Genomic DNA, 71212 nt, shown 5'->3' with positions numbered 1-71212 from the left:
ATCAAGAAACCTTTGGCTTCACCTCTGATTCGGACTTTAATATCTGTGCCTGTGGGGGGGAACAAACAAACAAAACAAAAACCACAGAGCACACAAATCAAGGATATACGTGTGAGCGTTGGACTGACTGACTTGTTGCTCGCCCCGTCAGGTAAAACCTCAGAGGTACCGAGAGGAGACTTTGTACGCACATGGCACCGAAAGCGCGCGCCTCAGCCTGCTGACAGCTGCGCAACATGGAGCCGCACACTGGATAATGAGGCCTATTTATTTTAACAGAATTCGTATCCAAACTTTTCTTTTCAAGTTAGGGATTTATTTATAAAGTAATTTAGTTTTTTTTTTGTTGTTGTTTTTTTTTAGTTTTGGGGAAATCCGTTTTGGAGACGAAATCAGAGGGAAAAAGTCATGCTGGGGTTGAACAAGATCCTCAGCCTCCGGGCAGCTCGGATTCAGCGCTGCGGTTCGCCGGGAGCCAGACTCACATCCCGGGCTTCTTCGTGCCAGAACCCCGGTGCCAGTTCCAGGATTTATTGTGCGTGTCTGTTGCTGCTGCTGCTCGTGACGCCCCGAGTGGACTCGTCTTGGTGGTGAGTTTGCATCCATCACAGTCCTACCTGCCCGCCAACCTGATTTATTACAGTTTTTTTTTTTTTTTTTTAGAATAAAGTATCAAACTAAAAGTTTTGTCAAAGTCCTTCAACTTTGATATCAATCACATTATTCTCATTATAAGAAAGGGATCTAGTAGCTGTAGACTAAAAGCTATTATGAAAAGACTGTTGGGGATTTTGCTTTTCTTTGGAAACTTTTTGAGTTCATACAGGTCGCAAACTCTTTAACGACTATATTAATAACCATATTCCTTAAACAAAAACAAACCGCATTCGAATTAATTCAGATCCGAGACTTTCCAACAGACAGACAAGGCCATTATGAGGATTTCTTTCATTGAATTTATTGTCACGGACTGACTGTATTGCTGACAGTGCTGCTGATTAAAAAAAAACAAAAAAACTGGCGTCGTTTTAAGAATTGTTTTTTGGGGCTTAATTGAATATTTTAATTGCTATGATCAAACGCATGGGTGTTCATTACAAATACTTTCACATGCAGTTATTCTCCCACGATTGAGTGCACAGCTTGGTGATTTTATGAGGTAATGACCGCAAAAAAAAAAAAAAAAAAAAGTGTTTTTCTGTCATCATTTAATTTCAGCTAATTTTGGCTGGCCTGCTGTGTAGAAATCATTAGGAGTGGAAATCACATAAATTATGAGATTCGAGCTGCATGAAGATTTTTCGGTGTCTAAAATGCCTATTCTTGGTGTCAGTTTGTTGGCCTGCCACGCTGAGCAATAATAATAGAGCGATAAATGTAATTTATGTGCGCGCTGTTGGCGCTGCGCGTGTTCGTCTCAGCTGGAGCCTGCAGAGCAGTCATTAATTCACCAGGTACCACTCTCACACTCACAAATGACTTCACTAAAATACACCCCCCCACACACACCCCCCACCCCTACTCCAACCAAAAGCCAGCCATCTAGAGCATAGGTGAAGGGTTAAAAAATATCTCATTGCCTGTGCAATAACATAAGTGAAAATGTCCATGTGTGTGAGTGTGTTTATAGGAGAAGTGTCTGTGTGTGGGCGGGTGTGGGGGTGATGGAATGCCTAATAGTTTGTGTAGATTAAAAGCAGTTATGGAGAGCAGTGGTGTGTGCATGTGTGGGTGTGTGTGCGCATGTGCATGCTCTGGCTTTGAGGAAAACGTAATGTATGGAGGATACACTACCGATGTTATCGCTGTCTTACTTTATTCTGGGAGGAGAGCACCAACGAGTGATAATATTGACATGAGCAGGTTGGAGGAATAATTGCAGGATGTTATATCCACTTGAAAATTATGTCATTTTTTAAAAAAAAACATGCTGTAAAAGGAAAAAAAAAAACAGCGTACAAGCAGAAACTAATTCATTTTAGTATATTACCTCCACTAAGTCGTTGCAAGCAACATTTTGTACTTATTATCTGCATCTTTAGCAAATTTATCATCAAATTTGAAGAGCAAGCTGAAATGAACTGAGTAAATTATTAGTATTTTTCTTTTGATGCTTCTTTATGATCGAGGATGGATTTAAATTATAACTGAGAGGAACAAAAAGTCAACGTGGCTGCATCATACTAAGTCAGTCCAGTGTCCCTGTTCGTCTCCCACTTGTCTCCCTGTGATCCATGGGAGAGCCGCAGGACTTTATTGCACGTTGTTTTAGACCTGTGGATAATGATTTACTATCCTATAAAGTCCACAAGTCCTCCAGAGAGACAGAGAGAAAATTAAGTGTGAATTGCTGCTCTGGCACTTTCCTTTGATGAGCACTTCGTTCTTTTTCCTCTTCTCTAATCCCTCTCTGGGGAGTATAGAGTCTCCGTCCTCTCACCCGGCCTCATAAAACACGACCACACAGCTACACGTTCCCGGGATTCACGTCGCTGACCCACCAAAGCCCTGCAGCAACCAGGCTGCGAGACCTCTCTCGCACGTGAAGCACTCTGCAATACGAGCTTACTTTGTGCCATCTCCTTGCATTTAGCGTGATAAGATACTGTAGCAGTCTATTTTATTGGGGATTTAGAGGAGGAGAAAAAAAGGATGGGGAGAAGCGGAGAGCAGAACTGTGAGTAAGATGAGAGCAGTCAGGCAAAAGACAGAGAGGAGTAAAGTGAGTAAATGGGTTCTGAGTTTGACAGGGTTATTGGAGGCCCCAGACATTGGGCCCTGATTTGTGACAACGTGATTTCGACAATCTCATTGGGAACCATTTAAACACACGCAGGTCCTGTGGGGAGAGGTTAAGTGCTTATTTATTTAGAGAGTGGAGTAAATGGTTTCCACCCCCCCCCCCCCCCCCCCCCCCCCTCCACTGGCAAACCTTAAACTGTTAAGTGTAGTGAACTCTGACTCACAGAGGAGTGTTACTGCAGCTCTCCTTCATGCCACTCACCACCTATGAGAGTGTGTGTATACATTGGACTTACGGTGTGTGCAGAATAATCTGCTCACAACATTGGATCTGTCATTGCTTCCTACAGAACTACTGTATAAATGGATCCTTCTGCCGGACCCAGCTGAACGTTTCTTGCGTTGTTGTTTTTTTGGCGCCCTCAGGTACATCGGCGCATTAGGGGCCCGTGTAATCTGCGATAACATCCCCGGGTTGGTGAACAAGCAGCGGCAACTCTGCCAGCGTCACCCCGACATCATGCAGGCCATCGGCGAGGGAACCAAAGAGTGGATCAGAGAGTGCCAGCACCAGTTCAGACACCATCGCTGGAACTGCAGCACGCTGGATCGAGACCACACCGTCTTCGGACGTGTCCTGCTGCGGAGTAAGTGTATATGTATGTACGAGTATGTTAGAGTCCCATTTCTCATTCTCACTTTTCTTCTTCACGTCTACCCTCTTATCTCTGACTTCTCTTTGACGTCCTCACTCTGTTTTTCTCCCGTCTTTCTTTCTCTACGCATGTTGCGCTTCATGTTTATAGTCGCTAATGGTCTGTTGCAATGCCTTATGCCTCGTCAATAAACACACGGGCTTCGAGACGTGGGTTTGTCGTCATTTTGTTTTTCCACTCCTGCCAGACCTCTCGGTTTTGTAACACAAGCCATGCACATACATACACAGGCGCACATGCATGTTCACACACATATTTTGGCTTATGTAGACAGGAACATGCCTACTTTGTCCTTTGTATAAATTAAAGAAGTCGGTGCACTTGCAGCTATGAAATACAACAGACATGGACAGTAGTTCATTAGACAGTAGACAGTTGCAGTAGTGTACTGAAGTATCTTGATAATTGCCTTGAAAGATTAAATGATAGCAGCGACAGAGAGGTGGAAATCAGACCATATTCATTAATAGACTCAGATGCACGACAAAAAAACAACAACTCTTTACTCAGAAGTACACACAGATTTCTGACTGGTTAGTCAGATCTGTCTTCTCGAGGTGAACATGAGTCAAGAATTCCTCGGCCATGACACTGAAAGCCAAATTGCCCCTCATGGTGTGCAGCGATTGGTGTGTGAATCAGTGAATGTGTCTGGTGGCGCAGTGAGACGGCTAAAGTCTCAATGTGCTCTATGCATGAAAGTCTTTTTACCATCTACTGCACCTGCACCTGTGATTATGATAGCTGTGAGCGAGGTATTCTACTAAATGCTTCATTTGCTGCTGTTTATTGTCGTGTTTGGGTCCAGGTTAGACAAACACCTCAATTGTCTCCTCAAAGTCCGTTTTGGACGTCATTAGCTCTCCATGCCTTGTTCCTCCAGCCATCCCAAGCATGTGCGGGGGCCGACGATGCACGGGGGGGAAAAAAAGTCGCAGATATAGAGATAGAGCGCCTGTGTGTGAAGGGCCGCAGAGAGGAATAAACAGTAATGTAGATGTAAATATTTAGAGAGATATTCTCACTGTCAGGCAAACAGCACAGGTTTGAGGGATGACAAGCCGCGCTCACCTCAGTCCTCTCCCACACACGCCCCCATCACCTCAACTCACGGTGAAAGTGGAACACTGCTGAGAACCCAAAACAGTCGGGCTGGATGTGTTTTAGCTCACTCCACATTTCATAATAACAAATAATCTCTTCGCAGGAACATGGAAGGAAGCTTTGGAAGAAACAGGGGCCGAGCAATAAAAAATGCATTTAACATCTTCTTATCAGGGAATCTAGAAGCTTGTGGAGGTCTGTACGGTGCTGCAGAGACCGACATGCTTTCACACGTTGGGTCGGATACGCATGATTTGCACAATTCATACACGTTGTGCAGCAGGATTAAAATATGTCAATCAGAATTTACATGGGAATGTTACATGACATTGACAATCATCAGTAAAAAGTGCGTTGGCAGCCACTCATTTTGGGCCTGTGCTAAAAGAAAGCAGGGTGCTACAGTGGAATCACTCGATCAAGAAAGGACACATGCTCTGAGATTAATTTAGATTCATCATATATATTTGGTTTATGGCGACAGATCAAATCAGTCTGAATGCCGCTGACAGTTGTCTCAGAAAGAGCATCCACCATAAAGCAACTGCCAAGCTGAACATGTGGATCAGGATCTGCTGTGAAAGCAAACAGCTGAACAGCTATCACTCTAATACTGAAGTAGCATCAAGCTTATAAGAGGATGTTGGCTGGTTCGATTCCCACTGCTGACAGGGAGGGATAGGGTTAGTGAGGAAGGCATCCGCTACAACACAAATCAAACGAACCCAGAAGGGAGCAGCTGAAACACATTTAGATATTGATGTTTGGTAAATAGTGGTTGTTGATGTGGCTTTCTGGTGGCACGAGACGACACATGGTTACCAAAAACATACAGATCCAATGATCTCGAGCTTGTCTAATTCCTGGACCACAAACATTACAAGGCTTGAATGCCTGTAAAAGTGTGTTGACTCAGAAGGGCCAACTGGCAGGTTTATATTGAACCAGACCAACTTCCTTTTGTTGTCAGTTTTCTAAAGTTGGAAAAGCTTGAGTGTTTCCAAATTTGAGGACGGAGTCACGAAGTGAAAATCCTTTATGTTTGCTGGTTCGACGAAGTGAAGAGATTAGGAGTGACCGGTTTGTAATGTTTCTTCCCACCGTGTGTTTTTTTTTTTTTTTTTGAAGGGGGTGGGGTGGGGGGTGGGGGGGTGTCATTCCCAAAGGCGCTGCAAAAAGCAACTGTGACCAAACGCTGTATCTAATTCTCCCAGCGTCTTCGTCCACACAATAGATGAGTCATATTCTAAGGAAATAAAGAGAGCCGAAAAGAACAGATGAGCAATGGCCGATAATGCTGTCATGACATCACCCTGGTGCTGATAAATGGGGTATCACTGTGTCTGTATTTAAACAATTTATGTGAGCAGAGGAGAGCCCCGCAGCCAGGATTATTTCCACGATAATATCTAAACAGAGCGGGTCTACGATCCACATCAGGCCTGATATCCTCCGTCAGCTGCACCTTCATGTCCCGATGGCTCACACCCAGGCCTCGTCATGGCATTATGTGAATCTGTGTATGCATGACAACCATGTGGGCTACACACCCTCCAGTCTTTGGCTCTTAGAAAGTCTGCAAGCAACTGCAGCCTTTGTACCGAGGAGTGTAGTGTGTCACTTTAACCTCTGCCTCCATCTCACACCTGTTTCTTTCCCCATCCTGTGCCTCTGCTCCCGTCTCTCCCTCTCAGGCAGCCGTGAGGCGGCTTTCGTCTACGCCATCTCCTCGGCGGGAGTGGTGTACGCACTCACTCGCGCCTGCAGCCAGGGGGAGCTGAAGATGTGCAACTGCGACCCTCACAAGCGTGGACGAGCGAGTGACGAGAAAGGGGAATTTGACTGGGGCGGCTGCAGTGACAACATCAACTATGGGATCAAGTTTGCCAAAGCTTTCATAGACGCCAAAGAGAGAACGGTCCGAGACGCTCGGGCACTCATGAACTTACACAACAATCGATGTGGCAGAACAGTAAGTGCCTGATTACTATATAGGTATGAACATCTTCAATTACGTTGCTATTTGATGACAGAACAAATTTCTAAATGGAATTACGAGCTAATAAATGGAGGTTCCAGTTTAATTTGATAAATCAACCACCGGATTTGATCTATTTAATTTATTTCGCCATTATTTTATCAGGTCAAACTTGGAAAAAGTTCTTATTTGTAAGGACTTGGCGGCTGAGAGGAGGCACGAAGAAAAACATAGAAACAAATGTATACATACAAATATTGTGACACAATTGTATAAGAAAAAGTAGTATTTACTATGCTAACATACTAAGAAACAAATCGATAACGGCTTTACTTCTTATTTCGGTTTTCTGCTGCAAATGACTGAAATCGTCTGCAACAGAAATACCGTGGAACAACATCTGCGACACAAATACCATACAACCAATAATGACTAATAATGTCATCTTTTTTTATTGGTTTTATTGTATTTGTGGGATAAATGTAAAGTTTTGAGTTCGGTTGAAACGATTTGCAGCAGAAAACTGAAATGGGAAGCAACCGAAGAAGGTACAGGCTTTAGGTGTGACCAGACTGATGAAGGTGGACTGCGATTTGTGTTTTGAATATTGAGAATTGACTGTTGATATGGAATTTTCCCCAACAAGAGTTTTATATATGAAATAAAACCAGAGACTTTGTCTGCGCGCGTGAAGAGTGGACGAGTTTATCAGGGAATACAGGCAGTAATGGCGAGTGCTGAATGGCTCTCCAGTCACAGAGCGTATAGAAGCATGTTAAATAACATCCAGCTTGTGAAGGAGAGGTTTTGAGGCAGATCTGTAGATTACATTACCATAATCTAAGACTGTCTGAGAAGTTGTTTGGCGGACTGTGTAAAGGAGAATTTACGGCTCATATTCAAAAGAATGCTTTTCATCTGAAGTCTCCCTGCACTTTGACTGAATCTCCGATCCATCCATCCATCCATCCATCCATCCATCCATCCATCACTACCACAGTTTCATTGAAGGAGGAATTATACTCTCACAAACCTTTTGGAGAAAAAAAACTATCATAAGAATTTAAAGGACAGGCTAAATTAACAAAACCTCTCTGGGTTTAGGCGGTGAAGCGTTTCATGAAGCTGGAGTGTAAATGTCATGGCGTGAGCGGCTCCTGCGCGCTGCGGACATGTTGGATGGCCATGTCAGACTTCAGGAAGACCGGCGACTACTTGAGGAGGAAATACAACGGGGCCATCGAGGTGACCATGAATCAGGACGGGACAGGTTTCGCTGTGGCCAACAAAGCCTTCAGGAAGGCCACCAAGAATGACCTGGTCTACTTTGAAAACTCTCCGGATTACTGCCTGCAAGACAAATCAGCAGGTAAGAGAGTGGAGGAAGAGAGGACGAGGGGACACTGAAAGACGGGGGGGGGGGGGGTTCTCATGGATGTTGATGGATGGCCCCGACTGTGTTGTGTTTTAGGAGTGTTGTGTGTATGTTCATGCATGACTGTGTGTGTGTGTGTGTGTGTGTGTGTGTGTGTGTGTGTGTGTGTGTGTGTGTGTGTGTGTGTGTGTGTGTGTGTGTGTGTGTGTGTGTGTGTGTGTGTGTGTGTGTGTGTGTGTGTGTGTGTAATGGTGGTCAGATAACACAGCAGGCCTCCCGTGTGATGTCTGTGGAAGCTAATATCCTTGTTCCCTGGGGACATTGGTCCCTCTGTGACCACCTGACCTCTGTCAGTCTCTGTCAACACACACACATAAAAACACAACCCTGATGGTCAGTGGACGTTTTCATCAACATTGATACAGCGCGGCTAATCAAATATGGATGATCCTAATCGATTGGGAAAGCTGTTAGACATTTTCTTTTGGGGATATTTGACTAGAACACCTCCCATCACTGTCCAGGTCTTCCTCCTTTTGTCACCCCCCCCCCTCCCTTCTCACCTTCACAGTGGAATCCACAGCCTGGGGACACAAGCAGCTAATTTAGAAAAAAAAAAAAATCACCTCTTTCTGTCTGTCACAGTCTCTCTCCCTCTCTGTCTGTCTGAACTAAGCGTAGCTGGAGGGCAGAGTGGGCCTCAGAGTGTGAGAGCCTGTCTGTCTGTCACGCTCCACTGTCCATTTAACCCTCACACACACATATACACACAAACACACACACACAGAGTGGCTTCAAAGGGAGCAGCGGCTTGGGAAAGGCAGTGTAACTATAGGCCACTCTACCAACACTGCATAGTTGTGTGTGTGGGTCTGTTGTTCTACGGGCAGCTTGTTGTGATAGGTAGCAGTTCAGACGGGGAGCTTCTCACACTAAACATGAGCTCTAATCTCTGTGGGGAATGACATTCACATAAGACACCGAAAACATGCCACGGCATTAGGTAATGAGCACTGATTAGCATTATACAGCCAAACAACACCCAACCGAACCACGAGCTCCAATGCAAACTGAAGATTATATGGTATTATTTATCATAATTGTCTGTCATTCTGCCTCTATGTGGCACTTCTTAGACTGAAGCTTAGAGGCAAACAGGTCAGTCAGTAGGAACAAACCTGCAGCAACACAACGGGGACGCCGTCATCGTTCTGTGGAATACAACTTGAATGCCAGGCGAAATTGTCTGTTTGGCAAATTTACAAATGCTTCTTATCGCTTGCATTTAAAAAGTCATCAGTGTAAACTGGTGACACAGTGTAGTGGCCGTCAATAAGTACTGCAACCGATATACCACATAAACACAAATTGCTGCAGTGTTTAGAATACGGATGGGTGTCCCAGTTATATATATATTAACCTTTCTATGCAACAATACTACATACTATAGTTCTCTGTTGGTTCAGTTTAAATGAATATACAGTAGGTTGAATAGTTTGATCACTTGGCTCTAATAAACTTTGCAAATTAATCAGTCACTACGTGTTGAAGATGTTTTTGCACTTTAGGCTCAAAAATTGATTGTTAAAGCTATTTCAGTTTCTAACAGTTTATTGTTCTTTGCGCAGGTTCCCTCGGCACGGCCGGACGCGTCTGCAACCGGACGTCACGTGGGACGGACGGCTGTGAGGTCATGTGCTGCGGCCGCGGGTACGACACCACCCGAGTGAAGCAGATCACCAAGTGCGAGTGCAAGTTCAAATGGTGCTGCGCTGTGGAGTGTAACGACTGCGAGGAGGCTGTGGACATACATACGTGCAAGGCCCCGAAACGAGCAGAATGGCTGGACCAGACCTGAGGACGCCCTCCCACACCACTTTTTTTTTTTTTTTTTTTGCTCCCTGCAATGCGACCCCATCCCTTTCCCCTTTGCAGGACATCCTGTGGAACATGGCATTCTGGGAAAGTTTGTCCAAAAAAAAAAGTGCACTGCGTCTCCGGCCTCCACTCCCTCCACACGGCTCAACTTATTGCATGGCTTTTGTACCCGTCTGTGAAAGCACTACGATCTACAGTCCCCACCAATATGAACGAATGCCCGCCGGCCCCCCGTGTGTGAACGGCCCTGTAGCCGCACCGCAGGGATCAGATGAACAGGGATAACAGTGATGCTCATGGGGGGTCCCAGCGGACGAGGATTTTCCTTAACGTCAGTCCAGATGACTGTTTTTCTAGGGTTAAAAAAATGGTTTTCTCCTTCCATGATGCTTTAAAGACATGTTTTTACATTACCTGAGCCTTTCAAACATATCCAGTATTATTGCAACAACATCATATACTCACCTAATTTTGTTTAATTTGTTTTTTGTGGGGGAATTACATTTTTATCTACCAAAAAGAGTACTTTGGGTGGACATTGGGAGTAGCTTGGTAAGTGCAATTTCAGAAGTGGACATCTAAGCCTGTGTTTGGTTCTGTGTGGCTAAACCAGAGTCCGGGCAAAGGACTACCAGAGGACGAGGAGATAGACACCAGATGGAAAAAAAAAAAAAAAATAGACGGATACGTCATTGGAACGTTGACTGCAACTGTAAAAGGAGAAAAAAAAATGTTGAAAGTGATTTATTTAAATTGTGAGGTGTTGTTTCATTTCTCATCTGTGTATGAGACTGCACTACATTGGCTGCCACTATTAGAGAGAGGAGTACTCCCTCTGCTGTGATTATACGGTGTGCTGTTGCTTCCAGCGTATGACATGACAAACTACTGCTGGCGAATGGAGAAAGAAAGACCTATATTCACAACATGAGACGGATCCGAGTTCTCCTGCTCTCCAGCTTGCTTGTATAACATTGTGTATATTGCCTTATCTAAACAGATGTCATATGAAATATACGGTGCTTTAGTATGACACTCGAATCTTTGTTTTTTGTTCCGACAAACAAACATTTGGTGGAAAAATCAGTCTCCTGTGCATTGCTGTCATGGCCAGCCATGCTTCTGCCATTGTGTTCACACACACACACACACACACACACACACACACGAGCTGACAGACACTGGAGCACTAATAATACGAAATATATCAGCAACAAAGGCTGATGTTGTGTGGATCAGGGCGGGGTGTGTTATATCAGTCAAGGGGAGGGAAGTGTTTGATTAAAGGTCCAGCCTAAACCCCAACCCCTGCTGGGCCGATCCCAGCCCTCACTATGTGGAATTCCAGGTGGGTCCCAGGCTAATGACTAGATGGCTGTAATTACCCGGGGCTGTTGATAGCTTGGTGATTGGACATGGTCGTGCCACAGAGGACCCAGTGTGGGCTCCTGCTGGGACCACATTTAATCAAAGGCTTCTTGGCCGGCTTATCAAAGAGAATACTTTCCAGCAATCTTCTGTGCCTCAGCCCCCTCCGTTCCCCAGACTCTCAGCCCAATTCAGTCTGCGTTATATTAGAGTCCAGAGGCTCCTGATAACCTGAATTCTACTAGATATCACATACGCCAGTGTAATATCAAGAGAAAACACACCGCAGCAAACCTGTACTGATGTTTTTACCATTTCAGTAAAGTTTAAAGACAGCATGCTGTGTCGGAGACTAGATCATATCTACATCAGGACACAGGAGTCGAAAACAAACAGAAGATGAAATCAAGTCACTCTACTGCATTTTATCACCTGTATTAGTCCATTCATGATTCACCTCTCAGCCTACAAACTTCATTGACAGTTAAAGAAAAAAAAATCCATCAACATAATAGAAGTGGTCTTTTAATAGCCCTGGGAGGCCAATATCGTTAGATAAGATAAGCTTTATTGTACCTCAGGGTAATACTATCAAGCCGTTCCAGTCACTGAGACTATTCTAGTGCCAGTGTCCTGTGGCAGCGTGTATCTGTGTCCTGGATGCCAGGCTGAGAGCATTCCTCTTGAACAGTATCACCAGCAAATCATTAGTCTGGCTGGCAGCATTAGAGGCAAAGAAGAGGAGAAAAATCTACTGACCCACAAAGTGTTTCGACAATAGTTTATAATTTTGATCCTCCCGTTGTATGTTTAACCATCAGCAGCCTCCGAAAGCTCATTAAAATTAAATGGAAAGTAAATTTGTACCCAGTTTCGGTAATATTATGTTATAATGGCCATCGTGTGTGTGTGCTATCTTGTTTTGACCTCCATACAAAGATTTTTAGAACATTGTACCTGCTTCTCTCTATTCAAATATGCAAGCTGTGTTGTCATGTTACCAGGCTGGTTGCCAGGTTGACATTTTTCACACCAAAAGAAACAATAATTAAAGCTTCAAAATGGGATCCGAATTGCCCAAAAAGAAAAATTCTATCCATTCATCTTCTTTACTGCCACATCCTGTTTAGGGTTGCATGTCACTGGAGCCAATCCCAGCTATGAGCGAGAGTAAAGTACACCCGAACATCGAATTCTTTTTAGTAACTTAAAGGGTAGGTAGTATAATTTGAACATTTCCAGAATTTTCTGTATTTCTTATTGAAAAGTAAACGTTGCCACAAATACATCCACTATAAATTTTCTCAAAAGTTGACTTTAAAAAGAAAAAAGAAAAAAAAGAAACAACACTTGTTCTATATTCTCTCCTTTACACCCTCCACCTGTGTCTCAGCACTAACCGTCACAAAGATTTATCGACCTTGTGTCCAGGCTGTAATGCATGTCAGCCTCCTCGCCAAATAACAACAAGCCTGAAAGCAGAGAATGGACTTCACTCCGATTACATACACATCCATCCACGCAGGGACACACATACTGGAAGGACATGGACAGGACTACGTCCACCATCTCGTCTTTTGGAGAGAGAGAGAGAGCAACTGCAACGTATATCCTCAAATCAAGACCTGACTGTGATTTACAAACAACAAGGGGGAGGAGAAAGGAGACAAGGAGTTGAATGGGCAGATGTAGAGGAGATAGAAACGTATAGTGTTACTTGCGGGCATGTTTATCAGCTGATCGTAATCAGAGCAGAACCACATTCCCCACAATTCATCATCGTTACCTTGCGCATCCCTCTGACTGTCTCCCTTCCACCGCTCTCCTACGGGGCAGACGCCTTTTGGTGAAACTCTAAGCTGGGGTTCCACCTCGGGGTGGTCCGGGTGTCAGCCATGCGATCTGTTATGCACACATATTCACATGTACATACCTGCAGGCCAGGACAACAACCCCCACCCCCCACCCCTCTCAATCCTCTCCGTGCCCCCTGAACTCACCCATCACCTGTCTGGTAAAACCTCAGCATGTTAGTGAACCTTTCTCTTCCATCACTCACTGCTCATGACCAGAAAGAGCATGTGTGTGTGTGTGTGTGTGTGTGTGTGTGTGTGTGTGTGTGTGTGTGTGTGTGTGTGTGTGTGTGTGTGTGTGTGTGGGATGAGTTTATCCCCTCGGGCCAGATGGACCTTACACATTTTTTTTTTTTTTTTTTAAACTGGTTGAAACAAGAATTTGGGGTCAGGGGTGACAGAAGTTTAGGCGTATCATCAGGGTACCTTCAGCATTATGAATGACCACTGCTGAAACCGCCCGAACATCAAGCGCTCGCTTCCTGTCGCAAAGCTCACGGCCGCGGCCAGCCAGCGATGAGCTCTTCAGAAGAACACCTGCTTTGCTGGATTAAAATCTGGCCTACAGTGAGCTGTCTCCACTGTCAACCCCGCCATTCGTCTTTCATCCTCCTGCTCTGCCTCTGGGTGATGAGGTGGGTGTCAGGCATCCGGCATTAGGTCGGTATAGCACTGCTGCAAACAGGTTTGGCTCGGGAGGCTGTGGGAGCAGCAGGAGGTGCAGATTTGTTAGGGAGCTCAAACTAATATTTACGTGACCTGCCAACCGGAGGAGCGTAGAGACGGCGAGAGAGAGAGAGAGAGAGAGAGAGAGAGAGAGAGAGAGAGAGAAGGTATGGGTATGAATTTCATTGCTCTGCTCTGAGGAGAAAAAGGGTGCATCATGACATAAAACATTTATCTGCTCAGACGAAAAGCTAAATATCTCTACGGTGCACCAACCCCAAAACCGAGCTCACCATTTGCCCCATTTGATCTGTCATTTTCTTGTAAAAACAACAATACCGTATTGGTTTGGCAGGAGCAATTTTCTTTTCAAACAACTTTGTTTAATTCTGGCAATCTAGTATAATTTTCCCATGTCTCTCAAAAATTGCTCACGCATACCACATGCAGAATGACCTCACTGTAAAAAGCTTGCGTGAAGTGACCCCCAGCAACCGTCTGTCATTCCTAATGTATTCATAACGGGTGTCGAACTTCGTGCTGAATCACCGAATACTCGACCCGGAGAAAGTTACTTGCGTTAGAGGAGAGAGTTGTGCCGAGTTCAGACTTCACCGTACAAGGTGTGGGCTGCGATGTGACAAGGTTTGTATATGCATGTGACAGTGTGAGTGTGTTTATCTGCCTCCCTGTGTGGGAATTTACAGACACACCTCGCAAGGCACAAACAACGGTGACCTGGAAAAATAGTCCAAATTCCACCAACATACCAGGGAATCTGGGGGTTTGGGCTGACAATACACACGCGAGACAGAGGTGTGGGAAACAGGAGAGATACAGGGTCAGGGTCAAACTGTGTAGGCCTCACAGACCCAGATACCAGTGAGTGATACCAGCTGACACACACTGATGCTGACACTAACAGTGATACCATGACCACCTGAGTGACGTTGATCGATGGCACTGAGTCATCCCAGCATGCACGCACAGTACAAACCTACAGTCTTGCTCATTCCTGCGGCTTTTAATCGACGTCCGATGAGCCGCGTGGATAGATCGGATCATTTCATGCGCACAAGAAGGAGATTTAAAGGTTGTTCTCTGGTCTTGTTTAAGTGACCGTGAAGCCATATTATTGCACATTTTGGAGTGGCTTTAAATACCGTCCTCATTCTCCAGCAGTTTGCTTAACATGACACACAACCTCATTGGAAGAAGCACCACTATATCAAAAAAGAGCAAGAAAACATCAAAATACTTTTTTCTTTTATACGATAAACCTGCTCTCAGACACAGTATCTCATGTTGACTGAACCCACCTCAAAGAAGATAATACTCCTATCTCCTATCATACGAATATGATGATGATGCTTTAACAAACCAAAATAAAAAAGCTGCAACAAAAAGGGGTAAAGTTTACTGCTAACTGAGCACACTTAATGAAACACTGAACGCTTACTGAGCAAAATATCATTTTTCACCTTTAACTATGTGTTTCAGTAGAAAACAGCTTAAACTCTATAAAGTCCCTAAAGCAAAACTTCAAGCTTTTTTACTATTCTAACGGCCAACAAATAAATTAAGAAACAAGAAAAATAAGTAAACTAAAAATTGCATATATTGCAAATAAAGATGCCTCTTTACAAAAAGAAGAAATAAAATCAAAATACAATCAAGAGTTCAAACCAGGTGGACCAGGTAAAAAGTAATTTAAAAAATAACTCAAATTCTTGTCTAAAGCAAGACCAAGAACAGTATTTTTTGGTATTAAATATATTTAGGAGAAACAAAACTGTTCCAAGAAATGTGGGGAAAATAAACAAGGAAGGTTTAGAGCCTAACCACTCCTTTATTTTTCTGTTTCCATTATATTCAACTGTCTGTACCTGCACTGTGGATATTGTCGGATGCATTCACAGACACTTGCCACCTGATGAGTTTACCTTGCATCCATCTGGTGGCCCCCTAGTGGCCCCTCAGCAGCCGCCTGATTCACGTACATGAAGGGCCAGTTGATGCAGAGTAATGGAGTCATCAAGACAAAGAATGAGTCAGCTTTTACACTGCCTGGATGAACCAGGCGAGCCGAATTAGTGGACGATTTTCCACAAATATCCACAATTAAAACTATGTTTTATTAGGCGGGGCTCTAAAGAGATGAACTGTCGTAACCTCTCGAGGTTGCAAATGGGTGAAAGGTTACTGTGTTTGTGTCTACCTGAAGCCCGACTGTGTATTTAATGTTGCTTCAAGTGGGGTCGATGTGTTTATCACATGTCGAGCCATCGTCCCGTTCCCAGTCTCCAAGACTCCTCACCTTCAAAAACACAAAACCACTAAAAATACACACAAATTTACCCCTACGAGTCCCAAAACTCACTCCGCACAAACAAACACCCTCCGCGAGGAACGCGGTGGACCGTTTTGTTTGTGTTTTGAGGTGCCGCTTTCTCCACCGTTCACTTTCTTACTCATCTCCCTGTATGATCTCACATGGCGTTAAAAAAAGAAAAAAACCCGCCTTGTATAACTCTCAGCTTCTCTTTATCTAATATGTACTATTACGAGGAATTTTTGGTTAGAGAAGAGTGAAGTGCAGCGGTGTTGAGTTTACGCTGCTTCTACCAGTAAGCAGAGTGAGGACACAGTACAGTAGCCTCAGTCCCTCAGTAAACAGTGGTAAACATGGCAGCCACTCAGCATGAAACGGAGGAATACCGTGCACAAAACATTTACACAGAGCTGCCAGGGGAACAATATCATTTCACTTTTACAATCAAGTGCTGCTGTAACAAAAACAACAGGAGGAAACTCATCTGTCCCCCCCCCCACCCCCCCCCACCCCACCCCACCCCCCTGTCCCAGAGTGGCTTGTTTACGCCCGGGCCTCCCACTTTGTGTGAGGAGATAAGTCAATCAAGTCTTATAGAGCATTTGCACAAGCCGGCTTTAGGTAATTGTGATGAAAGATTCAAATCGTGAGCCAGGTTTCCTCTGAACTATCCATCTTCTACACTACTTCATCCAGGTCATGCTTGCAGGGGGGCACTGATCAGGTAAGGGACCTGTCAGGGTACACTCTGAACAGGCGACTCCAAATGTGTGGGAATTTATAGAAAATGTTCACGGAAGCTATTAGATAAAGGCTCGAAATGATGCGAAACAGGTGACAAGGGAAAATCATATAGTGCAGTTGTGCACATGCACTTGGAATAAGTGTGGCGTTTTCATTAAATCCAATCAGCCGGAGAGGAGACGTCTCATCGCAGGTTGTTTTGGTGCTATCCTGCTGCGTTCTCATCTCCCTTCATTAACTAAAGTCTGCGACGATCTGCTCCTCGAATGCAGAGCAGCAGGCAGCATCAGATTCACCAGTTTACCGTGGCTGTACATTATAAACATATACAACAACATGCAAAACTCCATGTTCGCAACCTTTTTCCTAAAAAGTGTCTGTAATTGCCAAACGATAAGTGCAGAAATCCTTGAATACGAGCATGTAGCGTGATATTGTTGACCCTGATGCTCGCATCCCCATTATTGGCTTGGAGCTCTGTATGTGTGGAGTGTTTGAACTGGGATAGTTTAGAGGGAATAAACAACGGTCTAATGTGTTTATCAGACACTAAAGCGCACACCAACAGCTGTTTACCGCACAGAGAGCCAAACCGCATACAACAACAACCTCGTGGTGAAACATGTAATCTGATGGAGCCGCAAACGCTGCGAGTGAAGGTGATGCTGGAGATGGTTTGTGTTTCAGGTTGGCTGGAGGGGGAATGTCCAGCAGCTGTAACTCTCCGGTTTAGACTGGGAAAGGGAGAGTGAGTGAGCGAAAGCTGGGTCTACTCAGGCAAGTCTGCTTGATGATTATTGTAGATTTTTCTTTCCACCGAGTTCACCAAAATTATCTGTGCTTCCAAACGTTGAGTGACGAACGAAATGATTTGAAAGAAGAATTAAGGATTGGAATTGTGAGAGAAATCCCCACGGTATGAGATCAATACACATACATGGAAATTCACCGAATACAGATTCAACAAGGTGCTTGGAAAACACGCGCTCAGTGTCCTTTATGAAACAATAAACAGTATCTTTGTTATATGTTTTGTCTTTCTGGAACTGTAGTTCTGTATGATTTCAGTCACTTATTGTTGATTGACACAGTAGCTTCCTACAGTTTCTGTACAAAACAGTTTTGCATCTGCACTTTTGTACAAAATGAGTAATCAGATTGAACTTTTTTTTTTTTATTCAATCTAGCTGTTTAGTCTAAGTGTGTTTAATCTGATGTGCAAGTATTTGTGTTTATATGGAGCGTGTGTGTGTGTGTGTGTGTGTGTGTGTGTGTGTGTGTGTGTGTGTGTGTGTGTGTGTGTGTGTGTGTGTGTGTGTGTGTGTGTGTGTGTAAATTTCAAATGTCTATTTTAGTGTGTCCATGAACGAGGACCTCCCATATCGCTGTCTGCTGGATAATGATCATCCTTTTCATTTGTGTTTCATTTTGATGGAACTGGATGAGAATCATAAGAAGCCTTTTGTAGGTGATTCAAGTATTTATGTTAATGGATCTATTTTCTTTGCAAGCTTTGAACACTAGAACTTGGATCAGGGATTTTGATATTATATCATCAGAGAAACAATTTTAAAGTTCAATATTTTGAAAGCAACTCACTCAAAGTGACCTCAAACGACTAACGAGCAAAGTAGATATAAGTGATGATAAAACGATTGGAGGAGAGATAAATAGAGCAAGATCTCATTTGTTATATTCACTGGTTTTATTGCTGCACTCAGCAAATGTCCGAATGCGAATACTTAAACCTGTCAAACACTTCAAAAGTCACCTCTCATAGACATTAAATGCATCAGAAGTCTAGTTTGGATCATCTGAAGTGATGTTGCGGGAGCTTTCTAATTATTACTGAGTATATTACCTTTATGGAGTCGTTTTAAATGACGTCATGGTTGTATTGGGATGTAATGCTGTGGAAAACCACCTATAGGACAACATGAAATGATCAAGATTGGATCTCAGAATGAATCAGTGGCTTTTTGGATCACAAGGAACTTCAGTCAAAACTCATCTGAATATTATCAGATTATAAACAGAACATGTCTCCAGTAGATCACGAGGCAAGCACAGAGAGAAAAACGGTCATATACACTCTCACACATTTAGCGACAGAGATTAATCTAAAATGAATGGGGGAAAAACTGAGACATACAAGGGGAATATGCCAACTCCATATAGGACGGTCCCCAACCAGGATATTCTCACTGTGAGATGAGACTTAACTTTAGTGTAACGGTACCAAACGTACAATATGTAAGATGAATGATGACACTGTTACACCGACGCTACAGATCCAGGAACTGTTTATGGAAACGATTATCATCACATCTGTAATCCCTGAGCACAGATCTTTGCATGTAAGTTTACTTTTGCTAAATCTTTGTCTTAAGAGCCAGTTGGGAATTCTTACCGTAGAACATGTGCAGATGATTCGATGCATGTTTTCATTGTGGACAGTGTGCAAACCCTGCATGCTATAACAGCAAACAGTCTCGTTTCATGCCTCAGTCTTCCGGGTCTAGTGTGCATGCAGTCGACATAATGCGAGCGAGCGCTCCAGAAGTGGCATCTGCACAGATCATCACCATCAGCCCAGCGGTACTCGCACTCAGGATCATAACCCTCAGCATCACGAGGCGCACTGTGACTGTGGCTGAGGGTGTCTGAGTGTGGGAATAAACCCAGAAGAGAGAGGCCTCTGTGGTGCGAGGAGCGCCGGACGAGTGTGGCGTGCAGTCCTGTCTGGATTCAGGAATGAGCGAGACGCAAGAGGGGCTGGAAGGAGATAAGTCCACTTCAGCAAACTCAATGGGACACTTCAGGAGAGACGCAGCTCTCACCATGAGCACCGTCTGTCTGCCCGTCATGACGGAGAGAAAACTGGGGGCCGACTCCCGAGAAATAAAATACCACAGCTTCAGGATTAATGGATTACATTTAGGTTAAAAAAATAAATAAAAGTGTCATTAGTTTCTCGTATCAGTTGTAAAGTATATGGCTCATCTAACAATGCTAATGTCAATGAAGTGACCAGTGTGTGTGTGTGTGTGTGTGTGTGTGTGTGTGTGTGTGTGTAGGCTGTACAAACAGTGACAGAGACAGATTAGGTGTCTGAGAAGGACAGATGGCCTTACAACCAACCTCCACTCACTCATTGAGCGAGATAAAAAAAAAAAAAAAAAGCAGCGTTCACACGCACGCACACACGCACACGCACACACACACAGACACAAACACCCACACACACACACACAAACACACAGACACACACACACTCCACCGCTGGCACCCGACCAACTGTGCTGAGAAATAACTCGACCCTTAACAGGGACAAATAGGTGAGGATAAGGCTCGCATTGGGCCGTCCTGAAATTGCAGATTCATCACAAATTTCAAACAAACAGATTAGAAGAAGTCTGTCGTGGTATTCAAATGGGCTTATAGGATTTGTCCGTGTATACACTTGGCTGTGCCGTGCGAGATTTGGGGAGGGCGTGCGGGTGCGAGGGTGCCAAAGACAGTGACAGGCCATTCTTCTGCAAACAGCTTTTCAACGAGCTCCTATCGCGCTCCTGTTCTCTCCTCATCTATTGCTTTGGTTCCTTTCAATTCGATCCAATTTGTTTTGTAGGTCCTCCAAGTACAACGGCATGATCCCGCCGCACTTAACAATACGGATACGCCGCACTTAACAATACGGATACATTAGTCTGCGATCCTGCAAAGAGAAGAGTGAGGTGACAGTGAAACGTCCTAACAGGAGGACAACTGGAGCACGGACTTCACCGCGTCCTGCTTAACGGTTGGGGTTTGGACAGGGGTGTCAAATACGCGGCACACAGGCCAGAACAGGTCATTACCAGTGTTCAATCAGACATGCTGGACAGGCCATTTTTCAACATGCATGTTGGAAGCTGCAGGAAGCCTGTGTCAGGGGTGTAAAGCTCTAAAGGGCGATGCAGCGGGTGAGGTGTGACCTTCAACGTGAGAGTTTGAATCCCGACTCAGTGGCTGAAAGGATTTCGCATCAATTTCAGGTTTCATATCTAACGCATGCGCTTTAATGCACTGATTATAGTCTCTCTTTCTAATATTTCCTCTCAGTGTATTACATTCTAAACCATTTTCTGAACCCAGTACTCTGTTATGGAGTGTGTGCATACTTTATTTCCTAATATTTCTACTGTATTGACTCAGTTGCAAGGTGGCAGGTTCAACGTTGTGTGTCCTTGAGCAAGAGGCAGAAGCCTGAATTGCTCCCATTGTATAGATTGAGTGTGTTGCTTTGCAGCTTTCCCCTCTGGTATACTGATGTGATTAACCACTTTGGGGATTGCTGTAGCAGAGGGAAAGTGCTTCATGAATTAAATCGATTTACTATTTGTCAGTTGCCACTTGTTTGTAGTAAAAACAAGTGGCTGTTAGATAATTAGATACCCAGTTCAGTATGTAGGATCTATATTTGAAGAATCTTTAAAATATGCTTGGATGTGGTCCGTTTGTATGGGCAAAAAGTGTTTTGAGTAAAACCTTTTCTATTATGTGTCATATTGTTACGCAATTTTAGCTGCTTGTGTTTATTTAATTTCTCGATGCTTTTAACAGAGCGAAACCCAACAAATCAAATTTTCATTGTTCAACATAAATTAAAATTGACTGGTGCATTGAAGAGAATAGTACAGTGCGTTGTTGCATTTGGTCATAAAAATCACCAACAGATAGAATCACTGCTTCTAATCTGCACACAAAAAAACATGATGGTGCATTTCAGAGAAAGTGCTAGAGTGGTAGTGACTATATTTGATATGTAATTAAAAAAAAAAAAAACGTTTTCAGAACTTTAAATCTATTTATTTATTTTTTGTCCAGTGGGACTTTGTTGTTGTATGTTGATTTTCTATACAAAGGAGGCACCATTTCCATCATTATTTCATAGTGGATCATGTCAAAGACAGAATATTTTATTCATAATACAGCATGTTGAGCAGAATCTGAGAAGCGTCTTTGGTAATTGAGAGATATTATTTTCTTATACAACATACAAATAGAGACATACTTATATTAGAATAATATGGCATCTTTGAGAAAACTCTGAGTGTCATTTTGAGATCAAGTAAGGGTTTATGGAGACTGTCAATAGAAAGAGTTTAACCTCCGTGTTAGTGGATAGTAGGAGAAACAAGAACAGACAGCATCAGGCAGAGAGGAGCCATTAATCTGAATAAAAGTCCAAATAAACCTGCATCGTTCAGCCAGTTCTGTCCTGTATTAATTAACGCCATTTGAGCAGATGTACTGTGTGTCATCGCAAGAGCAGACGCGAGGATCTCGGATTGCAGGGCAGCATTATGAGTTTGTGGGCGTGTGTGGGAAGGTCTGTGTTTCCGGGTGACCTCAGTGGCCCGGGCCGCCAGTCTATTAGAGCAGGGGCTATTAGACCATCAGAAAGTGGGAGCATCTCCTCTTGCCATGGTGATAAGATCAAGGCATTCCGACAGCCAAAGCGGTCATTACCCTGCACTCCAGCCCATAATGTCCCTCCATTAAAACACCCCCTTACTGTGGAAGACGCAGCTGCGGCCGTTTAAGTCGGCCATTTCTTGGCCCTGCTTTCTCTCTGGGTCACTGACACACATGCGCACAAACACACGATGCCTCGGCACGGCGATTGATAAACACGCTATCAGCTCGCACACACACACACACACACACACACACACACACACACACACACACACACACACACACACACACACACACACACACACACACACACACACACACACACACACACACACACACACACACACACACACACACACACACACACACACAGAAATACTCATACGTTGTTTTCTGGGTGTCTGCCACGAGGGTCACGGCCTCCTGGACACCGGGAGGGTGACTGACTGAGGTGACAGGCGGTACAGTAAGAAGACCCGGACGGCTGAGTCACCCGCAGAGTCTGGCAGGATGTAGCAGGATGTAGCAGGATGTAGCAGGATGTAGCAGGATGTAGCAGGATGTAGCAGGATGTGGTGGACGGGAGGCTGACAAACACACCAACAGACACACGCACAACACAAACACTGCCCAGAACAAAAACATACATCTCTGGTTGTTCGGAAGATTTTAGGACAAACAATGAAGTTCAATAAGAAAAGCCAACAGATTGTGAATCTGTCATTGATGGTGCTGTGTGGGAGGGGGTCGGCTTAGACGCCGAGATGTATACAAATGTACACAAACATATAATGGCTATCGTAACTACACACTCGGGGCCGATGGTGAACTGATTTCACCATATTGATAAAAAAAAACGTCGCCTTTATTTTTTTTCTGCAGTTGTGTACGTCCCTCTGCAGCTCTTCCCGGGTCACAACCAGCTTTTCGTTCTCAGTATCAATGACTGTAACCATCAGCTGCTTTCATCTCTTTGCGCTGCAGCTGCAGTATAACGAGCCAGTTTTGATAACGAGAGAAAAAGAAAGTACCGATATTTGTGGTTCGACATCCTGAGGAAAAGTATAAAAAGTACGACTTCTAAATCTACTTCAGTATACTAATGAAGTACAAATATTTAATTACTTGACACCACTGGATGAATGAACGTGGATTAAGCTTGTAACGAAAAAGTGTAGTCGTCACCAATGTTCATGTCGTTTAAGTTGTTAAATGATGAGGCTTGACGTTCAAGCAACAGTAATTAATGTTTTTATCTGTACAAAACGAATACAAACATAAACACTAATTAAAAAAGCTATATATATATATATGTATATATATATATATATATATATATATATATAGGTTCAATAGGCTCAGTTTACATTCACACAGCTCCAACTCTCATACGTCAATAAATGATCCATTACAGTTTTTTCCTCTGGTAAAAAAGGATCAACTTTTCCTTCACTGTGGCAGTTTTCTATCTTTGGGATCAGCTGATGCATCCAGTAAAAAATTAGTCTGTGTTTCCTCCTAGTGGCCAAAGTTTGAAAGTAAAAAAAAACAACAACAAAAAAAAAAATCCACTGTGAAACAAGTTGATGATTCACCATCATGATCAAATGATTTCAATGGGAAGTCAAAGGTTAAAACTGTTAAGTTAAATATAACACAATATAGCCTAAGATCATATGGATATCAGGAGACAAAGGGCCTCTACACAGAAAGTTTCCACCACACTTGAGACATGTAAATGTTTCTTTAGAGTCGTTGCTTTGGTATGTGTCTGTTTGTGTTAGACTTTTTGTATATTTGTGGTTGTTTGTGTCACCTTGCAGTCCTCCGACCGTTTGAAGGGCGGCCAACCTGCAGATGACTCCAGTGCAAACACACACGCAGGGAAACGCGCAATAATCGGCCATCAGGAGACTTTTCCTTCAACTTACCTCCATTTCTGGAGTGTCGCAGATCATGTTTCAGCTCACCTGTGTGTCACTAAATGAAGGAGGTCGGAGCATCAATATTGACTTCACAGACACCATCATGTCAGCTTGGAGATTCACAGATTTACAGAGTGTGGAAACAGCAGATTCATGAAACCACAATGGCCTCAAGCTGCTCAACACACCGACTTCCAATAATCTAAACACGAGAGGCACTACCAACCCCAATTCCAAGTCTATTTTACACGTTTTCCCTCCACCAAACTAAAGTAAACTAACCAAAGTCTCTGCTAAGGGCAAGTCCCTACGCTGATCATACTGAGAGTACTGTACATCAAGCTGAATGTTTGAGGGATGATCTCTAAATCCTTAGTTTCTTAAAGACTCAACAGAAACTTTGAATTTGAAGTATTTGTGCAAGTGAAAAAAATGGAAAAGAGGTGACTGGAGGTCGGAAAGAAGGAAGCGTGCCTTGGCCGGGAGTTCATTGTTGAGAGGAACTCATAGTTATATAGTGAATTAAATGTATATATAAAGAAAAAACTAAACAGTAAATAAATAAAATAAAATAAAATATCCCACTCGATCCTCCTCCATAGATTGGCATCCATTGGACTGGTTCAAGTTGTACATCTCTGGTCCCACTCATCTCTCCTCTTTTGAGGCATCCCCCAGGGCTCTGTCTTAGGTCTCATCATCAGTATTTACAAAAGTGACCAAACTCTCACAGTTAATAAAATAGCTCTAAATAAACCTTACTATTAGAGGCTCAGTTCTTCTTTTTTTTTAAATTTATTATTAATTCATGACACGTTTTATTTAAGGGAACACCTCTCTGACATGCTGAGTTATTAAACTTATGATATATTTTAGCCGGTATATTTTGTAGCACATATATAACCTGAATCTTCTCAGCTTGTGTATTCTATTTTTTTTTTAAACAAGGGTGTGGGAGAAATGCCATTTCAGTTCTCCATGTACGTGTACACGCGTAGGAGAAAAGACAATAAAGGAAAACTTTAAAGAAAAGTCTATTTTCAACTTTTTCAAAGTTTACTTTCTTCTTCCTCAACACACTCTGGTGTTTCATATAGTTAATTACAGTCAGTCTGAAGTAAATAGAATAAAATTGTGAGGACTCGATCCTTGGCAGTATCTGGAAGAGTCCTTCAGATTGCCTGAGACTCCTGTGAGCTATAAAACATCCACAGATAGCACTGGAATGTAGCCACTATCACTATGAGCTCTCAAGGCTGAGAAGGCGGCTCTGTGCCCCACCAACAGTGACTCCCTTCCTCAACTTTGAATTACCAGCAGCACCTCTTTTTTATTTCTGTTCTTTTTTTTTAAACTGCACAGGACCGAATGAAACAAACTTTAGCAGCTGCCTTGCAGAAGCACTGAATGAAAGGTGTGAGGAGCACCTGTAGTGTAAATAAATAGATAAAGGTAGAATTATGCTCTTTTTGCATAGATGTTGCAGTGTGATTTTCCTTATTTTGTATATGAATTTAAAAAAAAAGGGGGGGGGGGGGGTACCGTTATTCTGATATGTGCCGTGAGGCTCCGCCCCGGTGAGCTGACCCGGTGAGATAGCGAGCATCAGCAGGGGATTTCCTTCATTCACAGGCGGAGAAAAAAAAAGGAAGATGCGCGCATAAGTAAAAGAGACACGCTTATTACACCATAAGTTAGGAATACAACCAAAACTATCGATCTTTGATGCTGGGAAGATGGAGCCGGACGAGTGCCATAAAATCAAGAGTCAATTCTTGCACTTTATGAAGGAACGAGCGTCTTTTCAAAATAAGGAAGATCTCAAAATAAGTTACGAAGAGTTTAAGCGAAGGTGAGAAGATACTTTTTTTTAATTTTTAAATTTTTTATTATTTTATTCTATATCAGATTAGTTTTTTGTTCTTGGTTTTTTGTTCTTGAATAGATAAATATCTGTTGCAGGAATGGAGCCGCACTCCCAGACTTCGCTCTATTCTTCGAGGCCCTGAAACATTTCAAGATGATAAACATAAGAGGAGATGAGATCGATTTCAACACCCCGGTAGGTTTCGTCATTTATTATATGTCTCCCGACAAACTTCCTGCTCAGACTTTGAGCTTGAGTCTAAACATTTCTATCAAGGAATGTTAGAAACGTCCTGAATCACTTCTAAGCTCAGAGCAACTCTGAGCGAGTTGACAGAAACAGACGGAGGACATCTTTTCTGTCTCCATTCTTTCTTAAGTCTTTCCGCCATCTTGTCTGTTTAAGAAATCTGTAGGCTTCTTAAAATTTCTCCCCGCTCCTTTTAACGGGTTTCCACCTCAGGAGCTCTCCCAAGGGCTTAAGATGCTTTGTGAATTAATTTTATCTTAGAAAATTCGAGGAAAACTTTAAAAATTCGAGGAATTCCATTTTTGTTTTTAAGAGTGACGTCACTCAGAGCTATTTTTAGCCTTAGGATTCTTTGTGAATATTAGGCTAAACATTAATAAAAGTACAGTTTCAGATTTTTTAAACTTTTATGCAATACGTAATGCATTAACGGATAATCAATAGACAAACAGTCGCTCTGCATGTCAAGTTAATTTTCCCTTAACTTTCCACTTAACTGCCAAATGAATGCCAACTTCAGCCTCTTAAGTTTCAATTTGCTGGAAATGAAAACTGATCATTTGATACTTTGATCATTTTGTCTGGCACTTCTGCCATGGCATATACTACAAACTATACATTAAATCTGAATGACAGTGTGATAAGCCAATTCAATCTATAATAATAGTTATAACTTTATTCATAGAACCTTTCACACATAAAATGCAGCTCAAAGTGATTTGCTATTTCAAAAATAGGGAATAAACAAAAGATTATGAAACAGAAAAGAAGAGTATAATATTTAATACTGAGGGGGAGATATAAAAAAAAAAAAAAAAAAGAAAAAGAGGAAAGAAAAAAGCTGCTTTTAAAAACTGGAAACAGATGGTTCCTGAAGAACATGGGGGGAGGACGAGTACAGGGGTGGACTGCTTCGTGAAGCGGTGCGAGGAAAATCTCCCGCAGCTCAATGTGGCCAAGACGAAGGAGATGGTGGTGGATTTTAGGAGGAACGCGTCTCCTCCATCGCCACTGGGACGGACGTGAAAATCATCACGTCTTACAAATATCCGGGCAACTTGGACAATAAACTGGAGCGGTCCACCAACACATAGGCCGTCTACAAGAAAGGGCCTGAGTCGACTTTACTTCCTGTGGGGACTCGTGTCCTTCGATGTCTGCAGCGAGATGCTCCAGATCTTCTACCAGCCTGTAGTACCATCTTCTTGGCTGTGGCGTGCTGGGGTGCAGGCATCAAGGCCAAGGAGGCCAACAGACTAAATAAACTGGTCAAAAAGTTGTTGGTCCCTCTGCAGGAGGCGGCCGAGGACAGAATGTTGGCAACATTGCTGACAATCAGGGACAATATATAACAAAATGCGACGTTATTACATATTGAGTTGAAAATGTATGACATTGTTACAGTTTGCACCGTTATTACATAATGCAGAACGACAGACCACAACAGTAAATGCTAAAATGTTAGTAGACGCTAATAGAGGCTAACAAGTACTTACCTCAAGCTCCCCACCAGTTCATATTATGATAGGTACATAATGATTAATGATGATTACATAATGCGACACTACACGGTCTTTCATTTTCCAACAAAACACACTTCATGTTAACAAAACAACAAACGTCCGACGCTGTCCGACATTGATGGCAGGCGTACGACCACGACGTCAGCCGTCCTAGTCCCGGGGCTCACGGTGCGACGTTACGGCCACCGATTAGAGCCACGACCAAAGATTTGGGGACGACTCTCCCACGATCGCGATCTTTCGTCTGCAAAGGCCGAAGATCGCACTTTGTGTTGGAGAGGGTTGGAACGGACGATGGTTTTCAGCTGGTTGAGGGTTCAGGGAGAGATCAGGTCGGTCAGTGTCTCCGGTCTGTGAACTGATGAGATCTCCCCGCTTCTCCAAACAAATCCCTTTGCATGGATTGAAATGGTTTCCTGTTCGTCCTTCTGAACCTGCTCATCTGTGAACATCGCCCAACCGCTTCCACAACACAGACCAGTATAAATAAGTGAACAACTTCGCAACGAGCACTGATAGCGATAATCAACACACGTAAGGACACGTGGCAACTTCATTGTGGTTTTTATTCTAGATTTTAAACGGAGTTCAGAATGCACTACTCACCGCAGAAGAAAAGAGAAAAGTGCTTCGTGACATTCTCCAGGAACTCGAGAGCAACAGGTAAACGACCAGATTCATCTTTTCTGACTTTTCTTTAAACTTGTACGTTTTCCAGTCTGGTTTGTGACACGTGTAGTTTTGATGTCTTCTTCACCAGTCAAGCATTTTGAATATTTTTTTTTTCTCATCGATAAGAGGAAGTGATGACCATCACGTTGCTGCATGTAGCACAGTGAAGCACAAGATTAAAATGCTTTTTTTTTTTTTTTTTTTTTTTTTTTTTGTTACCAACAGAGTTCATTTGGTCTCTGACAAAAATGACATCAGCATTACCTCCGAGCCTCCGTTTAATAAAGGAATATTGAAAATGGAGGGAGAGTTCAAGGTTTGTGTACTACTGTGGAGATTCACCTCCCAGAAAGGTACAATGTGAAGTTCGCATTTGACGTTTTTTTTTTTTTTTTTTTTTTTTTTAACCCCTCTCAACAGTTTTCTCGAAGCTTGGAAATAAAAAACTCTGGACCAAAGCCTGTGGATTTAACTGGCTTCTTTTTTCTTCACCAAGTGAAATTTCTCACTCTGGTGGACGAGCATAAAGTGACCCAACAAAACCCCCTGTCTTTACAACCGGGTAAAGTTTGATTTCGATCACGATTTTACTTTTTAAGGCATAGCTTCGGTACAACCGACTGAACGTTCTGTGTCCCCGTCCCCAGGAGCCAGCTGTGAGATCCAGCTTGACTTCCACGGCAGACATGTGGGTGAATTCGAAGCAAAAGTCGCCTTCGAGTTCAGAGCAGATCCGCAGACTTCCTCCGCTCCTTTCTACATTGTGCGCTTCATCGAGGTTCATTTCGTGACTTCTTTGGGACAAAAGCTCAGAGCCGTCGCCAAGGACACACCTCGCCTACAGCCTGTCCGGCGTTCTACGGAGAGGTGGAAGATCATACGTGAAGAGCGACTCAGAAGCTGCCTTTGTTTACTCAACACACTGTGTCAGCTGTGGGTCAAATATCATCCTGTGGTGATTCATCTCAAGCTTTCCCATCTTGTATTATTTAACTAGGTACCTTGAGAATCATTCAGGATATCGCGCCTGGCTACAACAGTACCCGATGAAGAAGAGGGAGCTCAGTCCACTGATCTTTGGCCCAGATGAAAGCAGAGACAGGTAAGATTTGTTCTTCTGCTCTGTGGCACACCTGTAGAATTTACCTTTAAAACCACCTGAAAGCCCCATAGAGTTTCTCTACGAACGCCTACGAACATTCCTGCTTCATAGTTTTGGTGATAATGTTGATAAGATTTGATCTTTTTTTGAATAATTATTGTTCTTTTGTTTTATTGATTTTGAAACAACTTGAGAATGCCTAAAACGATGTAAAATAAACCTTTTGGACATTCCCTCTTCTTTTTTTTCTTCTTTTTTTTTTACAGCATTTAACGTGACTGGTTTATAAAAATGCTCTCCCTTAACCTGCAAGTTTTGTAAATTCCGGCAAATAATAAAAAATACAACTGTGATTGTTGTAATCTCTTAATCTACTGTTAAACGAAAAGCAGTTTAACCGTTTTAAAAGAAATCGCAGGAGAAAAACATACACTGAAAACACACCATCTTTGCTGCGGCATTGCTTTTACACTTTACTTTAATCTTACCTTTCCTGTAAAGTGCTTTGGGGAAATTGCTGCACTCCAGCTTGAGCTGGAGTAACTACACCGCGAAGCTTCAGCTGCTGCTTCATCTGGAGGAGTTTCAGATGGTTCAGGACACCAAACGTTACAACATTCCCAATGCCACCATGAAAAGGCACGGGAATTTACTTGTTTTGGAGGTAAACACTTCAGACTGTCAGTCATTCATTTTGCTCTTTCGTATTTTTATCGGTTTATGTTAGTCCCAATGCCAACTGATGTATCATCTGCACTTGAAGAAGAAGCTTGGAATGGGTGAGCTGTAATCTTCTGCTTCTGAACTCGGATAAAACAGAAGTTATTATAGTTGGCCCAAAATATCTTTACAATTAGGAACATGCTGACTCAGAGTGACGCTGAAAAACTTATCCATGCATTTGTTACTTCCAGAGTAGACTATTGTAATTCCCTATAATATTGTGTCAGAGCTTTAGTCCCATATCACCCCAGAAGAACAATTTGTCCTCACAGTGATGCTTCCTGGAGGTTCCTGGATGTTCTAAAAGTAGAACGAGAGGCAGCGCTTTCATCTTGCCGACAGATTTTACTTCTTTTTTTTTACCGTAATTCAAACCGCTCCCCTTATTGTGCGACCCCGTGTTTGTTAACTGAAATGGCCTGTTGAACTGCTCTGACCCTGCATTGGTTGAGGTTTAAATATGTAGTTTGATGTTTGAGCATGAGGTTCCGGTTACAAGCAGCATAATGTATAGAATTTGACTTGATGACGTAAAGAAGCATGTCTTCTGCCTTTTTGCCATTCTGACAGCTGCCTGATTTGTCTGAGAGCCGTCTGTCTGTGCAACCAGGAGATGAGCTGGTAGTTTATCATGTGGCAGAGAGGATGAGGTACTATGGTTACGTCGTTAGCGTGCAGCAGGAAAGCGTCGAACTGTGCTTCAACTCAAGGTATCAACAACCTCACATTTAATGCAAAGCCAATCTTGATTAATGTTGAGAAATGGAAACAGAACTTGAGCACTGGATTTGCATGATTTTGGTTTTCTTTGCAGGTTGCTGGCTCGCTTTCGAGAGGATATGGTGTTCCGTGTTGAGTTCCGTGTCAACCGCCTGTCTCTTCGCATTCAGCACAGAGCAGTAGTGCTGGCTTCCCGCTATAAATTGTGGGAGCTGTTGTTCCCTGACACAAGGCCCTCCTCATTTCGGCGACCTCAACTCACCAAACTTCAGTTAGTGGTATTTGCAGACTGAATGTGAGACATATCAAGTTCCCCCAAAGGGTGTAATTGGTAGCGGCAGGTTTCAGTTTTGACGCTCACGGTTCACCGAAATCTGTGCCACAGAGGCTGACTGCCGAGCTCGCGTATGCAAAAGTTGAGGCTCAAAATCGATCCCGATTCAGAAAGAGATAAAATACTGGTTCTATGAAAACAAAATGCTAACTTATTGACATTATATTAAATGAAATGCAGATGCAAAGTGTAGAAGACTCATGTAAGCATAAGGTTATGCAACAGACAAGGGGAGGAATTGTTCTGGTTATGCAATGACAGAACAGACTAATTCATAAGAGGTTGGACAGTTTATGAATATGATGTGAAAAATTATAGGCACTCCGGCGCTGTAGAGTTTAATTCATTAAAGATTTAATTTGTGATTTCGACCATGCAAAAAATCCATTCATCCTAATCAACCAAAAAATATCTCACCAAATTAACAGTGAATAAATAATAGAGGAACGACATAGTCAGGTTGCATGTCCGAAAAAAAAGTGGGAAGAAGAAGAACTTATTAAATCCCACCCGCCTCCATAAATAATAGGATTTCTGTTTTTAATGCATACAGGTGGGTGATATATGTTATATCTGGAGCTCAACGTGTTCATATAAACCTGCTTGGGGGTCAGTCACAGTCAGTTTGAACCACATGTTTTCTTAAAATAACACTTATTTTATAAGCCAACATCTCCTAATACCTATGATTGTCAAGTGTTCCATCATATGATGTACTTTGACTGAATATGTGTGTTCTTTCTGCGACGGTTGAAGCTTACAAAGATATACTGTAGGTATAGCTAGACCAGATTAGCCAGAACCACTGAAGGTCCGACTTCTACAAAAGGACAAAGTTAGAATTTTAACTGTAACAAATAAAAATGCTGTTTTGTCATTCATTTTTTCTCCAAACTAATTAAAAAAAAAAAATTATCAAACTACTGCGCTGAACTAAGAATAAATGCATGATCCCCCCCCCCCCCCCCCCAAACTGTATATAAATGTATAGAAACCCACAGTTTGCCATCTTTCCATTGATAGGCTGTTTGACAAGCGAGTGGGAAACAACCCAGAGCAGTACCGAGCAGTGCAGCACATCGTAGCTGGCTCATCCATGCCTGCGCCTCACCTGGTGTTTGGTCCACCAGGAACAGGTAAAGCAAGTTCGGTTCAAGCAAGTCATTTTTGATTGGGGTCCTATCAATTGCTCCATTGTTCTCGGATGCGCTCGACGACTCTGAGGCTTCTTATTCCGTTCAGGGAAAACTGTGACTCTGGTGGAGGCCATCAAGCAGATAGAGAAGACCCAACATAGCTGTCGCATTTTAGCCTGCGCTCCCAACAACAGTGCTGCTGATCTGCTCTGCAGCAAGCTCCTGATTTCTGGAGATAGGCATAAGAAGTTGCGCTACTATGCCCTCGGCTACCACCCAAACAATGTGCCCGAAACCCTAAAGGTCAGTGCTGGGTATTTACATTTCTTGAAGAAAGAGTAACTTTCCTGCTATTCATGCAGCCTTATCAGGCCAGAGTAATTTGATGATGATAAATTATTTCAGACATAAAGAGCCTATAAATTATACATATTTACATATACATGCTATTAAATAGTTCACAAATGTACCCATATCTGTACAGCTTTCATGTATACCTGTAGCCAGTCATACCACACAGACACAGACACGTTTCTGAATAGGAGTAGGAAAAAGAAAACTTTTATTTGATCCTACTCCTTCTAAATCCCAACTGAAAGCAGTTCTTGTTGAGAACCAGTACCCAGTGTTTCAATTCCTTGGACTCATTTGGCAAATTTGCAAACGATTCCCTTATTGATTCCCAGTGGGCACGGCTGACATCACCTCGACATCATTCACCAGTGCAGTGTCGTGGTCTTGTTGTAGGAAGTTGTCCTGGGCCAGATGCGTCGTCGGAAGACCATACGAACATTTAACACTACTTGTTATAGCTATACTGATACTCAGCTATCCTAATGATACAAAATAGACTGAGAGAGTGGAGCCGGATGCAAAGTAGAGTTTTATTGCTAAAACCCAGTGCTCAGATCAGACCCAGGCAGACACAATGGTCAGACACGATTGCTAGGCAGGATCGAACACAAATTGAGTCTTTTAGACTCCCTCCTTATATACAGCGAAGAAGGTCCACCTTCCCTTATTAGGTGCGGCCCTCTTTTCTGTTTGTCAAATTATCATTTGTGCGGACATAACCGTGTCTTATTAGGGCATGTTTGGGATGCCCCTCCCATCGTCATTTCGTCCTTTCGACGAAGCTACTGGTGTCTCCTTTCTTTGGGTCTGCCTGGTCTATGTGGGGCGGCGTTTAGTGTTTACAGTGGACACAGTTAGATTTGTCCAAAGCTGCATTCCAATTTTTAAAAAACTTTTAAGAGTTTAATACATTGTTTTAACTCAGTGGGCATGCATAATATGTTTGTGCTCACACAGAGATATCTGAATAATTATTCAACATTATGCAGAATCGAAAATGGAATTGGAATGGAAAATATATTATCAATTCCCATCCCTAATCCCAACTATGTATTATCTCCCTGAAAAGACTTCATATTTAAAATCTACGTCAGGGTTTAGTCACTCTTTGTTCTTTACATTATTCACTCTTGTATTCATAAGTTGTCTTGAGCCTCGGTGAGGCGTATGAACATTGTGGCACTTCACAGCTTTACTCCAACCTGCATAGAGGGTCCTTCTCTCGTCCTACCAGAGAGAACCTGATGTCTTACAGGATCATCGTCACTACCGTCTTCACGGCTGGAAGGTAGGCCAATCACTTAAAAACACTACGTCATTTCTAACCCGTTTATTTTTTTGTTTTCCCACTTACTAAACATCAATAATGTAGATGCAAGGCTGTGGATTTGCTCTGGTACTGTATTGTACGTTGTGCTGTGTGCAGGTTGGTCACGGAACAGATCCCCGAAGGACATTTCACTCACGTGTTTGTGGATGAAGCTGGACAAGCTATTGAGTCCCAGTGCTTGATCCCACTGGCAGGTAACGACAGCAACCTGCAACATTTTCTATAATTTGTCTGGTTCACTATGTTCGGTCTTTAACTTTCGTAGAATTGTTGTGGAGAGTATGAAAACTATGCATTTTTGGAAACCTTATAGTGTAAGCAATCAGGAAAATGATGTTTCCATTTGCCCCGAGTCCTATATGGCCGCCCTCTTCAATTTTACTAAATGGATGAAACGTTTTTTGTCAATATCTCAGCTTTTCCAAAAACCTAGAACCTTTGTTTTGACAGCGAAATGACCGTTTTCAAGGCCAAGGAATCCGATGCGCCTAGTTGTTGATGTGTTGTGGCATTTCAGCAGTTCTTTCCAATACTTACTAATTCCACAAGATAATTGTCAAAAAACTCAAATATCAAAAACTCAAATGTCGAGGTTTTTTGTTTTTAGAATTTGACATATTGATGAAACCCTTTTTTTTTTTTTTTTTTTTTTTTTTTAAATTAAAGGCAGCCATCCATAAAGGCATCAGAGCAAATGAAAACATTGTTTTTATGATTGCTTATACAATAAACTTTCCCAAAAATGTATAGTTTTGATACTTTCCAAAGAAATTGGGCAAAATTACACAGTGAATCTCATTAAATAGTTTTACTTTTAGTTTTTGTGATGCTTGATTTTTGTCCTTTGTCATAAAAAGGCTTGGTCGGAGCAGGCTGTGGGCAGGTCGTTCTGGCTGGAGACCCCAAGCAGCTCGGACCCATTGTTAGATCAACTACTGCAAAGAAACACGGCCTGAGTATGCGTATAATTTCATTGCAATGAGATAAATCAAAGTAGAAGGACCATTAACGTTACGCTGTGTCGTCTGCAGACGTTTCCCTCTTTGAGCGCTTGCTGATTGCCTTCTCCAAGAATAAAAGCGTCGACGGTGTGTTCAAAGAACACTTTGTCACCAAACTGCTGTGCAACTACAGGTACGAGACGGCACACCACTTCGTCAGGGTGCTTGATCCTCAGACACCATTTTTAATGCATATTTGCGTCTTTTCTCAGGTCCCATCCGGATATTCTGAAAGTTCCCAGTGATCTTTTCTATGGGGGACGGCTGAAGCCTCACGCAGATGAGTCACGCAACGATTTCTGCGAGTGGGAACGCCTTCCACAGAAGGTAGCGTGCCACACCCAAATTAAAGTCTAAACAGAAATGCATCAAAAATTAAGTACCACGTGCACTTTTAAAGGTTCCCTTGTTTGTATTTCAAAATGTGTGAAAACATAAAATAATCCATTACCGTGCTAATTTATTTTTTTTTAGTGGCGGTTAGTTGTATCTTGTGATAGTCTAAAAGAGTTGGACCAAATTATAGACGAGTACTGAATTCGGGACTTTACCGACCGAATTCCGTCGGTACTACCGAGTACCGATTCACGTAAAATCAAACTGTACCATTTTTCAGAACCCAAACGCATCAATGGAGAGTAGGCAATTTTCCAAGCCGGACTTGAACACAGCATTGCATATGCAGCCTGATGACTTCAGTGGCTGCAGCAGTGAACAGAACAAGCACGGCTGATAGAAAGCGCTCAGAAGTACGGCTCCACTTTTTCAAAGTGCGATGTAAATTACGCTCGCTGCAATATTTGTGATGCGAAGTGCGAGGCCAGCGGCGGAAATACTTCCAATATGAGCAAGCTCCTGGTTAAGCACTAGATGTTTAGAGATTGCTCATTCGTTTTAAACGTATTTGCCCTCCATGGACCCTCATCACACAATGTTTCCAGAGGGGCAAGGAATAGGAGGAGGTGGAGCTTGGTTTTCATTTGTGCATTATGAAGAAAAAACACTGCGTAGTTGTAGTTGAGGGCTTTCATGTTGAAGAAATTTGTGAAACAACTACAATGTTATAATACAAACAGCTTTTTTTTTTGGATATATTTGCTAGTTTACAGGTACCCATCCCGAGACCAAATACACGTGTGGTTCTCAAAAAGAAAATGGACTTTGCACTTTTAATACAATTCAATTGTCATTCTGAATGTGTAAACAGATTCGCTCAAGCCACTTTTCATAACAACATTGCACTTGTTGTTTTTAAGTTCTGGGCTAAAACAACAACAACAACAAAGTTCAAGACCCTCCGAATTACACTAACGGGAGCCAAATGCTTTAAAAGTGTTTTGGGGTTTCTTCAGGGCTTCCCAGTGATCTTCCACGCGGTGAAAGGTCAAGACAAGTGCGAAGCCAACAGTCCATCATATTTCAACCTTGCAGAAGTGAATGTCGTGCACGATTACGTGAAGGATTTGTTGCAGTCGAAGGACAAAAATGGCTCAGCGATCCCACCCGAAGATATAGGCATCATCGCTCCCTACAGGAAACAGGTATGAATTACTTTCCAACCTTTGCACTCAATAGTTTCAAACCTAATGTTTTAATCGGTGACACACAGGTGAAGTTAATCCAAAGGGCCCTGAAGACACTGGGAGAAGAGTTGAAGCGTGGCGACCTGAATGATCTTAAGGTACCTATTTCACACAGAAATATTATGAAACACAGCTGCTTCCATTGAGCATACGTTGGTTTGTCAGGTCTGTACAGTGGAGGAGTTTCAAGGCGACGAGAGGAGAATCATCCTGGTGTCTACAGTGCGGAGCAATGCTGAGCACCTTCAAAAGGATGAAAAGTTCCACATGGGCTTGGTCACAAATGAGAAGGTACACGACACAGGCTCAACGCTCGTACATGCACCACGCCTGCTCACGCGCCGTTCTAAATCTGCCATCTTTTTTCTACCAGAGATTCAACGTGGCTCTGACTCGAGCCAAAGCCCTGCTGATTGTGGTGGGAAACCCCAGCATCTTGGAAACAAAGGACAACTGGAAGAGGTATGTCTGCTTCTGCTTCTTCTTCTTCAAGAAAACATGCTTTGTTAAAACGTAGGTCCACGGTAACGTTTACATTGTTGTGTTTCTCTTTTTTCAGGTTCATAAACTTCTGCAAAGAAAAAGGAGGCTATTATTGTCATGAAGATTTTGAGAAAGGAGAAGAGGAAAAAGAATAAGAACAACTGAACTGATGCCATGTCATGTTTGCTGTATTTTGTCTTCTGCCCATGTCAGCAATTTGTTTTATACAAACAGAGGTAGAAGGTATTGTATTAAATCTGATCAGTGGGTATAGAAAACACGAAAACTGTGTTAAACCGATTTGTCATCATCAGAACATCACTGGTGTCTGATAAAGAAATGAACATAATGCTGCTTACATGGCCACTTGAGTAATGTCATTATAATGATGAGATCTTCAGTTTGCAGGTAAACAGGTGATGAATTTGTCACATTAGATTTCTGCAAAAGCCTCATTAGGGATTCACTTACATTTTCCTATATACTCATGTGTTCTTAAAATGTTTTTTTTCTCTAGCTGTCTGCATTCATGTGATGAAAAAGAAACACCACGTGCTGGTGTTCTTGCTCAAATATTGAAACTGTTGTTGTTACCTCACCAAGATGCAGAGCAGTTTTTCATCATGTCTGAAGTTGTCGCTGTTTTATTCATATCGACCAATAAATAATGTTACTTACTTTTGAGTCACACTGCACAAAAAGCGCTTAGAAATGTGTATGTTGTATTTGGTGCTCAATTAATGAAGTTGAACAGATTTGAATAGACTTTTTCAAAAATGAGAAATACCAAAAATAAAACAAAACATGAAAATGTGTAATCTCTTTCCTGTCAGGTTATCAGTGTCAGACCTCCAATGTGGATTTCAGTTTCCTGTTGAATTCCAGTTTCTGGTCACAATGAAATGTGAAACTAACTCAATACTGCGCAATTTATTTAAAATGAGAGGTATTGTGTATTTGTTGTCAATCAGGTGGTGATGATGTGAAGAGGGTGAAAAGGACTTTGCTGATGCTTCTTGCTTGCATAAGAGGATTTATTATAAAATTGGGTAGCATCAGATTCACAGGCGAAGCTTCAACCTGCGTGCCAATATGCTTTCTCCCCAAACAGAAGCTGGCAGCCTCCTATATCCCCAGGGCAAACCCCGAGGGAACGGCATGTCAGAACATAAGGTTTCATTTAGGGGTCTCACACAGACGAGATGTCAAAAAAAAGGAAGTATTTGATATATCTTCAGCACTCACATGGACTGGCTGACAAAACAAAAAGCACAAAATATGTCTTCCGATCTCACACAAAAGTAGCTGATAAAACCAGAAGACGAAAATAAGAAGAGAAAATACTACATATTAAATTGGGTAAATCTTTATGTGATTGCCAATCAGCAAAAAGGATATATTTACCTTCGCAAGCAAGAGGAGTGGCGTGGTGCAGGACCATAAGCCAGGACCACTACTGGTGTATATTCACGTGTCTTCGGATTAAATACAAATGAAAATATATGTAGTTTGTACCGAAATGAATCCTGAAAACAGAGTATATGAAACATTTTTTGGGAGTGATTGCAGAAGATAAACTGTGTGGGAAGCCATATAGTTTATACTAAATGAAAGTGATTAAATGAGCCACATACAGCCCAAATGTTCAGGGTCTAAAAATCTTAAGACAGTATGAATAATTAATCGATTTTTTTAATCTAATAGCGTTTTTTATGTGGTTTGGTTATTAGTTATATAGGCATTACCTCGAATCTCAGCACAATATGGCACTTTAAGTGAAGAATAGTGACTATGCAGGTTGCTCCCCATCAAGGCACCTGTGACGGAAAGCAAAGTTCATTACTGACGTGTTTCTGTATCTGAATCATCTGACTCACATGCTTTTATCTGATTTATTTATGTTTCCTTTCTGAACGTGAACTCGGTTAAGTTTCGTTTCTCCGCTGTGTGGTTGCGCCTGTTGCAATCCGCCCGGTTTCACCGCCGCCCTCGGTCTTATGAAACAGGACGACACCGCCCATGTAGAATGTCCCGGGGATTAAAAGGCAACGAGCCACGCTACGGCCGCTGCAGACGCTCGGTCGGAGACGCAGCTTCCCTGTTTGCCGCTGGGCGTTTTATTATTTGGTTTTAATTTTTTTATTTTATTTGTGCATTTAGACTAATACTTCTCCGGATTTCGTGACACTTGTCGACATAATCGACTAATTTAACTGACCGAACATGAATTTGTCGACACGCTGCCAGATTGGACTGGACTTTTTCGAGTTTTTGAAGGAGACCGACCGGGTTTCCATCACAGACAGACTCCAACTAAGAGATATTTACAACACTGAATTCAGGAGCAGGTGAGTTCTTTGCAAATTACTTTAACTGATATTTGAACGTATTGGAAAGCTGATTGTTTATTCGATTGTTGGCAGGACTCCGGGTACAAAAGATCCCAACTTTGGTTCAGTTCTTTACGCTCTGAAAGTGTTCTACAAGATAACAAGGCGAGGAGACACAATACGCTTCAACCCCAAGGTGAATTAAAGACACTCTTGACATCCACATCACACCTTTTTCTCTTTATCCGCTTCAAGGAAACAGTGTATTAATAATAGTCTCAACGTATTAGATTAAAAAAAAAAATAATAGTGTCCATGTCAATTTAAAAACACTTTTTTCTGTTTTCAATCTGATTAAAAAAAATAAAACATTTACTGTCATAGCGTAGACTTTAATTGCAGGTTAAAGTTAATTTACTGAGAAAAACAGGAATCAATTGGTGTGATATTATTGTATAAAGACGTCTGATACACAGTCATGTGACATGTTTATTTCAGTGTTCAGGAAAGCGGCTAACGAGACAAATTAGTCACTGTATAACAACACACAGGAGACAAACCTGTTTCTCACACGCTATTATTAAAGATCCATAGTTGACTCATTGTCCAATAGTTCTGCTGTCATCAGAAGAGTCAAATCATTTGACATTGGATGATGAGATAATTAAATGATTAGTGAAATTGCCTTGGCGTATCAATGTCATCCTGAAGGCTGTAAAAACAATGTAAAGTCATCTGATCACCTGATGTTGACGCTCCACCCTATAAAATGTCACTAGAGTCAGGCAACCCAAAGCAAGCACTTGAAACAGAAACCAACAATGGCTCCGGCATCCATGTTCTGCATCACAAGTTATTTTCAGTGTTTTAAGATCACGCTTGGTTTGGTTTTTTTTTCTGCTGATTGGCACTGATGCTAACGGATCAAACAAAATGACATGATGTGTTTATCTGCACAGGTCAAAGATCTTTATGTGGATCAGTGGCAAACAAACGAGACCCGTCAGCAACGACCGGTTCAAAATGAAGCCGCCGGTTATGAGGCACCTCAACAATTCACTTCAGCAGAAGAGGCCGAGACGGGAGTCCGAGCCCGAAGAAAACTGGCCAATCAGCTGATCAAAAGATTACAGGCAGACGGGTAATGGCAGCCTAGTCTGTGGATATACTTCTCTCTGGGCTTGTGCTTTTTTCTTTTTTTTTCTTTCTGAATTTGATGGCAATTTTTGTATATTTTTTGTCGAGATGCAGTTGAGTAAATCGTCTGCTCTTTTTGAAACACAGGTCTCAGTTTATGTCTGACAAACAAGGCATCAGCATCACTTCCGACCATCTGTTTGAAGACGGAAAGCTCAGCGTGTTGGTGGAAAACCAATACAAGGTATTTACATCATCACATTTCTACTCTTTGCTGATGGCTGATAAATAATATATACTGTATGTATTTTTTTTTCTTTTACCAGTATGCCATAAATGTCTTTGTGGAAAACACTGGGACTGAACCTATGTACTTCATATATTACACTCCGCTGCACTGGCTCAAATATTTCGCTCTGTCCGATGAGCAAAAAGTGACCCGACTGAACCCTCACTTACTGCAACCAGGTGGCTTTTGAATTCACGATAACATTTATAAAGCAAACAAATGGGACAGTGGCGCCTACTATTTGTCATCTGTTCTGTTCTCAGGTGGCCGCTATGAAATCCAGGTGAACTTCAACTGCAGCTTTGTGGGTTGCTACCCGGCCATGCTGGCCTTCGAGTTCAAAGCAGACCTACAGGATTCCTCCACTCCTTTCCACATTGTGCGCACCATTGAGGTGAAGTGTATAACCTCATTAGGACGGGAGCTGGTGGCCATTGCCCCGTACAAAGCTCGCTCCATCCCTGCCTGGACTGAAGAAACTGCCTGCAAGATTGTGGACGGGCAGCCACCTGAAGGGTACCAGCATTTCACTCGACACACTGCCTGCTATATGTTGTCTCATATGGACGAGTCACAGAAAGTTATGAATGTCTGGCCTTTGAGTGAAATTTATGGAACCGTTAAAAAAAAACAACTTCATGCCAGAGCGATATTGTATCATGAAAGGACACATGCGTTTCTTTTTTTTTTTTTTTTTTTTTTTTTTTTTGGAGTGGTGAGAATGGTATAGACTAGCTGGAACCAGCAGATGGTGGTAGTGCAACTTCAGATGCCAAGTGAAGAAGAGGGGAAACAATCATCAGGGACAAAAAAAGCTCCTGATAAGAGATAGTGAGGGAAACAGTCATCAGGGACGTCGATAGCGGTGGGAAACAGTATAGATAGATAGATCCAGCAGATGGCTGTAATGCAAACTGCTGTTAAACCCCAAAAAGAAGAAGAAGAGGGTCTTGAGAAAGTGCAAGCCACCCTGGCCTCCAGCAGCCTCCATGAGCTGAAGCATCGTCGTCCATGAAGATGAAATTCAGCCCGTGTTGTTCATGCAGGAACACAATGACTGGATCAATGTTATTCAGGTTGTGTGTACCGCGCACGAAGCGTGGGGCAGTTCTGTGTTGACAAGAAACACCTGCCCACACCACAAGGGTCTGACGTGACACTTGGTGCTTCATAATTTCCCTAAATGTGCCTGGAGTTGAGTAGCACTCATCATCCGGTTTCACTGTTCACAATGAAGCGGTCATCACTTTGGCCTAAAGACGTCCACTGTGACTCTTCCAATCTCTCTGTATCCGTTCAATCTGCTAATGACACTCATCAATGTCATCTTTTTGTCAAAATGTGAACACCGTGATGAGGAGGACCGTTTAAATACCAATTCTAATTGAACCAGGAAATGTATTGGTCCATTCATAGATGACACTCCTGTCTTGTTGTTAGAAAACAGCAAGTTGTGCAAAAAGCACTGAAACTTTGCACAGTTTGACGCGTGCGTTTCAAACGTTCTAGTACACTTTGGGTCTATCTTCAAATTTCAGCCAAAAGGCACACATCCCTAACTCTTTGAGGGTAGTGCATGCATGTCTTAACCTTTCTATCGTTTCCTCTGACCAGGCTGTCTGTGATTAAGCTGCAAAACGAGGTTCAGCTGAAAAAGTACCAGGTCCCACCGTACATGAACCAGCTCATACATTTGCTGAAGCAGCCCAATGCCTTCTCAGATAAAAGGTACATTCACTTCTGTTTCCTGTGTCTGACTGTCTTTTCTTTTTTTATATATTTAGGATGTCTTGCATTGTCGTCAATGTCTAGTGAAAGAGAGCTCAAGACTCAAATTTAAACTGATACCAAAGTTTTCACCTGCACCTCAAAATACAACAGTAAAGGAATATACATACACACATAGGAAAAACTCCAAAAAACATTAGAATACTAATGATATTACTTTTACGCAAAAGTATTTAAAGGAATTGATCAACTAGAATTAATTACAGTCCTGCAAAGGAAAAGCAGATAAGAATGAACCATTTCAGAGAAAATGAAAACTGAAACTCTTTTCTGTTTTACATGCCCACTGCTCATAAAATGACACTCGCACAAGCCGCGCCCTTTGTGCCTGTTTTGAGACGGGGTTAAACGATATTTCTTATTTTTAGCACCATTAATAAGTATTGGGAAAAAAAAAAAAGAATAAAAATCAACCCAAATAACTGTCAAATAATCGGATTAAACCTGTGTCATGTAGACACTCCCAATTAGATTTTCCAACTTCAATTATTGGATCAGATTAGGTTTTGCAACCTTATTTATGATCTGATAAGAGTCCGTGTCAAAAGCTTTGTGCCTTTTCTGTCATTTTCAGGGTGTTGCTGGAGAGCCCCTTAAGCTGGGAGAGTTACTCCGAGAAATTCCAGTTGTTGCTGTTTCTGGAGGAGCTTCAGATGGTGGTCGACATAAAGCGATACAACATCCCCAACGACGAGAAAGACGATCACGCCGTCATGCACAGAGACAAAATCAACAAGAAACTCCTCACTCTGGAGGTGCAGATGTGGGAACATGTCATTTCCTGTTTGCTCTTATATTTTTAAGGTTTCAACACGAACACAGAAATTAGGATTACGTAATGATTGTTTGCACAATTGCTGCGTGTATTCTGTTTGAGGACTTCTGAAAGCACACGCCCTGTATATCTACGGCCATAAATGAAAGTAAATCGTGCCTTGTTTGATTTTTGATTTTTTATTTTTTTATGCTTGCCCTAGGTACCAGGGGTGTCGGAGAACCGTCCGTCCGTGCTGCGGGGAGACCATCTCCTGGTGTATCCTGTAGGACAAACGGGGGTGAAGTACCGTGGCTACGTCCACAGCGTGCAGCTGGACCAGGTCAAACTGGGCTTCAGCTCCGAGTGAGTTTTATGACGATACAGCATTTCTGTTGTTCGACAAGCGCTCATTTCTGGCATTCGAGATTCCATTTTGTGGGACTTTCTCCTGCAGGTTGCTGAATCGCTTCATCGATGGGATGAAGTTCAACGTGGAGTTCACCGTGAACCGCCTGACCATGCGTCTCCAGCAGAGAGCCGCAGAGTTCGCTTCCACGCAGGGACTGAAAAATGTTTTGTTTCCTGCTGCGCCACCTGCCTCCAGCCACATAAATGAGCTTCTTGCACTCAAGTTAGTCATCAGCTTTTTTTTTTTTCTCCTTCCGTTTGCTCGTCAGGTTGCAAGAACAAGTAATACACCAGCTGTGTGATTCTCATTGAACCATAACCAGAGGTTCAACATTATTATATGTGACACAGTTGACAAGTCCGTTTACACGACAGCGGTGCCTGGAGCCACTGAAAACACAACTTTTTGAGAACGGCCGAAGTAAATGGTTCTCTGCACGTGTGCAAGTAGTTGGACAACAACAACAACAACAACAATGGCGGCCTCCGGAGCGTCATGACTCCCAGTTAATATTCTCCTTGGACGGTAGTTTTATAGCTGCGAGTCACCCGTAATAGCAATTGACCATAGGCGAAGCCAGGCCCCCAAACGCAAACAAACCAATAACATTCAACTACCAACTGCCGGGACTCGGACAAACATTCTCAACTACTTAGAGAAGCATCTGACCCGATGAAACTTTTGTTGTTTTCTGGGCTATTTAAATCATTTAAGATGCAGAAATGGTGAAAACGATGTTCCTGGTGCGAAACGAGGTATCATGACAGGGTTTACTCTATTCCATTTACAATATCTATACAAATGTCTCCTGTGGATCTCATGATCAGAGGGTGAGGGCAGTATGATATGTGTACGTGTTTCTTGCCGGAGCCTCAAGGCTGTGAGTGTTAATCTAAGGCGCTGGATGTCCTCGAGAAAGAGGACAAGCATACATCAGAGAATTTCCAGCACGCAATCCAACTTGGTCATCCGTCCATACGAATGTCCCGTGTACCCAGAGGTATCAAAATTATTCACATTCACTACTCAAGTAGAAGTAGAAAAGTACTGGCTTTAAAAGCAAAAGTATATAAAAAAAATGCCATTAAGGACAAAACCAGCTTCGGCCACAAACCAGAGGGGCCAATAGTCCACCACCCCGCCTTCCAACAAAACCAACAGTTTTCTAAACGCCATAATGACTATGATGTATTTTGAAAGGCATTGGCTTGTGGTACTTGGACATGCAGAGCTTACAATGCCTTAGAAAGGAGTTGTTTTGTGGATCTAACCTGTGTGTGAAATGCTCGTCAATATCCGGGGGTCCCCATCTCGCGATTGTTGTGCAGTACCGATCAACATTTTCTCAATATGTAGTAGGCCGATAACATCACAATATTTCATGAATGCAAGCCAAGACAGTCAGTCTTTGTAAAGCACTGTCATAGAAGGTTGCATTGGCCGAAGTTCTATGGATGCACGTTGTTTTATAACAAGGCGAGGGAAAGTTGTGCACTAGAATGTAAACACAACAAAAACTGACAGATAACCAATCTGTCCCATTTGCATGAGCAAATTGCAATCGATGGAATAAATGCCAGGGAAGATCTACTGGCATGTATTCAGCGTACTTGCAAATGAGAGCTTGCAGTATGAGCAATGCTGTGACATTATTTAATCATTACTCTTTAACCAATATGATTCAACAGATACGCCATTGAACACAAAATGATGCCACAACCAACCGGAAGGCCTGCATAGCCATGCAGTGTGCCGAAGCCAGAAGGGACAAACACACAGTCGCACGCGCTCACTTTCTGCGTCAGTTCTATCATCACAACTTCAAGTCACTGCCATGATTGTTTAGAAAAAAAACTTACGGTATTTCCATTCATTGTCCAAGCAGCCGGTGCTAGTAGCAGTAGCAGCTAACGTTAGCTTTAGCGCAGCGCCAGCTGGTCTAAACGTCTCGGTCTCTGTTCTGGTCCTGAATAGGTCCACTCTGCCCGCTGCACCAGCAACTTCAGCGTTTTGAACGTAAATCCAAAGTGTGCCAATGTCCCACTCCAGCCATTTTCAATATGACTTCTCAACCCTGTCTGTTTTGGACCGTGGATAATTTGCATACATGCACAGGATTGGCTGGCTCAACCATTTGTCATTCATGTTCAGGGGCGGTGGGTCGGGATGGCTCATGTTTGATTTATTTACAAAAGTTGGGCGACGGTTTCTGTTTTTTGCCGCAAAAAGACATGTGTACATCAGTGTAGAAATGACAGTATAGCGATAGTATTCAAACGACCCTCCAAAATGATAGAAGGGGTGGTGTGGTGGATCAAATATTCTTGTAATCTATTGGTTTCCACGGTGGCGTTGGTGAAGGTTTGTGCTCTACCGAGAGCCCGCTCTAGTTTTTTTTTTTTTTTTTTTCAACAAACAAAATGAAATTAAAAAAAAAAACAGGCTTAAAGGAAATAAAAATAACAAGGCGGTTTATATTTTTAATGTAAGGAATAGAAAATACAGATAATTGTAAAAGTATGAAGTAGAAATAAAAATTAGGCTGAAAAATAAATACTCCATTAAAGTATACTTAAGTAAGGCAACAAAGTATTTCTACTTACTTGACACCTCTACGACCATATTATGTGTGGCATCATTACAAAAACAGCATCCACAAGTGGCCCAACAGGAAAACAACATTGTTTTCAGCAGTGTAAACGGACAGCGTTTTCAAAACGTTGCTGTGTAAATGTGGAACATTTCTCAAATGAAAATGCAAAAATTGTGCTTTCACTGAAAAAAGTTGTGCCAATGAGGCCTAAATTTCAACTCTTTGAGAAAACACGAATATCTTGTGCTCCATTTTAAATGAAGAAAATATTTCTGAAATTGCCCATAAACAACATAAATATGTAATATTCCACGCGTGATTGAGCTCAAACGTCCCACTCTCTTCTTTCTGTTTGTAGGCTGTTTGACCGGCAGCTGGAGGGAAACCCGGAGCAGTACCTAGCAGTCCAGCACATCGTAGCTGGCTCATCCAAACCGGCTCCTTACCTGGTGTTTGGTCCACCAGGAACAGGTACTGCAGCCACTGCGCCTCCTGTGTTTCACCTTTTTAGAGCGAGTTCAGTTTGATCTCTTTTCCTACCATTTGAATTGCACCCTCGTGGGATTTTACAGTTGAATCATGGTACATTTTAATGCATGTCACTACAGACTTGACACATTCGATCATATCCTGTTGGTTCCTTGTCTATTCAGGTAAAACTGTGACTGTGGTGGAGGCCATCAAGCAGATCGAGAAGACCCAGATCTCCTGTCACATCTTGGCCTGCGCTCCCTCCAACAGCGCTGCAGATCTGCTCTGCGAGAAGATTTTGGACCACGTGGAGGAACGCAAAGTTTTCCGCATGTACGCCTCCAGCCGGGACCCCAAACTCGTCCCCGAAAAACTGAAGGTCAGTGCTGGATGCCTCTTTAATCCAAGTAACCGCAATGAACCTCGGGGATGAAACGTTTTAATCAGCCTTGACAATAACTTCTTCGTGGTTCATTCATTTGCTCACACGCATGTTTGCTGCCACCCAGTGGGCTCGTGTGCATTCCTCACACTGTTTGTTTCTTAGTGTTTCACGCTGGTTTGATGCTCGTTGTGCTGCTTCACAGGCATGCTCTAACCTCGTCGGCGACTGTTACCTTTTCCCTGCTAAAGAGGCGCTGATGGAGTACCGGATCATTGTCACCACGCTGATAACAGCCGGAAGGTTGTAGAAGGCTCACGGGGGGGGGGTGCTACTTACATACTTGAAATGAAGTTGTGGGCAGTGGGAGTTTGCTGTTCTTTTGTGACCTTGGCGCTGTCTGCAGGTTCGTGACGGGAGGAATTCCTGAGGGACATTTCACTCATGTGTTTGTGGACGAGGCTGGACACGCTGTGGAGACCGAGTGCTTGATCCCACTGGCAGGTGAAGACGACATCACGGTCGGCAATTTGCACTAAGCCCAGCTTTATAATGCAATTGTTTGGTTTTTTTTTGTTGTCTGTGATATGAAATAGGGTTGTTGAATCCAGAATCTGGTCAAGTAGTTCTGGCTGGAGACCCCAAGCAGCTCGGGCCCATCATCAGATCTCCATTCGCGCAGAAATACGGCTTGGGTGAGTGAGAGAAATGTAGAGTCATACACCTCAAATTGTTAATCGAGTACATGCAGCCCAATGTTAATAAAATGGATTTAACAAAGCTTCACAGAAATACCGCTATCGGATGTGGAGTTTTAGCGTATGCAGCTGTTTGATCGGTGATCGGGCTCTAATGTCCACTGTTAAAAACACACTACTGCGACTTTTTGGCAGTAACTGATTACTATTACACTCACTTAAGTTTCCGTGAGGAAGAATCTCCACAGTACCTGTGTTACATGTTGCTGGTTTGATTCACCGCCTGTGTGCGCGCTCCAACATTTAGGTGAAAATGCATAACTTCACAAAAACAAACAGCACAGACTAGCGGCCCAACATGAAAACTGCATTATTCATGCAATATATTCTGATCGAGATACGCAAGAAACTTACACAGTACTGCTACTTTTTGCAGGAGTGTCCCTTCTGCAGCGTTTGATGACAGATTTCTCTCTGTACACAAAAGAGGACGGTGTGTTGAACAACTCTTTCGTCACCAAACTGCTGAAAAACTACAGGTGTGGTTGGGAAAAAAAAAAAAAAACAGCCGCTTCCACATTGGAAGAGGTGACGTGTACGATTTCCCTGCAATTCAGATGCATATTCATTCTTCATGCAGATCCCATCCAGCCATTCTGAAGGTTCCCAACGAGCGCTTCTATGACAACGAGCTGCAGATCTGCGCGGATAAAATATTGAGAAACTCCTACTGCCAATGGCAATACCTCCCAAATCCGGTAAGCGCACACTGTTTGGTGAATGTGTGAGCAGATACAGTCAGCAGATACAGTTAGATCACAAATCATTCCAAAAACACCTCAATATGCTACCTCACTGCTATAATTGAGCTGTTTCAGAGTTATTCTATACCAGTAGTTAATAAAGTTTTCACCCTTGACCTCTATCAGATTATAGTTGGTCATTTCCTGATTTCGTCCAAACTAAGAAAGGATGAAATCATTTGTGTAAATAATGACAATGCATGACTATTTTGCTTTAAATTTCTTCTTTTCCTTGAAAAAAATACTCCGACGGTGTGATAAGTATGTGCCCAAAAGAAAATGTGATTAAAACATGCATCTGTAGAACATTTAGCACATTGCATTGTGGGATAATGCATCTTTTTTTTATAGCTTCTTACAGAATCCAGTGAGAAATAGATCCCATTGACACACCGTTTTTTATCTATATTAAGGACGTTTTAAATTCCATGAGAAATTAATTACACATAATGGTGCTAATAGCTCAATTATGTGACTTTTAAAAAGTTTTAGTTGAAATTTGACCCTTGAAATACTGCTGAAAAACCACAAAGGTTGAAATTTTCCTTTTTAAAACTATTTTTAGTGAGTGCTACAAAACGCTAAAGACAAACGCATACATGTGAATCTAATTACTACTATTGTGTGAATTGCTTTTCAATGAAACAAATCTGGATTCAGTTACTGACTTGTCTGTGAAAAAGTGCAAATATTCATGGAGGAGAAAATCTAAAACGGAAGCAGATTACGTTCCTATAAAGCCAATAAAAAGTTCAAGAAAGACTAAGTACCAATATTTGTTTGAACATTTCGCATCCTTGGTTATTCTCCCCCTCTCCACAGAACTAAAAGAAAACCGTGACATTGATGTAAAACTAGATTTTCTTCCTCAGGAGCTGGGCTTCCCGGTGATCTTCCACGGGGTCGTGGGCGTTGATGAGCGCGAGGCCAGCAGTCCGTCCTTCTTCAACATCACAGAAGTGGAAGTCCTGATAGATTATGTGAAGAAACTGCTGGAGTCCCACGGGAAGAAAGGCCTGGGGACCTTAGCACCCCGAGACATCGGCATCATCGCTCCCTACAGGAAGCAGGTTACTAAATATAAAACGGACAAAATAAATAAAGTGGTACTCGTCTCTAGCCAGACATGTTACAGCATTAATATTTGGGCTCGTAGACGACGGCCCCACAAATGTAGTAAATAGTTCTTCCAACTATGAGTGAAGGCAGATTAAAAAAAAAAAAAAAAAAAAAAAAGTATCTGAAAAACATGAAAACTCAACACAGGAAGGTCCTCAAACTGAACTTGACAATGTTATGAGGCAAGAATATAATGATCTCATGTCGATTCATTCGATTTCGACACAAAAACTTTTTCTGTATTATCGTTAAAGGCTGAGGCAGTTTTTCACGCGTTCACACAGGTGCTGAAAATCCGTAAGGCCCTGGGAAAAATCGAGAAGGACTTCAAATTCAAGGACCTGAATGCCCTGAAGGTGGCTATTTGACACTGAAACCTAGTGAGATGCAGAGTTTGCAGGATGTTGTGAGTGATCCCGTACATGCACGTGTCTGGCAGGTTGGCTCAGTGGAGGAGTTTCAAGGCCAGGAGAGGCGAGTGATCATTGTGTCCACGGTCCGGAGCAGCTGTGATTACCTCAACATAGACAAACACTTCCACCTCGGCTTTGTCAAGAACGAGAAGGTAAACACCAAATGTGCATGCTCACACGCCGCCATTTTCATTCTGACACTTTCTTTCTCCCGTGCAGAGATTCAACGTGGCGTTGACTCGAGCCAAAGCCCTGCTGATTGTAGTGGGAAACCCCAGAGTGTTGAACACAGACCACACCTGGGCTCAGTACGTGTCGCGTTCCTACTTTTCCTTCGAGCACACGCGGCGCGGTAACGTTTACACGTAATGCCCTCATCTGCTTATTCGCAGCTTCATCAAGTACTGCGACGACGAGGGAGGCTACATCCCGATTCAAACGGAGGAAGAGGAGGACGTGGTCACGAGGCTCGCTGCTCTCAGCCTCAAGATGGAGCCTCAAGGTAACCACACTTTTTGGGCCGGTTTACACGAAGCCACTGAAAACGTGGAACTTTTCAAAACGCTCGGGCTCGGTCTCCGTGGAAACACTGCTACTTTGAATGCACGCTGTAGTGAATAATTGTGTCGCACATGCACGAGTATATGGACATTAACAACGGTGGCCTCCAGAGTGTCATGACACTCAGTCCACATTCTCTTGGGACTTGGTTGTTTTATAGTTGAAAGTAATCTGTAATAGCAATTGGCCATAGGTTAAGCTCCGCCCCCAAACGCAGACAAATAACCCAATAACAATCCAACTTTATCATCGGTCCATACCAAAGTCTGTGTGCTCACTATTGTTTACAGCATACTGTTCTCTGCTGGTGTCTGCTTTCATAACAAAACAAACAGCACCCTCTAGTGGCTCTACATGAGAAGTACATTATTTTCAGACAATTGCAGAGTAAAAGCAAAACTTTTCTGAAATGAAACGCATTTCTTTCTAATCATTTCTCGTCAGGCGAGACGGCGGAGAGCGACGTTCAGCGGCTCCTGGACCCCGAGTGGCGGAACGACGTCTGAGTCCAGTTGATGAAAGACGACGGAAAACAGGAGGCGGCTTCACGTAGAGAGCAGCTCGGCTCCCCTCGGAGAGCTCCAGCAAACTAACCTGTCAGACTTTTTAACCTCCAACAGCTGCTTTCATCCCATGACAATCACTTCTTTTTTAACCCATCAAAGCTGTTGAAGCTCAGGCGTGTTCTGTAATTCACTGTTATTAACATAATCAGTCACTTGTTTCAAGCACTTATTGAATGTATTGCACAACAAGGTCTGTGCCTTAAAGCATCCACTTATTAAATCACTTGACTTTCGTTGCACTTCATAAATGTTCTTAATGGCCTAAATTGGCGCTTTTACAAATATGACAGAACCTGAAACGTCCAAAGAAATGTAGTAACGTCATCTGGTTAGAAATGCTGGATGCTTTTAGTTTTATAATGGCACAAAGAAGGGAATCGACTTCAATTTATGATGAATGCATTTTGTAATAAAGGTTTTTTTCTGACTGAACAAAAGAGATTTTGTAGTATTTCAAAAATACTTTATTAACATACTCGTCTCATCCAGACATACAACACATCCCACTCCTGTTTGTAAAGCGTCGTCACAACATTTTGAACTGAGGGGTTGAAAACCGAGGCACCGTTAGAAGAGAATCCCCGGCCCGTTGTACTGTGATCAATGTTAGAACGGAACATTTGAAGCTTGTGATGGATCATTACCCTGACAGAACATTCTAGGCTCTTTCTGAGCTGCCTTATCTGCTGTAGAATATTTTAATGTTTTAGCTTAAAGTTCCTCCAAAATCAGGCACATCCTCAGACTGCAATTTTAAAGTCCAATATCAATAATCGCTATGGGGGGAGGGGGAAAAAAAAGACACTGATTAAGCAGTCATTTTTATTATTCCAATCACATTTGAAGAAATGTCGTAGTGTCAACGGTACTACAAAATCTTGGCGAGTCAAACCGAGCAGAGGGCCATCATAGTTTGGGACAGCGGCCGTGGAGACGTTTACAGTGCTGCGCTAATTGCCAGTTGGGTATTTAATCAAGACTTGTATGCACAGAATAAACTTTGTGCAGTACAAGATCAATACGGCTGTATGCAGTTTACAGTGTGCAGTAAAATCCAGCAGTGTGGCGTGACGACTATACTGGATGTGAAACAGTGCAGACTGAACACAGGAGGCGGGACTATCGAAGGCCTTGGCGGCATCGGACAGAATCGGCCATAAATTTTGTGTCTACGACTAAAGACCACCGTCTCCAGTGTCGGTTAAAAACCATCACCATGGGAGAGGCAGTCCAAAAACCTCTCCACAGGAATAAGTCGCTGCAGGTTGCACTGGAGCGACGTTCTAAATTTAGTCCATCGTGTCAAAAACAGTAAGCTGTGGAACTCTGCTGACACAGCACTTAGTGAAACTAAACTTTCAGGGTGTGAAATTAGTAGTGGTATCAGGAAACCTATGAAGAGTCGAGACTGAAGCGGATGAGTGGCGCGTGCAAGTTCAACAGAAGGAAGGGAAACGGAATCGAAAAGAGTCTGCAACTCACAACCGTGAGAGAGAAGACGGTCAGTGGACACAGTGGACCACGACACCCTTCTCTGTAAACAATTATCACACAGAGGCAAAGTATATGCACATATAAATAGACATACATTCATATAGGTAGAAGTACAGGCTGGTGAGATGGAGGAGGAAAACAAAACGGAAAAAAAAGCAGCAACTAAGTGAGTCGCAGAAGAATGTTTAAAAAAAAAACAAAGAAAAAAAAGAAGACTGATTTGTTTTGCTTTTAAACGGGTGTGTCAGTCTTTCATGATGCCAGTGAAGTAATTAGAATCCATGGAAGCCATTGATTTAGGGGTTCTCTAGGTTTACGTGGTGTGTCTGGGTGGGGGTGGGGGGGATAGAAGTCCTCCCTCGAGTGCTGATTGGCCAACCAACACCATCTCACAGCAGCTGGCAGCCACCTCTCTTTTTGCGCTTGCGAACCTGCAGCGCCGCCCTGGTGGCCATCTCGAACACTTCTCTGACGCCGTCCTTGGTCTTGGCCGAGCACTCCAGGTAGCCAAAGGCGCTGATGCGGTTGGCCATGTCCCTGCCCTCCTCGGACTTGACAGGCTCCTGCAGGCGTCATGGAGACACAGTGAGTTTCACGTGGAGACGATCAGCTGGCGTTAACTGAGCAGGACACAGAAACACGCACCTGTTTCATCTTGGCGAGCTCCCGGCGTGTGTGCTCGTCGTTCCTAAGGTCCTTCTTGTTACCCACCAGGATGATGGGGACATTGGGACAGAAGTGTTTCACTTCAGGTGTCCATTTCTCTGGAATGTTTTCTGGATTCATTTGGAGAAGGAAAAGAAAAACGTCACTGCAGTGGAAGTACCAGACTTTCCCCCTTTATAAGGAGAGCTGGGAGTGTCGCCTGTGACTGTAGACACAGACATGGAGCGGGTGGTGACCTCTGGCTGACACGTGGCCAAGAGCAGCAGTTTTCTCTGGGAGGAGACGTCTTTATGTGATGGAGGAGAAACGCCATGTGTGGGAATGCTCATATGAAAACACAGGGTATAGGCCATAATGGCTGGTTCAAAAACAAATATCTCACTTGGTTATTTGAGTGCCAAGGACACAACGGTCCAAAAATGTAGAAAATGTTTGTGATCATAAACGTGAAGCGTACCAAACAACAGCTTGGTTATATTTTTGCAGTTCAGTTTGTTTTTTAAGTTCCTCCTAAGAAAGTAGAAACAGCTCAGGTTAAGACCACGATGGACTACCACAAGGGGTGTCAAATTTGTATTAAAGTATTAATAAATCATGAAGAAATTCACATTTATTGAACTGTTCTTTTACAACACATGACAAACCTGAAATTCGAATAACAGAACTGCAACTTCAACAATACCCCGCGTGAAATTCACCATGTGCTATAACGTACAGACCACAGTAGATTTTTTTATTAAGCTATTTTTCATTACTCATCTTCAAAAGAATAAAACTTTTGGCCACTTTATGTTATCCAGTGAACTGTAATTTAGAAACATTTTCACTCCAGAAAGGTCAGAAATGTCTTCACACTGCAGTTGCTGCGTTGGAATCACAACAAAAATGTACGTAGTTAAACACAAAGCCACTTTAAAATCTTTATGCAGTTAACCGATGCTCTTATGGTGTGTGTGAAGACTGCGTGCAACCGAGTCCGAGTCAACGAACTGGCTGCACATCACTCCCACGCCTCACAGAGCAAATCTCACATCAGCCTCATGAGAAGGTGTAGATTTGCTTCCCAATTAGCTGAACTCTCACTCTGGTTGAAGGTATGTGGCTGAGCGGAGAGTATTGAGCCTCACCTAAACTGTCTGGGCTGTCTATGGAGAAGCACATGAGGATCACGTCTGTGTCGGGGTAGGAGAGCGGCCGCAGCCTGTCGTAGTCTTCCTGTCCGGCTGTATCCCACAACGCCAACTCCACCTGAGAGCACAACAAGCAGGTGATGTAACGGACTGCAGTCACACAGCATCAATCCAGGTACAGGATTACAGTTAGGATGGATCCTCGATTCACTGACCAGATGGGAAATATGAAAACAGAATATCTACAATATAAGAAGCAAAAACACTGGTGAGAGAGAGAAAGAGAGAAAGAAAGAGAGAGAAAGAAAGAGAGAAAGAGAGAAAGAGAGATAGAGAGATAGAGAGAAATAGAGAAATAGAGAAATAGAGAAATAGAGAAATAGAGAAAGAAAGAAAGAAAGAAAGAAAGAAAGAAAGAAAGAAAGAAAGAAAGAGAGAAAGAAGAGTTAAGCTGAATTATTCCTTTATGAATGCAGACCCCAGAGGCGGCGGACGCTCCCACCGGCTTTCAGCTGTTAATCAAACTGTTAGCAGTGGCAGAGTTTCTGACCTCCTCTGAATAAAACTAATGCTCAACAAGAATCATTTGTTTAAGCTCAGAAGGAGCACTTCTGACCGTGTTTAGTACACAACAGCTTTAAGTGTTATCACATCAAAATAATTTAAAAAATCTCGACTTGTTTTTTTACATCAAAGTTTCATTTTCTCTTTAATTAAAATCATGACCCACTTCAGAGAATCAGAAACAAGTCGCCTAATTTATCCTCCAGAGGTCAACTGAAAAGCACATCTGGACTTACAGATGCACATTCTGACTATACTTTCCACAGGACATGAGCTCGACATCTTCTTCCCTCCTTTGGATTCTTTCACCACTAGGTGTCTCTCAGGAGTCTCTGGGGACTCCTGTTTGGCAGTTACTTCTGTCTCAATTGAGTGTAACTAAAGATTAATGAGCTACAATGTCAACAGGAACTGAGATGCAATGACTTTTTTTTTTTTTTTAAATATCTATCTCCTACAGCTGATAAATGTGGATTATAGGTATATTATATATGATAAAGGCAAAAGCTTAACCTGCTGATCCCAGACCAAGCAGCACAGGAAACAGGAACAGGAACATGGACATGAGTCATGATCCAGGCCCACTCAGGAGGGTGGCACTGGACCACTTCCTGTTGTTGGCTGGAGGTCTGAGACTGTGTAAAAATGATGGACAAGGAACCGCACTACTTTGTGAGCAAATCCTTGTCCGTCTTTTTCACAAAGGACCAGGTCAACAGGGTCACATGAACCCTCCTGTTGTAATGATTATTTCTAATGATCACAGCATAAACCTTGGTCTTTGAAATAGTATAAGATTTGTGAAAATGTTTGAGTAAGCAGATGCACTGAAACGCTTGTTTCAGCAAACAGAACTTCAGGATAAAAAACTAAAACGATGAAAAGATCTCCTGTGATTGATCTTCACTAAATCTTAACAGCTGACTAGAGAAATGTGCCGCTGCCGAGTCGGATGAAAATATAAGTTACTAGTATCTACTCAGGTGAGGTTCATACCTACATGTATTCACATAACTATCTGCCAAATATTGTGTAGACTCTTTTAGGTCCTCATACAACAAAGTGTAATCTTACACATTTCCAGCATTAACTATATAAACATAAATTACCTGCTTGCCATCCACTTCAATGTCAGCGATGTAGTTCTCGAACACAGTGGGGACGTAGACCTCCGGGAACTGGTCCTTACTGAAGACGATGAGCAGACAGGTCTTCCCACAGGCTCCATCTCCAACTATCACCAACTTCTTCCTGATAGCAGCCATCTAAATCCAAACAGAGACTCTTTGTAAAACAGAGGCCGCAAACGAAAGAATGAAACCACAAATAGAATGAGAGAGAAGCAAGGAAGAAGAAGAAAAAAAAAGATGATGAGGTCTGTTTTGGAGCCGCACCCTCTTCCCTTTCCTGGGCAGAAGGCTCGGAGCCGCTCTGGAAAAGCAACGACAGGGAAGGGACCAGGAGGAGAATCGCAGCGCTCCACACACACACGACCTCTGTCACACTATCAGATGAGTAATGAACTTTAATGTGTCACTTCTGCATCCCTGTGGTCAAGTGATTTACAGCCGTTACCGGCTTTGTCTGACACCTCGATATTGCTCACATTTCTCCCCTCTTGTCTTTGCTTGTATCCCTGAAAGGGGTGTGTGTGTGTGTATTAGCCACACACACTCACGGGCACACAGATCAATAGCCATCTCCCACAGGCTGACAATAATGGAGAGGAGGCAGTCAGAGATGAGGCAAGGTACTGGCTGCCTGCCAGCGGCACCAGCTTCCACAGATCTCAAGAGTACCTGGACCGACAACTGCACACACACAACACACACACACGCACAAACACGCACACACACGCACACACACCAAAGTAGAGCAGATGAAGGACGAAGGAACAGTGAAAAACCCACAAAGAGATTGCAGTTCTCCTTAGCAGTATTGAGCCTTCCAGCTTGTCTTGGATGATCAACTGAGATCAGTAGGTAGATATCACAGGAACACATCAAATGTATGGATACCAGAGGACTGACTGACTACAGACAGGGAAGGCACCTCCTAAGAAAACATTATGACCACAACTGTAAGTGCATTTGTGTTGAAGTCCACACACGTTAAAACAGAAACCGCTCCAACTAAATCTGTCCACCAAGTAGCCAAACGTCCGACATAGTTGCCCGTTTTTCTTGTTCAAAGGAGTAGCAGTGTTCTGTGTTTACACAGGAAGAGTTCAGGGAAAGGGCAAGCATCTGTCAGTCTTGACAATTTTTTTTAATGTACTTGATTCTTAAGGAAATAGGCTTTGAATTGGGATTAAAAACATCTTAATATGGAGACAATAAACACATCCTGTTAGTTTCAGTTTAAATACAAGATGTATAAATGGAATTTAATTTTAAGGCTTCAGCTTTGCATTTCATTCCAAGAATTCCCAAATTCCTAGAAAGCAGTCACTGTTGGTTTAAGGGGTTAGTACTTCAACATGTGCTATGTATCACTTTTAAACTGAACAAATCGATTCGCGGGGCATCTACACAAAAAGTCTGAAGGTTCCTGTGTACACGCAATAATGAAAAAAAACCTATATCGCCACTGCTTTTTGTTTACACGCTCATCTTGTCCAGGCTTCAGTCATTCCCCCTTCAATCAGTGCAACAACAGCCTCCATTTCTAGCAGCAGAAGAAAAAGACAATTGTTCAGTTTGCTCTTCCTCTGGCACATTAAATCAGGCCAGTGTGTTGTCACTTTGTCTCGAGAGGGAGCCACCTGTTCTCTGTGATAGCAGGCTGCCGCGACTCCATACATCATACTGTCACTGCCTGAGGGAAGATGCCCGCAAACACTTGCGCATACGACAGCGGCAGCTCCAGAAAGCCTAAGAAAATGGGGCTCGTTGTGCAGATCTGGTGTAGTGATAAAATAAAACAGCTTGTTGATGATAATGGCTCTCACAGCAGGATCCCCACTGTGGCAGCTGTGGCAGCACGAAGTGCTTAATGGGGATAATGGCCCCTTTACTTTGCATTATAATGCGTTTGTGGGTGTGTGTGTGAACGGTGTGCCTGGACAAGGACGGACAACTGTCTCCAAGGACTTCTACCCCAATATAGAGAGTTGATCACTGGGTGTGTTCTGTTGCCAACAGAAGCTCCAAAAGAATGAAATTCTGACAGTCACAGAAATATACAACATGGATTTCACAGCAGTGACAATGCAATTCAATGTGCAAGAAAAATGTTACGTGGCATCTACGTGGCTGCTGGCATGTTTAGGAAATTAAATGAATGACGCTATGCAAATATCAAGCAGTTGTTTTGATAATATAATATATTATGCATGGAAGAAGCTCGGTATAGACAGAGTATGAGGATGAAATCCACCATATCCCATTGTTTTGATGCAGCATTGCCTTTACTGTCAGGTCACTTTCTATTTGTGGTTAGTATCTGTAGCTCATAGCATCAATCCTATGGTGAGGTATAGTGGGTATTTTGATCCGATTCAGCCACAGATTTTAGGCACCACTTTGCCCTGGTTGAACATTTTTAAAGGCGTATCACTGCCTTAAAATATGACAAGGAACAATTTACTCTTACAGTGCTGGTATAATATCCACGCGATACACAGACAACAAGGTGTGTTTCACTCCAAAAACTTAGTTGACTCATAGTTGTTGCATATTGCAAATTATACTTATTTTTGAAAAATAAATTAAGTTCTTTAGTAATGTAACTTAGAAAAATCTTTTAATTGCAGCCCTTCAGCGACCTATATTTTCAAATTGCCATTTTTATATAAGAGACATTTCTCAGAGGAAGAACGTGCTTAACAAAGACGTCAGACTCCTCAGGTCCAGCCGCCAGTCTCACAGGATGTTGAAGGAAACATTGAGTCGTGTAATAATCCCACACGAAATGTAACAAAATCTCTGATAAGAGCTTTATGCTAATTGATGAGAAGTGAAATGAAACAGCTTTGCTGTTGCCTAATAAAAAAAGCCCAATTTGCAGAAAAAGCCTCCAAGAGAAACACATTTGTGAAGGCGAAGGCTGCAGGTGTCCAATGTCTTTTGTGGATTATTCCTGTCACGGCTCTTTGTTTACTTCTTATATGTAACTTCCTGCCAAGACAGAAATGACAGCAGCTGGGAAAGTCCAGTCGTTCTCCTTCTTGTCCCTCAGTTCGGCCATTTCCCCTCACTACCCCCTCCTTCCTTGAGTTTCTCCCCTGGGGGTCAGTTCAAATAATCTTTGTTTGCATAAGGAGCAGACCGACACAACCAGTCCCTCTAGATCTTTATCCTCACACCAGACAGCTCTCCACTCTATTGGAGGATTTTTTTTGTTCTCACACTGATGTGCTACAGTTCGGTCATACGGAATACGGCCACCTGATGGTCAGAAAGTACATCTCGTAGTCTTTACATACAGCACATTCAAAAACCAGAAAATTCTAAAATATTTCAAGACTTTTTGCTGAATCTGCACTGACAACTGGACTTGAGAGGAAGTGAGCATGATGTAGTTGAACGTTAGAGAGAGCAATAAACGCTGAAGATATTACTGTGGAGCATTTCCTTTGTAATACAACACTCTATATTGTGATTTATTCATCAATCAATAATTAAGTGTGCCCTGGATTTTATGCTGTGGTAAGTAGTGCTCTATCAACGCAAGGGAAACATAAATTTAAGGAAATAAAACAACACTGTAATACACTCGTAAATAATTTAAATGCAGATGGCTGCGTGTGGTATTGAAATCCCTGACAGAAGCACCACTCAACCAACTACACAACCAGAGTGAAACAGCAAATCTACAAATGAAAAATTGTATCCAAGCACATTAACCAAGTAAATATCTGAAAACACGTGCACACAAACACTGCCAGGTCATAAAGCTGCATCACACTGCAGCTTTGCACGTGTCTTGGGATGAATGATGCTTCTATCTTGCATAATGTTTGTGTGGACTGGCAGAGGACAAAGTTCTCGCTCCCAGCTCGAGCAGCACAGACGCCTTTTTCCCGTTCCTCCCAGGTCAGATCACACCTGCAGTGGTAACACATTAGCCAGCTCTCTTTATTAAAAGGAATACTGGCTTCTGTGAGGTAGAAGATGTAGAGTAAGATTAAAAAAAAGAAAAGAAAAAAGAATTAACCAGACTTTGGTCACGTGAATCAACAGACACGTGTTATTCACACCAACCGACCGAACTGGTTCTACAGAGAAAAAGTTGTGTGCACTTAAATCTCATGTGCTAATCCACCTTAACCTACATTTATAGTGTTTGTTAAGAATACAACGATTGAAATAAATTAGTCAAACTTTTAACTATGTGCTGGTACTGATTCACTGTGTCTGATACCAGATCAGTGACATCGTTCTCCAAGCAGAGCTTTCAATCGGCCACGTCAGGAGCCACTATGCTCAGGACAGCTACATCGGCTGTTGAGGATCATTTGTAAGCTAAAATGGTGAAAGTCAAGTTGGGTAAGCAAATATTCTTACAGCCAGTTAAGTCAGGTGAGGTGGAGTTATGCCAAATACTGATCCAATGGTAATTCCCTTCAATCTGCCATGATCATGGACTCAGAGCAGGAACCAGGCCGTAACGGATGAAACGTGAAAATCATTGCTTACATCCACACAACTCCCATAATCTAATAATCCAATCTTGGCTGGACATTTAGTAAACATCATCCCACTGTGTGACAGTCCCACCTCTCTCAGCTGTTCTTGCTGCTGTCGTAATCAAAAGTAAAAGAAATAGAAAATATTAGAAAACAAATTTGAATCTTCTGAGAACATCAGCTGAAACGTGGCCGCCTGGCTGGGATGATCATCGACGAGTCAGACTGTTCAAACTGAGGGAGGACATAGGCCGGCAGGAATGTCTCACCTACATTCAACAACATGTCCCCTCCATTCCTCCTGCACCTGTCTGTGTTTCATCTGGTTCAGTCATGATAACTAATATTATATAAACATATGTAAAATCATGAACTCACTTTTCTTATTTCCACACAGGTTCAAATGTTTCTGTTTCACCTGACGAAATTTGGTCAGTTAAATAATACCAAAGTATTCAATATAACTGGATTTTATAGCAAGCCAACTGGTATCAGGACAATGTGAGTAAACCAGTTGCTGACAATTGCATATCAATTTTGAATGTGACTCATATAAAATATACAACAGCAGTTTACTGAAAATAAAGCTGCGGAATTAAACAGTATCAAAAAAGTTATTTTGAACTTTACACTCTGAACAGTTGAACTCTTGCTTCCTGGTTTTCGACAACCAGATTCATTTTTTATAACTTAGCTGATCCACATGCAGACTGCTTTGCAGATCGTACAGCTCAAACTATAAAAGTTAACCAGAGAGGAGCTTCAAACTTTAATTTTCTTCTAACAAGACAAGTTTGGCCTGAGGTTCAATGAAAGAAGTTGAAGCTCGGCTCAAACGAGGCTGCCCAGGATCCAGGCCAGGGAAGCGGCTGAAGTCAAAGAACCGAGCTGGAGCCTAAAATAGGACAGAACCATTGAGACTCCCCCAGCTCCATTTATCACAGTGCACACAGCTCGGCTCAGGAGAGGACGAGAGAGAGAAATATCACACAGCATTTTCCTTTCATCCACCCCGAGCCTACAAGTTGCAGCAAAAAGCAGGAAAGTCAGACGGATGGAGAAAAAGAGGCGTGGTGGACACAACTGGAACACGAGAGATCCAGAACCGGCAGCAGAAGTGGAGAAACTTAGAAATATTAAAGGGTAATAAGTCGGGCTATGATTAATATTCTACGGGTGTGGAATAGATAAATGGATGAATTAGTCATGGCTTGACATGGGAACGCAGCAAACAGGGATTTAGTTCAAAAACAAATTCCTGCTTTTCCAGTCTGTTGCAGACTGAAGCTGCGACACGATTATGAAGCGTGCGTATGCACCCCCACACCGCGCCTCGGCCGGACCTGACGGCGCAGCTACTTTGATTGCATCCTGCCCCTTTTGCCTTTTCCTCATGTAGCCATCCTCCGCCTGGCTCTTGCTCTCAATCTGTCCTCATCTCATCCTTTCCTTTCCCTCGTGCTCGCCCCCTCGCTCTCTCTCCACTTGTGTTGCAGTGTGATGTCACCATCAGGGAGCTAATGTTGCGTATCCTTAGGGTGCTGCATCCCTCCGTTCTGATTCACACACACAGCACAAATGAAAGCTGCTACACGTGTAGGATGCCTCCACGGAGTCGCCGCCTCCAACACGCTTTCTTTTATGTGGAAGATTTTAGCAGCTTACCATATCCTGTATTGAAACTAAAATCTTGTTAGATCCTTTACAGCTGTTATAACTGTACGTGGAACATGATAGTGATTTTCTTTATGCAGAGATGAAATCCCAAAACAGTTATTGACAGCCAAAGTAATGTTAACAACCCAAACCAGACGAGCATTATGTACAAACTCATGACCAAATTACATGTTTGTTGAGCCATCTTGCACGTATTACTAAAAATAGTGAGTCAACATGGGCTTGTTACCATTGCAGCCTCAGAATAACTTTCTTTACAATCTTAATATGACTTCTTTGACAAAAATAAACACATGCAACATTTGAGTTCATTTCCTTTAAAGCTCAGCACTTCAGCACACAAGGCATTCAGACTTTCACAATGTAATGAATTGTTCAATGGTTCTGAAAAACAATAGCATCATCTGGATCTGCAGGAAGTTGAAGGCAGAAAGGGACCGGACTATAATTAAACGAAATACCAAAACTCAAAGAAATCCATTTACTAATATCTAAAATAAAGATAAGTAAAATTCAAACTACTTCAGTTGAATGTGTGTCATTTTAAACTCATGGCAGTGAGAAAGAATATTTATTTTTTTACTTTCATGAACTAATCAAAACAACCAAATCCAAAATCTAACCATCTACTGGGGTCGATCCCCCGTCAAAAAGTTCCAAAAATCCTTTTAAGGCTTTCTTATTCTGCAGGCTCCAAGATCCAAACAGGAAACGCTCACAGATATTTTTTACCCAGAGGATGTGTATAATAAAACCTACAGCTGACAGACACCGGTTCCCCGTGGACAAGCTTTTCAGTCATCAAGCGACCACTTCTACTGAAATTATTCAGAGCTTAAACGAAGAATAATCCAATATAAAAATATGTAAAACAATAAGGGGGGGTAAAAAGCTTCAGACATCAGTTATCAGAAGGCCATCCAGCTTCTTGGAAATTGCTATTGATGGGAAGTTGCTAGCATTAATCTGAGACAGGATACCGGAGCATCGTGTGAGAACACTTCGATAAGCTGCTACAACAATGAACATCTATGACCCTGGACGGACGGAAACGTCGCCACTCATCTCTTCTCATGTCCGCGCAAGACTTCCAACGAACTAAACTGCTCACAGAAGGTCAGTCGCTGACCAAAAAGAACAAAACGAGGCGCAGCACCGGGGTGCGTTGGCATCTGGCTAGAAAGCCAACATGCTGCTTTTGATCTATTTTGGTCTTTCATGAAGGCACTGATCTACTGAGCTGTTCATTGGTCTGTCTGACCCGAATGCAGCGAGAAGACGAGAATTACGACACGCCAAAATGGAGACGGGCATTCTTTTGTCTAATTCATCAACAAACCACCCTGTCTTATTGGTTTAGTGCCATCTAGCTCCTGGAGAAAAACTTTGCTTGCCCAGGAAGAATATGCAAACTTTCTAAAGTCAATTGTACTTGAATTACACTCAGAAGATGATGAGTCTGTTCATACGTTTGTCCTCTGGTAGAATACTACTAGAAACACCTTTATTGTTATATTGTCTTAGTATTACACCACTACAGAAGTAACATCTGGGTCACAGCTAAAACAATTAGTGGGTTATCTATTCAGTAACTTTGTGTAATGGTGTGTAATGGAAATTTTCCACTGTTTGACCTTTTATGGACCGAATATTACATCAAGAATAAAAAAGTGGCTTACAACCAATCTCACTTTTTAAATATACATTACTTAATGCTCTTTCTGCAGGTTTTGCTGCGACTAAAGAGTCTTTACTCATAAGAGGTATTTGGTAAGGAGCATATCCACTATGTAAGCATTGCTCGCAGTAACATTAACACACATTTAATCCTCTTCTAAAGAAAACCCCATTGTGACATTTGCAGGGGTGGTTTGTTGACGTAATGCAGGAGAAGAAAACAAAACGGACCCAAATCAACCAAAAAAACCAGCAATAACAGCTGGAGAATGTTTTTTTCACACTGAAAATTGAGTAATGATTTGAATTTACTTTTTAGAGAATATATAAAATCAATGATTGATACATGAATTTGTTCAAATGAAATCCCTTTTCAGGGAGTTGTAAAGTTTTCACAGGAGATTTTGGAAAACCTTGAGAGTTCATAAAAATCCTTGAACAATCCTAAAGAAAGATTATTGTTTTCAAAACTTTTGCCATTTCTCAAACTATTTGAAACAAACTCCAGAACTAATTAAAATATTATTGAAATGTTAAAGGTGTGGACGAGCTGTTATTGATAGAATATATTTGATATTTTGTCATATCCTTATCAAAAGAACACCATCTAATACCAGGATATTGTGTTGGGACCGTATGTCCCACTTCAATAAATTCAATGTCAATGTTTTAACTTCATAACAGCCTCATTTTTATTTTATATTTTGCCACGGCCACTTTTTCTTGCATAATAACAGTGCTTATGTGTGCAAATAATACCTCTAATTCCATTACTTTCACAACCCTAATAAAGCCCACTTCCCACTGAGCAGCTCAGAATTACATCACTGTTGGCCACGTCGGCGAGGACAACAGCAGAAGAGACGACTTCAATAAAAAAGACTTAATAATGAACAGATTTGAGCAATAGTTACACAGGATGTAGCGTGAATCACCTCCGCTGGAATTCTTCTGATCAAACCTGTAACTACTAAATCAAGGTAATTTACACCATCAAAGCTGAATATAAAAATCAGTGGTGGAATTATTCTATACTAATGTGTTGACAACAGAATTTGACGTATTTCACTTCAACAATACATCATAACAATATTCCAGAATCATAAAAGCACAAATATCACTAACAAAAACAATTTAAATGGCTCTGAATCAAACAAATGTGGCCCAGATGTGTCAGTTGAGTGTTCATTTATTCAAGTCAGTTCATGATCGGGGGGGGAAGACGTCACAGAGGAGACCAAGAGGCGCAATGTGCGCCGGAGGTGTCCGTTTAGACAACAACGGTGCTTAGAGCCACTGAAAATGCACATTTTTGAAAAGGTGGGACTTTTTGAAAATGCTACTACTCGGTTTAAATGAGGTCAAATGCAACATTTCTGAAATGCTGCTTCTGTGCGTGTGCACAACGGCCACAGTAAGTAGAGCTTCGCACACGTGCGAGTAGATGGACAACAACAACAATGGTGGACACCCGAGTGGCATGACTCCCAGTCCATATTCTCCTGGGACTTGAGAGTTTTTTTAAATGTCGCGCAATAACGCAACCCCAATGTCTCTCCATACGAAAGCCAATGTACTCCCATTGTTGATGCTTATAGCAGAATGTTCTCTGTGGCCTCATTACAAAAACAAACACCACCCTATAGTGGCCCTACATGAATTGTTCTCAGCGTTTCTACCGTTAGCGTGTAAACGCAAAACGTGTTTCAATCGAAACACAAAAACAATGCGCTTTCCCCTGAAATGACATGTAAACGGGGTTGAAATGGGAGTGCGAGTTGGCTTCACTTTAATGCTTTAACAAATCAAATGGGGAGTGTCCAGGAGCCCTGTTCGAGATAATCTGAGGAGCTCCAAGAAAAAGACATCAAATCCAACCTGTTAAAGCTGTGGTTTCCAACTTCATGCGTGCCAGAGATCAGAAAAGCGGCACACCTATTCATTTTGTCTTGAATGCTCCTGTTGATGGTCGTTCCGCCAAATCATCAATCAGAAAGAAGACGTCTGGAACCACTGGTCAAGACCACTAAAGATAACCTTTGGTGATCGTGATGTGCCCCCCCCCCCAATCATCCCCATTACGTCCTCCAATCCTCCACCATTGAGATTCCGGCATTGTCAGATCAATGGCACCAAAATGTGACTACTTTTTTTTTTTACGCTCTTGTTTAAAGAGTTTCCATCGTGTGTGTGTCACAGTGACGCCACCACACCCATCGATTCCTCCATAATCACATCACACTTTCATAAACACATTTCCTCTCAGTCAGGCCAAAGGGAAGACCAAACCAGCAGGATGTGTGATGTATTTGGCCCTTTTAAATGCCTGCAATGCAACATCCTGAGTCTCACACACACACACACACACACACACACACACACACACACACACACACACACACACACACACACACACACACACACACACACACACACACACACACACACACACACACACACACACACACACACACACACAGGGTAGTCCAGCCCCCCCCCCCCCCCCCCCCTCACATGAGCCAAACACCGGCCGTGTACTTTCTGTTTTCCAGACTGAGAGAACTGGTGAGATGGGAGGTTTCTGCTCTACAGGAGCCGAGCAGCACAACAAGGGTGTGGTGACTCCGAGAAAGGAATTTCCTCGGAACAGACTAATGTTTTATGTTATTTAGCTCCACAAGAGGAGGGACAACTTCTTCCCCTCAACACGTATTATTCCATAAAAAAAAAAAAAACAGCAATGTGGAGGGAATTCCTATATATTACATATATTTTGGGGCTTTCCGGGATTTCCGTTCAGGGGCGAAGAAACATACGATCGTACCAAAGTCGACCTTAAAACGCATTTAGAAGAAAAGAGAGAAGATAAAGTTGAGATTAAGATGGATTAGCCACAGCTGAAGTGTGTAATAAAAATCAAGCCATGTTTTTTTACAATGTTTGGTTGTTGTGGCAGGAATGCAGTTTAAAAACCAGATCTTCTACTGGATAAAGTCGGGGTTGAGAAACAGGCGAGTTCACAAGTTTTCACAGCGCGTTTTGTCGAATATCTCTACGAAGCAAAAGTGAGAATACACGCCGACAAACTTCGACTAAAGTAACAGGTTTCAGCTCGCGGAGGCGCCGCCGCGAGCTCGGCTTTAACGTCCGAGTCCGCCCGGAACCTCCGGTTCAAACGCTCCTCCTTCAAACTCCGACTCAACGAACACACGGTCGGTTAAAGTAATCTGGTAAAGAGCGTCTATGGCCGTACCTCTCTCGAAAGAGTGTGCTTTTAGTAGCCGAAGTCCTCCGTGTTTGCCTCCGGTGGCCGCCGTTTTCCGCGAAGCCGCTGAAGTGAAGTGAAGCAGCCGAACAACCGACAGTCAAGACTCTCCCTCCGTGCTGCGTTCAGGGACATCAAGGAAACTCAACAAGCGGCTTTTTCAAGCCTCGAAGGAGAGGAAATAATGTCCAAACTTTATGTTCATCAGTAAAACATCTATCTAAGATGCCTATCCAACCCTTCCACACCACAATCCTTCATTTAACTGGGACATATAAATTGCACGTGTTCAGAATCATGCAGCCCCTCATAACACATTTCCTTTTTATAAAGGGGTCATATTGTGCAGCTTTTCAACATTTTCACATGCGTCTCCTTGGTTGAAAGTTTTTTTATTCAAAGTTTATTCCAGATTTTCCTTGATTTTCAGACATTTCAATATTGGATCATACGAGCTGCATTCAGAATCTGCTGTGTCTGTGTGAGCTGGACTGGCTCCGTCCAAGAGGAGGAAGTACTCTCTCGTGGTGCCATGTGCCAGAGCAGAGCTGCCTAATTGTAGGAGGGTCAAAGGGAGGAGGACATACCTTGATTGAGATTGGCTAAACCTCTGATGACACTTTCTATGGTTTGATTTCTGATTCGTTCATTGGAGCACACGCTTTATAAAAAATTGAAACAAGCCAGGCACAGAGATGACAGACTTTCTTCACTTCTGGGGCGTCTTTCACAGTTTTGCATATTACTGTTGGAAAACCATAAGAACGTGGATTTGCCATAATATAACCCCTTTAAAGACCTTGTATTTCAATATACATTTCACTGGTGAGAGCAGAGGTGTCAAACATAAGGCCCATGTCCCAAAACTGGTACACGAGAGGCTCCAATGCGATCAAACCACCAAATGAGTTATACATTTTTCAAGGAAACATAGATTTTTCTTTAAACACATATCTACTGACACCTGAGCTAAGATATCAGCGGGAAGGCTCAAAGCCATGCTGTCTGGGTGAGTTTGTAAAATCATGCATCATGCAAAAGCTACACGAGAAGTTCTTTGGAGCTTTCAAAATATTTTTACATAATTTTAGTAATCGCTGGTAGTAATTGTTCGGTTTGCTCAAATCCAAACATTTTCATCATGCATATTCTGTGCCACAACAACACCAGAATTTTAAGTTTAGATTTATTAAAGGTTATTAAGGCACTATTTTACCGGTCCAGCCCACGCAAGATGAAATTGGCCTGTATGTGGCCCCTGAACTAAGATGTGTGTGACACCCCCGATCCAGAGGAATGAACATGAAATAAACTGTACTAATGTTTATGTCTGTGCACATTTCATGTGCATTTGCACTTTATGTGTTGTTTTTGTCCCTGTTACTACCTGCCGAGTAATTGTTGTCCTCATATACTGAACATTCCATTTATAATGTATTTAGTTTACAGAATGGATATAACTAACCGGGAGTATTGCCTGCTATTTCTCAACAGTTCACTAATTTCCATCCCACTATGTTTATTAAAGTAAATCGTAAAGTAGCTGCAGTACGAGCTTTATGTCAAACTACAATCTTGGTGCAAAACATAAAATCTAGGGGAAAAACATAAAAAATGAGTGTTTGATTTTAATTCATACTTTTAGAAGTTGTATCAGTTGTGCTTTGAATTAAGTGAAGTGAAGTAAAAATGTTTTTTTGGTGGATGGATATCAAGTTCAAGTGAGAGTAGATTTAAATGTGCTTTTGCTCATTTATAAACTATTGTATTGCCTTGCAGCATGGTACATGGCTGATCTAGTAAACTCTTATGTTCCTATTCTCTCTTTGCACTTGCTGGTTAGTCAACTGGTCTTTTAATGTCCCAAAGGTCAGAAAATCGACAGCTGGTCGGTGGATGTTCTCATTTTAAGCACCAATCCTTTGAAGGTATCACACAGACATGCTCTGTGGAGGGCTTTCAGGTCAAGCAGAAATCAAAACATGTCATTGTTTTATTTGATTTTTAAAAAGTAAAATATTGTTTTACTTTATATTTGCTCGATTTTTTTTCACCTCTTCTTCTTCTTTTTCTTCTTCTTCTTCTTCTTCTTCTTCTTCTTCTTCTTCTTCTTCTTCTTCTTCTTCTTCTTCTTCTTCTTCTTCTTCTTAGGGAGGAACTGACTTTGACTGGACTCTCTTTAATCAAAGACTTACTGTGCTGGACACTGTGTTTTAAATGGTGTTGAACCTTTTCCTGGAATTGTCATTGTCCCCGAATTTAAAGAAGGCCATGGTGTGTGGTTATTTTTTGTCTTTTTTGTGCATTTGAAAAACAGACTGAATACAATGCAAGGCTGCTGGTAAAGGTTTATAATAAAGAAAAGCTCAGTAGACGTGATGACGTAGGTCTCATTTGGGGAAATCTTTTCGGAGCAAATGTACATCAGCTACAAATAGAAAAACAGACTAAATGTCAACTTTTTCCCTTTATTGTTGGACAACTAAAGAGAGAAGTGTACCTCAGCAGAAGAAGGAAGTTTGAAATGTCTCTGGATTATGTTGTGAATGTTTTTTGAGAGGCTGATTAAAGGTTCCTAAAGAGTTTCCTAAGCTCTAGTATTATAATATGTCTTCTTCTTCTTCTTCTTCTTCTTCTTCTTCTTCTTCTTCTTCTTCTTCTTCTTCTTCTTCTTCTTCTTCTTCTTCTTCTTCTTCTTCTTCTTCTTCTTCTTCTTCTTCTTCTTCTTCTTCTTCTTCTTCTTCTTCTTCTTCTTCTTCGAAAGTTTCGAACGAAAGTCGCAGCTGCACTTGAACGCACCACAGTGTGTTGGCGTTTGAGATGCGGGTGCTCGCTTCCTATTGGCTGAAATAATTTAACTGCAAGAAGCCCCGCCCCTTTACGGTTAAGCATAATGACATCATTTATTTAATTGTGTTTTTTCCGGCTTTTATTTCTGTCCTCTCACTATTTTCATTTTTCCTCCTCGTCCCCCTCATTATTAGTATGTAGCTGAATATTGTTGTTATTGTTATTGTTGTTGTGTAAGTACATGGACTTTGACCCAAGTGTTTTTCTCCCAGAGTGCAACAGGAAATCACACAACAGGGATTTGAGCTTTACAACATGCCATTCTCTCAATGAGGTCGTAAGTTCAATCACCCCCAGAGAACACCACACAAAAACAAACAGCTGAGGGGTAAGAAGAACACTTCATGCCCCGGATTGTGAAGGTAGCTCATTATGAGCACTCACTTTCATATCAGGACACAGTCCTCTTCAAGACAAACCAGGAAGTTTTACTCTAAGAAAAACATCTCAGGGGAAAGACTTCTGCTGCAACAAAGACTTGTTTGTTTATAGGCAGCAGCCACAAGCTTCACCAACATGCTGAATATACTGTGCGTGACTTCTCAGTTTCCTGGCTCCTTGACAGGAACTCGGACTGTCCTCTGCAGTTTCTATGGTAATACCACAAATGGCGGGTTCACATAAAAACTTTGTGAGTCTGAGAGCCACGGAGGTACTGATGGTAAAGCTGTGATATATCCGGAAGTGTTTGCGATCAAACAAGGGTATCTCATTCTATAAGTC

The 71212-nt window shown here is 42.3% G+C and overlaps 4 protein-coding genes across 7 annotated transcripts in view; 3 read left to right on the top strand and 1 right to left on the bottom strand.

Annotated features, from left to right (window-relative positions):
- LOC308112975 (protein Wnt-2b-A) overlaps nt 1-10871 on the top strand; it is a 14842-nt gene extending 3971 nt beyond the window's left edge. Inside the window, exons 1-6 of one of the 3 annotated variants that reach the window (XM_080468830.1) lie at nt 1-151; nt 364-590; nt 3169-3389; nt 6257-6534; nt 7645-7909; nt 9544-10871. The exon at nt 1-151 is cut by the window's left edge and continues 60 nt beyond it. In XM_080468830.1, coding sequence (XP_080324956.1) covers nt 409-590; nt 3169-3389; nt 6257-6534; nt 7645-7909; nt 9544-9773 — 1176 coding nt within the window. In that variant the 5' untranslated portion in view covers nt 1-151; nt 364-408 and the 3' untranslated portion in view covers nt 9774-10871. Of the gene's footprint in view, nt 152-363; nt 591-3168; nt 3402-6256; nt 6535-7644; nt 7910-9543 lie in introns of all 3 variants that reach the window. The other 2 variants (XM_080468829.1, XM_080468828.1) reach the window with 2 other exon arrangements.
- A 14897-nt stretch (nt 10872-25768) lies between these two features.
- On the top strand, nt 25769-38043 carry LOC308112949 (putative helicase mov-10-B.1). 2 transcript variants are annotated; one of them, XM_080468788.1, is made up of 22 exons: nt 25769-25996; nt 26107-26206; nt 28358-28446; nt 28681-28771; nt 28876-29017; nt 29103-29322; nt 29453-29557; nt 30059-30221; nt 30851-30990; nt 31095-31271; nt 32358-32470; nt 32577-32773; nt 34015-34112; nt 34251-34348; nt 35012-35110; nt 35186-35288; nt 35368-35482; nt 36508-36696; nt 36765-36836; nt 36904-37029; nt 37112-37200; nt 37298-38043. In XM_080468788.1, exons 1-22 carry the CDS (start codon nt 25881-25883, stop codon nt 37374-37376), a joined length of 2721 nt encoding a protein of 906 aa, XP_080324914.1. In that variant the 5' UTR covers nt 25769-25880; the 3' UTR covers nt 37377-38043. The 2 variants fall into 2 exon arrangements, with proteins under 2 accessions (XP_080324914.1, XP_080324915.1); XM_080468789.1 differs by lacking the exons at nt 28681-28771; nt 28876-29017; nt 29103-29322 and having other exon boundaries at nt 37298-38036.
- A 1202-nt stretch (nt 38044-39245) lies between these two features.
- On the top strand, nt 39246-51968 carry LOC308113614 (putative helicase mov-10-B.2). Its single transcript, XM_080470008.1, has 23 exons — nt 39246-39569; nt 39645-39747; nt 40511-40692; nt 40836-40932; nt 41015-41156; nt 41241-41493; nt 42592-42705; nt 43340-43520; nt 43743-43885; nt 43977-44153; nt 46883-46995; nt 47178-47374; nt 47583-47680; nt 47784-47881; nt 47974-48072; nt 48512-48614; nt 48716-48833; nt 49751-49948; nt 50282-50353; nt 50437-50562; nt 50630-50718; nt 50803-50912; nt 51416-51968. Exons 1-23 carry the CDS (start codon nt 39445-39447, stop codon nt 51475-51477), a joined length of 3000 nt encoding a protein of 999 aa, XP_080326134.1. The 5' UTR covers nt 39246-39444; the 3' UTR covers nt 51478-51968.
- A 21-nt stretch (nt 51969-51989) lies between these two features.
- Nucleotides 51990-67775, bottom strand: LOC308113613 (rho-related GTP-binding protein RhoA-D). Its single transcript, XM_080470007.1, has 5 exons — nt 67628-67775; nt 56501-56656; nt 54825-54945; nt 53677-53807; nt 51990-53594 (listed from the first exon to the last, which is right to left on the bottom strand). Exons 2-5 carry the CDS (start codon nt 56654-56656, stop codon nt 53421-53423), a joined length of 582 nt encoding a protein of 193 aa, XP_080326133.1. The 5' UTR covers nt 67628-67775; the 3' UTR covers nt 51990-53420.
- Nucleotides 67776-71212: the final 3437 nt, after the last annotated feature.

The sequence above is a fragment of the Lipophrys pholis genome (genome assembly GCF_963383615.2).
Source record: "Lipophrys pholis genome assembly, chromosome: 8".
Classification (NCBI taxonomy): Eukaryota; Metazoa; Chordata; class Actinopteri; order Blenniiformes; family Blenniidae; genus Lipophrys; species Lipophrys pholis.
Note: the sequence above shows the minus strand (reverse complement) of the source record. Positions and strands in the feature narration are given on the sequence as shown.

Excerpts from the sequence above, each read along its gene's own strand:
- LOC308112949 (XM_080468788.1), top strand. The coding sequence starts at position 25,881 with ATGGAGCCGGACGAGTGCCATAAAATCAAGAGTCAATTCTTGCACTTT. Across the intron at positions 30,222-30,850 it reads GGAATTTACTTGTTTTGGAG|CTGCCTGATTTGTCTGAGAG; the intron begins GTAAACACTTCA and ends CCATTCTGACAG. Across the intron at positions 35,483-36,507 it reads GGGAACGCCTTCCACAGAAG|GGCTTCCCAGTGATCTTCCA; the intron begins GTAGCGTGCCAC and ends GGGTTTCTTCAG.
- LOC308113614 (XM_080470008.1), top strand. The coding sequence starts at position 39,445 with ATGAATTTGTCGACACGCTGCCAGATTGGACTGGACTTTTTCGAGTTT. Across the intron at positions 41,494-42,591 it reads GACGGGCAGCCACCTGAAGG|GCTGTCTGTGATTAAGCTGC; the intron begins GTACCAGCATTT and ends TCCTCTGACCAG. Across the intron at positions 47,882-47,973 it reads GTGCTTGATCCCACTGGCAG|GGTTGTTGAATCCAGAATCT; the intron begins GTGAAGACGACA and ends GATATGAAATAG.
- LOC308113613 (XM_080470007.1), bottom strand. The coding sequence starts at position 56,656 with ATGGCTGCTATCAGGAAGAAGTTGGTGATAGTTGGAGATGGAGCCTGT. Across the intron at positions 54,946-56,500 it reads TTGAAGTGGATGGCAAGCAG|GTGGAGTTGGCGTTGTGGGA; the intron begins GTAATTTATGTT and ends TTGTGCTCTCAG. Across the intron at positions 53,808-54,824 it reads AGACAGCCCAGACAGTTTAG|AAAACATTCCAGAGAAATGG; the intron begins GTGAGGCTCAAT and ends AAATGAATCCAG.